Genomic DNA, 72,089 nt, shown 5'->3' with positions numbered 1-72,089 from the left:
AGCAATGGAGCCATGTTGGGCTCTGAAAGGCCCAGGCGTGAGGCCTAGTGGAACTTCCTGAGCCTAGCTAAAGTTTGGCGACCTGTGTCTGGCCAGCTAGGACTCAGCAAGACACCTAATGGCTTCTGGCCTGCCACTTCCGCGTGTTAATTGTAATTACCATTTCAATAGTTACTTTACTATTGGCCCTTACCTCTTCCCCCATCCTAAAATCCCCACCTTTGTCCCCAGCATGATATAGGCAACTGCTCAGAGTAATAAAGTGAGTTGTTTCTGCAAGTTCCTGCATCGAAAAGACTCCCAACTCAGTGTGGTTTTTCTCGGTGGCCAGGAGAGGTTTCTGAGTCATCTGATGCTCATCATCCTTCTCAACTCCTAGGGAGGAACCAGCAGGCCTGGTTCTTCCCTTGGCACTACCTACCTGACCGGGAAGGAGCCCCACATCTGGAGCCTAACGTGTGGCTCTGGGACCCCAACAGACTAGTGCACCCCGTGAGAGGCAGTCATTGAGGAGGTAATCAGTGTGTACGGGTGAGCGTACCCTCATGAGTTATGAGGCAGTCTTGATATTTAGTGCACAATACTTTGCTTCTATAACCTGTACTTACTTGTCGATATCTCTTCGTTGCCTTTCTCTTCCCCTTCACCTTTGGTTCACTGGCGGCTTTTGTGTTTCTAAAGGCTTGTGCTTCTCTCTCTCTCTCTCTGATTTGGCCTGTGAAGGTAGGCCAGCTTTTTCTGCCATTATGGAACTTCCCCTGGATCTGTAAGCTTCAATAAATATTCCTTCCTCCATAACTGTACCTGGAAGTTTATCTCAACAAACCTAAAGCTGTCTGAGCTGAGATGAACCTGACCATGTGGATGTTAATCTTTTGGAACCTTTGTGTTTTTTTTTTTTTTTTTTTTTTTGGTTTTTCAAGGTAGGGTCTCACTCTGGTCCAGGCTGACCTGAAATTAACTCTGTAGTCTCAGGGTGGTCTTGAACTCATGGCGATCCTCCTACCTCTGCCTCCCGAGTGCTGGGATTAAAGGCGTACACCACCACACCCAGCTGAGACTTAAGATTTTAAGCTAAAAACTTCAAGCAAGTTAAAATTACAGGCACTGAGACAAATTTTAGGTTATGATGGTTCAGTTTACATTGTTTTAGTCTCTCCTTGCTATTCATTATACCAGTGAAAAATGTTTACTCTATGCCTTTATATGTTAAAAGTGTTTAACTTGTTTAATTTTATAGATCTTAATATCTTAAATTTGTCAAGACTGTGGAGACCTTTAAAATTAAACTGAGTACAATTTGTAATATATGATAGTTATAAATCTTTTGGGAGTCAGGCACGGAATTTGGTAATTTAAATAGATGGGCCCCCTCCTGGCAGCTTGTGCCTGTCCCTCCCCTACTGGAAAATGGCAGGCAATCTACCTCCTGGGAGACTGCCACATGGCCCCCTTGGACTGACCCAGGTGGGGGCAGGGGAAAAGTCTGCCCTCTCGTGGTGATTGGACTCACTGACCTTTTCCCACGCCTATTGGGCATCAGCACATGCTGGGGGTGGGGGGGAATCTAAACATGCCATTAGTGATATGCTTTAATGTTTTGCCACTCTTGGGCTGCCTGATCAAATTAAAACAGATAATGGCCCCTGCTTCCTAAGCAAGGCCTTTATAGATTTTCTCCAGACTTGGAAAACCTCACATTCCATAGGCATTCCATACAACTCCCAGGGCCAGGCTATCATTAAAAGATATAATCAAACTCTCAAGTCTCAATTAAAAAAACAAAAGGGGGAATCCTTATCCCCACATAACCAACTAAAAAAGGCCTTATTTACCCTAAATATTTTAATTTTTCTAACAATTTATAAGGTGTGATGGTTATAAGTCTATTGGGCTCCAGGGGCAGAATGTGATAATTTAAATAAATGGCACCCAATGTATTCAATTATTTATCTTACAGTGTGATGGTGGGTTTCAGATTTCAATCTAAAGATATACAAAGTGTGCCTAGCAGAAGTTCCTGAAGTGTGCCGTGGCTTTTGGCTTTAGGCTTATACTTTTAATGTCTAACTATCCTTCACACTCACAGCATTAAAGTAGTTCCTGAGAAAATTCAAACTGTACCTCCCTTTAAGATCTTGGGCTTGATCCTTACCGTAGATACATACATAGATACCTGTTAGATGCTCTATATACTAGGGTTAAAAGTTAAACTCATTTAGAGTGTCACATAGATTTTCAATGGATTTGTGTTACTTCTAAAAAAAAAACATAACAGCTAACAGCTTTGGGAAAATACATTTAAGAGATATTTGGCACAACGATAATATTTCCTTAGATCTAATTCAGTTACATTCAGAGATTCTGTCTTCACAAAATAATCAGCTTGTTTTTGATACAGGTAAAGCTGCTGATGACTTAATATCTGCTTTTAAGTCTGCCTTGCCGAGATGGAATCCACTCACTTCTTAGATAGGAAGCTTTGCTACTACAGGTGTTTGTCTTTTACTCATTCTGTGTCTGCTGCCCATACTCATTAAATGCCTTTTAAGATCCTTTATGGATATCCGTACAGAAGTACATGGGATACAGCTACGGACCTGACCCCAGCTTCCTGAGACATTATCCTAAAGCCCCTACAGAGGCTGGTAGTCAAAGATGGATAAGGTTCTCTCAGGTTAGGTCCACCTAAGACAGGGCATGAATGATAGAATTCATGTACCAATGATGGTTGAGGCCTAAATATTGTATAGAACAACCTAAGACAGACACAGTCTTTCTACACCAAGGCCCAGAGGGGTCCGGTTCATAAAAAATAATAAATAAAAAAGGGGGAATTGTCGGGAGCCATTTTGTCTGGACTTGTATCCATAGCTCTGGGCTTTCGGCAGCAACACTTTAGCAAAACTATAGCAAAGCTTTAGCAAAACTATAGCACCTACAGTAAGCGAGATTATGTATATTTAGTGTCAGAAGCAATTTGGCTGGCCTTAATAGTCTTTTGTACTGAGAAATAATTAAAATAAAAAAACCCTGTAACAGAAAGGAGTTTTTTGATAAAAACTTATGTGAAGCTCATGGAATTTTTGTCCATGGAAAAACTTTTGTAAAAAGAAAAAGACCCATTTAGGAACCAGTGAGAGACCTAAAATATTTGTCCCAACAAGGGGACACTGACAATCACTTCTAGGGAGTGTCCCACCCCTGAAGACTGTTCCTAAAATGGTCCTTCACCCTGTGAAACTAAATAACTCCCTTGCAGACGATTGCTGGCTTTGCCTCCAATCTGGGCCTCTCTGGCTGCTTGCAGTACAGTTGCCCATATGACCTTAAAAAACTGTTCAGCCACCTTCCCCATCCCCATCCAGATTTTCCCAAGGTTTCCTCTGGGCATTTGGGCCCCACCTTCCCCTAATTATTCCAGTATAGATGTGGGATACATTCATCTTTCCTTCTGTACTTTTAACACAACTAAGCCCAATGCTCAACGCTGCCTGCCTTCTGGAATGGTTTATGTTTGTGGAGGCAGGATGGCCTATAAGTTTCTGCCCATCAATTGGATGGGCCTTTGTGCCCCAGTCACTTTAATCCCAGATGTAAATATCATTTCTGGAAGCTAGATTCCCTGGCTAAGGTAGTCCTACAAAACAGGAGAGGACTAGACCCACTAATGGCCGAAAAGGGAGGCGTAAGTTTATTTTTACAGGAAAAATGCTGCTTTTATGCCAATAAATCAGGAATCATCCAGGACAAGATTAAGAGGCTCCAGGAAGACTTGGAGAGGTGGTGATGGGACCTCCAGGACTACCTGCTGCGGATGGGCTTACATGACTTCTAACCCTACCTTCTCCCTCTACCTGGACCCCTCGCTCTCCTTCTCCTTCCCCTGCTCCTTATCCTCACTGTCGGGCCTTGTGTAATTAACAAAATTACACAATTTATTCACCAACGGCTAGAGGCAATAAAACTTTATCAGGTCGCGATATCACAGGCTGGCAACTCAGGAATTAAGTTGCTCAGATGACCCACTGCCACCTCCTCTGCCCTCCATGTGACCAATGACGGGTAAGATCCCCAGAGGGGAACAACCTAAGACAGTCCATGGAGTAGCTTCTCAGCAAGCTAAACACCTGGTATTCAATGATGGGTAAGATCCCCACAGGGGACAACCTAAGTCAGGGGCCATGGTGACTAATGCTGTTACAAAAACAAAAGGGAGATATGTTGGGCTCTAAAAGGCCCAGGTGTGAGGCCTAGTGGAACTTCCTGAGCCTAGCTAAAGTTTGCCGACCTGTCTCTGGCCAGCTAGGACTCAGCAAAACACCTAATGGTTTCTGGCCTGCCACTTCCGCATGTTAATTATAATTACCATTTCAATAGTTAGTTTACTATTGGCCCTTACCTCTTCCCCCATCCTAAAATCCCCACCTTCGTCCCCAACGTGATATAGGCAACTGCTCAGAGTAATAAAGCGAGTTGTTTCTGCGAGTTCCTGCATCGAAAAGACTCCCAACTCAGTGTGGTTTTTCTCCGGTGGCCAGGAGAGGTTTCTGAGTCATCTGATGCTCATCATCCTTTTCAACTCCTAGGGAAGAACCAGCAGGCCTGGTTCTTCCCTTGGCACTACCTACCTGACCTGGAAGGAGCCCCGGAGAGCCACACACCCAACATTAGTATCTGGCCTACACAGGGGAGAGCCACCAAACTCACCACAAGGGGAGTTTACTGGCCACTGCAAAAGGCACATAGATATGCATACACTGCCCACATATACACAACACACCTACCATACCACACACACACACACAAGTGAGAAAAATAAATAAATAATATGGTCATATTAGGGTGATATGCAAGTTCAGAGTCAGTGGACAATTCCTATCTTCAATCTTTTGTTTTATGTTTATTAAACTGTAGGAGAAAGCATTAATGGAATAGAATATGTTACATTTTCTTTCTGGTAACTTACCATGATGGCATGAACAGCTGTCTATGGAAAGCAGGCACAAGCATAGTAGGATGAGACAATTTACATTCTAGTGAAACCCAGGACTAGTCCAGAGTTCCAAATTTATGTTGTATATCATGGGTAGGAACTTCTTGCTAAGAGCATCCTTGTATTTCAACAGTTTATTGTGCAGAGAACAGTAAAAGCAACTTTTTCATAGTACTTTTATTCCTTTTACTAGTTTATGACAAGGGACTGAGAAAAAAATACAGTAAATTTTCATTGTAATACTAGTATCAAATAAATACATGAATTGCCATTTTAAAACTGTTTTATTATACTTGAGTTTCAAATCTTTAAAGATTTTCTTGATGTAATTTCATTGTTGAGGAAAATAAAATTTTAGTCATAGTGCCAAAACCATTCAGATATAACTTTCCCTAGATCATGTATCAGTCATTTAAAGAACAGTTATCTGTCTCTTCAGAATTAACCCTCACAAATAGTGATTTATGACAGTAATTTATATCTTCCAAGCTCTTCTAATCTTGGCTTGACTCATTTATGTATCTGAAGTCATTTTATAGGTCAACAGAAAACTTGCTGGTTTAGCAAGGCCTAGGGTAAGGAAACACATTACTCTGTGTAACCTCTCATTCTGCAGCATGCTAGATGGCACTTGGATAATCTTCCAAGTGAGTGAGCAGAAATACTCATGGTCTCTTAAGTAGAGGCATGGAAATTCCATATCATATCTATTGTACTCTGTTGGCCAAAGCAAATCAGAAAACACGTTCAGATGTAGTGAGAGAGGGAAGAAACTCTACCCTTTGGTAAGCAAAACTAAAAAGTCAACAAAAGGAAGAAAGAAGGATAGAGATATTGCTTAGTGATTAAGGCACTTGACTGTAAAGCCAAAGGACCCTAGTTCAAATCCCCAGGACCATATATGCCAATTGCACAAGGTGGCATATGCATCTAGAGTTTGTTTGCAGTGGCTTGAGGCTCTGGCATGCCCATTTTCTTTCTCTCTCTCACTCTCATATAAATAAATAAAAATGTTTTGTTTTTAAAAAAGGAAGAAAGAATAAAGGAAATGTATAGGAATAAATGGCTATGGCCCTTTTAAGCATCTTGGAATGTCAGTAACATGAAACTGCTGAATGTACAATTAAGTTGTCCACATATGGCCAGAATAGATTGATCCTGTCCAGTAACTTCACAATACACTGAAGTTCATGAAACTGCAAAGTTACAGATGCAGTTTGGAAAGAGAAGTTAATGAAGCATGCTCACATCCATTCTTTCCTCATACATATAAAGGAACAGGCACAGTGATAGGAACTGTTGTCTGTACTATGTAGGCCTGTTTGGCTGAAGTTCACCTACTATTGCACCTATGTATTCTTTTTGACCCTATCTAGTGTCAAAAGACATTTAAAAGAAAGTAAAATAAGGCAGAAAGTTCTGTTCTTTAATGTGGGGAAAATTGTAATGTGCACACATTCTTTTCCAATACAAGCTACATGCAAATGTAGTATTCTAAGCAGAACTAAGACTACAATGCCACCTAGTCATATTATTTCTACAAAGCTATCATAATTCATAGCTGGGTATCAGAAGTCTTGTTGCTCATGGATGTTCAAAATATAGGGAAAACATTTTTATAGCAAAACCCAAAACCAGTGATACTTTCTTTTGTTCCTATTAACTGCAAATGTATATGGAAGTTTAAGCGGAATTACCAGAAGTTAAGAAGTTGAAAAACATCACCTATATTATTAAAATGAATTATGTAAGAATTCCACTAAAGATGCATATATTTACTAGGGTTAACCAAATATAGCAGAGTCCTTCAATCTTTTAGAAGAGTACCTGTTTACATTGGCAAGTTGCAAATCATTATGTGCTATGAACTAGGGGTAAGACATAAAGAGATTCATGTGTGAATATTTCTTTGAAAATGTTGTTCACATAATTTTATCATGCGTTTCTCATCCAACCTGTACTGAATATAGGGTAATATACTTATCCAAATTTATATAAAACATGGAAGTTTAGCAAAAGGGATTACTTCTCAAATGTAATATTGTTAATGTGAAGAAAATAATGCATGAAATTAGTAGTGTCCTGTGAATAACAAGTTTTGAAAGAATAATTTCAATACATTCTATAAACTTTGTCAAACAAAAGAGAGGAATTGCATGCATTTCAGGCTTTTGCTTCAAAAATCAAGATACATTTTGCATATACATATTGACTACAATCTTGTTATGCAGCTTCAAACACTAAGAATGGACATGCACCTACTGCCCTTACTTAGATTACACTAGTCTCTAAGCCTACCAAATTGACATCATAGTATTTGAAGTTGTCCAAAGAACCTCCCAGGGAAAAGTCATGCTGAGGAAAAGAAGTATGCATAGTAAATTTCATAAAATAAGAAAATGCTACTGTTTAGAGAGAAATAATTAGTTTGAATGCAGTGAAATTCATTTAAATCAAGTTGAACTCAGTTTTGTAAATAAACGAATGGGTTAGTGTCTAGGTCTTTGGAAAGAATGAGTAGTGTCCTATGATTAACAGGTTTTGGAAGAATAGTTTCGAACACTCTGTAAGCTTTGCCAGAGCAACCTTGACACAAGCCTTCCCTATTAGAGCATAACTTAAAAGAGAGAGGTTCCTCTTTCCTTCACAGTGCAAAGGGCTTCCCAACATCTCTATCCAACTGTTGTCTCAGTGAGCAGAGGTATGGATGGTTGGCCCCACACTGGTGACTGTGGGACACTTTGATTTCCTAATGAGCATTATGTAAGGCCCAGAACCATACATAGTGTTAATAAGGTGGGAGAAAAAGAGCCTGTACTTACGAGTGCAGTGTTGTGAAAATTTAAATTCTTGGCTTCACACTTATAAAAGCATTACTTTCTCCAATGCTTAACCTGAAGAACAACTTCACTTCAGAATCCTTCAGAATATAACTGTGCCATATTCAAAGATACATGATACGGACAAATAATTTTCAAAACAATTCAAGTCAATATTCATTCAAAATTTAATAATCTATTAAGAAAATCTCTTACAAGGCTTTTCAGCAAGTTCTTACCCACCATCACTACCTTTCTGTTCAATATTTTGGACATTCTACATCAAGAAAGGCACATTTCATGATGATGTACAGGTGAGCTACATAATACTGTCTCCTGGGCTCCAATGACCCTGTACATGTCATTACTAGTTATGCATAATCTCATAATTTCAGTTTTTCTTTAAAGATGAGAAAAATTCCATTGATAGCTTGTATATATGTACTGGCACTTGTGTTCACACATAAACTTGTTATATATTTTAATTTATTTATTTATTAGAGAGAGACAGGGATAGGGAGAGAGAGAGAATGGGTTCATCAGGGCCTCTAGTTACTGCAAACAAACTCCAAATGCATGTGCATCTGACTTATGTAGGTACTGGGAAATTGAACCTGGGTCCTTAGGCTTCATAGACAAGCACCTTATCTGCTAAGACATCTCTGCAGCCTGGACCTTGCTGTGTAACAGTTAGGCATGGACTCTGTGGCATCTAAGAGTTCATGTGCTGGAAATTTTATCTCAAGTTTAATGACATGTTAAGATAGTAGAGCCCTGAGAAGTTGAGCCTAATAGTATGTCCTTGGGTCATGGGAGGCTGTATGCTATGAAATGCATGCTTGCCTCCTGGAGTAATTTCTGTGACAACAAGGTGCAAAATCTGAACATGATCTTGAAATGCTTCTTGGCTTCCTATCTTGGATGTGAACACTCCTTGCACATGTGCTTGTTATGATGCCCATCAGGGCTGAGCTGATGCCAGCATCATTCCCTTCCAGCTCAGTACTGGGATCTAAGCAAGCCTCATATACTTCCTTACAGCAATTCAGATGTATTAAATACATGTCCCAAACCTCAAGTATTTTTTACTGACTGTACTACTGCAAACTTCCAAAACACCAAAAGGGCTGTAAACCTCTTGATTATCCTACTTTACCATAACAAAGAGTTCATGGAACTGTGAATATAACCTGATGAATCTACCTAGACTGTGGTTCTATATGCTTCTTAGCCAGACTGAACATTAAGCCCTGACAAATGGTTGTTTTCCCTAGAAATTTTGTATTCTGTCAATAATATTTTCAGGAAAATGTGAGTTGGATCTAACCAGTGTCTACACTTTAATATTCATTTCATGGGACATGAGAACTGAGATTTTTCAAAAGCAATTACTTCATTTTTCTGAATATTGTCATCTCATTCTGCATAATCCCTAAGTGCTTCTGCTAAAACAGATGCAAAGTAGTGTGTGTGTGTGTGTGTGTGTGTGTGTGTGTGTGTGTGTGTGTGTGTTATGAAAGTGAATTGGGTTTGGTGAGATTTCTCAACAGGTGTTGCAGTCTGGGTCGCATTGCTGGTAGAAATCACCCAATAAGAGTAGCTTCTGGGAAAAAGAGATTTATTTTGGCTTACAGGCTCGAGGGGAAGCTTCACGATGGCAGGGGAAAACGATGGCATGAGCAGAGGGTGGACATCACCCCCTGGCCAACATAAGATGGACCACAGCAACAGGAGGGTGTGCCAAACACTGGCATGGGGAAACTGGCTATAAAGCCCATAAGCCCGCCCCAACAATACACTCCCTACAGGAGGCATTAATTCCCAAATATCCATCAGCTGGGAACCTAGCATTCAGAACACCTAAGTTTATGGGGGACACCTGAATCAAACCACCACAACAGGTAAGGCACTTGCTTGCAAAACCTGATGACCTGGGCTTGATTCTTTAGTATACATAAAGCCAGATGCACAAAGTGGTGCATGCATCTGGAATTAGTTTGCAATGGCAAGGGGCTGTGGCATGCCTATCCTCTCCTCTCTCACTTTCTCTTTCTCTCCCCTTGAAAATAAAAATTAGAACTAAAATTAAAAAGTGGGACTGGAGAGATTGCTTACTGGTTAAGGCACTTGTCTGAAAAGCCTAATGATCCAGGTTTGATTCCCCAGTAACCATATAATCCAGGTGCACAAGGTGGCACATGTGCCTGAAATTAATTTACAGTGGCTAGAGACCTTAGCAAGCCCATTCTTGTTCTCCCTCCTTTTTTCTCTCTCTCAAATAAATAAATGTAGATTAAATTTAAATAAATAAATTAAATTAAATTAAAAATGAATTGTGGGCTGGAGAGATTGCTCAGTAGTTAAGGCCTGCAAAGCCTATTGACCAGGATTTGATTCCCCAATACCCACGTAAAGCCACATGTACAAAGTGGTACATGCATCTGGAGTTCATTTGCAATTTCTTTCTCTCCCTCTCTCTTTCTCTCTCTCTGTCTCTCTCTGTCTTTCTCTCTTCCCCATCTATCTATATTTCTCTGCCTCCAAATAACTAAATAAACAAATAAAATATTTTTATAATGAATTATTCCTTAAACCAGTTAGTCTTTGTTGTCAGTTTGAAAGGATTTAAAATCATCAAGTAGACACACCTCTGAGTATACCTGTGAAAGCATTTCCAGAAAGGATATGCTGCAGGGAAACACACTTAAAGGGGAAGATCCCTTCTAAAGAGGGGAGACCTCAGATATGGAGTCTGAAGATACAACAGTGTTCCTCCGTGTTTGCTTCTTCTTTCTGATCTTCTTGCATTGATTGCCGTTGCTGCCATTCTCCACTGTTATCCTACTCTAGTTTCCTTGGCTCTTCAGAGAACACTAAAGATTTCCACACTGAATTGTAAATTCTGATACACACAGCCTTCTTGGATGAGAAGTTGTTGGTTCTCTGCCACATGAGTATACAGCCATTGTTGGCCTATATAGACTGCATTTTATATTACACATTAGATAGATGATATATAGATGATAGATGATGATAGATGGATAGATATATAGATACATAGATGATGTATATATGATATATAGATGATAGATGATGATAGATGGATAGATATATAGATACATAGATGATGTATATATGATATATAATAGATATATGATGGATAGACAGGTAATAGATAATGTATAGATAATAGATGATAGGTGATACATGATGATGATTGATAGATAAGTAATAAATAGATGGTAGATAGATGATAGGATGTCAGATAAGTAGATGATAGACAATAGATAGATGGCAGATAGATGATTTATAGATAGATAGATAGATAGATAGATAGATAGATAGATAGATAGATAGATAGAGGAGATGATCAATAGATGATAGATAAATAGATATATGATAGATAGATAGATTCCACTGGTTCTGTGCCTCTAGAGAACCCTAATACATTCTGGGGGATTAGTAGACATTTTCTTGGGGAGGGAACCAAGACAATTCATTAAAACATAAGATAACTAAGTCAAATAGAATATGGGTCATTATGATAGTGTCATATCAGTTGTATTGATAAGCAGATAATATTTAAAGAAGTAAAGTTGCAAATTGCTGCCATATTGGAAACTGTATTTAAATCATAAAGCTCATTTATCCCAGTGATTTTTAAGTTGTATTAACCTTCCCCCAGTGTCAGGCAGCTCTGTTGATACAGGTGTCATTCATGGATTTACATTGTATTGTATATTGAAATTTGTATGAAGTACTGATTCTTACAAATATTATATAGACATGTAATTAACATAGTGCTATTAACCACAGAGGATGGAAAGATCATAGATGGATAAGCAGAACACAGATAAAAACATTTCACCTCTTCAGTCAAATGCTTTCTGATGAGCAACTTCCCTTTCTTTAACGTTAGTGTGGGAAATCTGTGTCATCTTGACTTCCATTGGTAGAATACTTGCTGTTCCACGCACAGTGCATGGGATTTTTATTATTTATGCCATTATCATAGGAGTCGTTTAGCATAGTATTATGATCCTCATTTTGCACAAGGAAACAGGCTCAGCAAAGTTTAGATACTTGGCTTGGCATCAGCAAACTTAAGATAGAATGACTGTCAAATAAACTGAGGTATAACTGAGTTAAAAGTCCATGCTTTTCCTTAACCCCTACATCCATGTTGCCTTTAACATGATATGTAGCTGTGAATAATATATAAACATTAACTCTAAGTAGTACATGTAGATTTCATTTACTGCTACAATACTTGTGAGTCAAGCAAAGGGAATATTTTATTTAAATTTGAGAATGAAATTCACAAATTCTTCAGTACTATACAATCTTAAAATGCATGCCCCCACTTTATATGTCTTCCACATATCTTGGTTTGGAAATAAATTTGTAATTGCTGGATTTTCTTTCAAAATATATTATCTTAGGGCTAGAAAAACAGCTCCATGATAAAGTGCTTGCTGTGTAAGCATGGAGAACTGAGCTTTATCACCAGTACTGAGGCAAAAAGCTGGGCATGGCTGTTCAAGCTGTAACTCCAATGCTGTGTGAGTCAGACACAGAAAAATTACTGGGGCTTGATGATGAACCAGTCTTTCTGAAAAATAGTGCAAGCTTCAGGTTCAGTGAGAGGTCTGAATAAGGCAGAAGAGTGATAGATGAGGACCCTCCACTACCTCCTCAGCCCTCTGCACATGTGCACACAACAGCATGCACATCTGCACATGCACACATGCTTTTATGCACTACATACAAACCAAAAGGATGTAGTCTGATAGTTGCTTATCAAAGTATTCCAAAATATGAATGTTTGAGGAATACAATGCATAGTGAGAATAAACATTCACAATGTTCTGCCTTAATTTTATGCTCCTATCCCCTGGCCATAAAATTTACAATTATCATACTCCACATTCCATCATATACTTTTTTAAACAAATACTTAATATTTTACGTTGTTAAGTTTCCATATTTTACTACATATTCTTTATTTATTTATTTATTTATTTTTATTTGAGAGTGACAGACAGAGAGAAAAAGACAGATAGCAGGAGAGAGAGAGAGAATGGGCGCGCCAGGGCCTCCAGCCTCTGCAAACGAACTCCAGACACGTGCGCCCCTTTGTGCATCTGACTAATGTGGGACCTGGGGAACCAAGCCTCAAACTGGGATCCTTAGGCTTCACAGGCAAGCGCTTAACCGCTAAGCCATCTCTCCAGACCTTACTACATATTCTTAAACAAGAGGTTGATTGATTTTCTAAGCTATAGTTTAAAATAAGACTTGACCCAGAACCAGGGGTGAGATACCTTCTAATTGGTTGTTGGTCAAGGAGACATCTGATGTCCACAAGGAATGCAACTTATTGACAAAGCTCTTGATTGCCCACCAGAACCAGATGCAAAGACCCTACTGCTGAAGACACCACATGCTTCCACTTCAGCTAAAGGACACTGAGAAATCAATCAGGAACTGAGCTAGAAGCATCCTCACTACTGACTGGCTGTTGTAATGTGGAAAAGTTTTATGTAGGCCCTTGGGGAAGGCAAGTCATCAATAGTCTTACCCAGAAATAGATCTACTGTGCTTCCTACAACTGAACAGACAAGTAAGATGTGCCCACTGACTAGCGGCAGGACTACAGTGGAAGTAACTAACCACTCTCTGACTGCATTTGAGGCCTGCTCATGGGAGAGAACTCATTCCTCGTACTGAAAACAGTCAAAATCCTACAGGGAGGATATAGACCCTAAATGTGAATATTCTTCTGTTGTTTGATTAAATAAATATGTTCCCAATAACTTGAAGTATAGATATTTATATTTTATATTTATATTTATATTTTACCTTTGGACAGAGAAATGTTTTGCAGATTGTGGTCACTATTGGAAACATTCAAAACTAGTCAACATGGTCAGGTGTGGCAGCACACACTTTTAATCCCAGCACTTTCAGGAGGCAGAATTAGGTGGATAACCATTAGTTTGAGGCTACCCTAAGACTACATAGTGAATTTCAGGTCAGCCTGAACTAGAATGAGACCCTACCTAAAAAAAAAAAAAAAAAAAGAAAGAAAGAAAGAAAAAAACCTAGTAAACATGCTGAGAGTACATGACCATTGTTAAGTACACAGTGCTAAATGAGATACCTCCAACACATTGCCCTCTAAGGCTCAGACATCACAAAAGATGGAAGAAGGTATTATATAAGATCCAGAAAATGGAGAAGAGTGCTTTGGAACAGTGTTCTGGAAAGTGAATGTTGCGTTCATGATGCTTGAGTAGCTTTGGCTACATGTACCAACCCTGCACAATATTGAGCCCATCAACACTTTGACATGAATGGATGGTTGAGTAGAAACAAAAGTATAAAAAGGCATTTAAAAAAAAAAAAAGGATGAATTAGAAAGAAGAGAAGGTTCAGTCTAGGGGTGGAGTAAATAGGAGTGAATTATGATCAAAAGACATTATATGCCTGTTAGAATATAGTCAATAATAAATGAATAAAAATGTTTTCAAAAATAAAATAAGGCTTGATTGGCATAAGTTATCATTTATTTCACCATAAATACCATATCATGAAACATCATAATGTTGTTGTAGTATTAGCCAAATGTTGTCACCAAAATTCATAGTTACAGAAATAAAATGAATAAAAAAGGGAAACTAACAAAAAAACCTGACTACAATGCTTTACCAATGCAATCAGGAAAATGATAAACAAGAAGTTAGTTAAAAGGGCAGCTGTATTCTGACTGAAAATGTGGAGGGAGGCACAGAACATGACAAGAGTAGATCTACTTTTGTGTCTCACCAAACAACAATTTTATCAATTAACATCATCTCTAGAGCCCTCTATTGCTATATCTTGAAAATGATAATAATGTAAATTTATTGTATTAAGCAAGAATAGTAGCACCTAAAAACACTTTTAAGATATAAATACTGTGAAATTAGAACATGTGATTATTATGTAATTTTTATTTTAGACTTTAGATAACCCTGGCCTAGCCCAGTTGTTTAGTGTGCCTATCCCAAGAACCCAGTTGTATAATTGGAAGCAAGTGTCCAAGTTGACCTAGGCTCTTGTAATAGGAAAGCAAAGCAATCTAATTTCGCTACTTTTTAAAACCATATCCCTGGATGTCCCAAGAGCATGTCCTGTGTATTAACCATCACATCTTGAAAATCTTCATCTTCTTTATGTTTTGACTAGGGTTTAATCCTATAAATGAGATTTACTGATCCAATATCAGTCACTTTCTTAGCAATTTCTTTGTTACAGGCATTATTTTGGATTATCATACAAGGCATTAAATGAGTCCCTAATTTTTTGAAGGTTGTATTCAGTGCATGGTAAGCAGTGACCAATAAATAATCTACAGAAGAAGTTTACAATATAGTTTAAATGCATAATTGAAATCAGAACAAGGTGCTGTGTTGTAGCTATAGCCAGCAATTTAACAACAGTTAAGAAAGAGCGTCAGAAACCAGCCACATAGAGAATGCCAACTTGATTGTTTGCTAGATGTACCACTTTGGAAAACTGATTTAGCTGCTCTGATCTTCAATTTCCCTTCCTGTAAAATGGGGACAAGACAATTATTTTAGCGTGCTAGTCAATATTTTAGATGACATGTGACCTATCATATATTTAGATCACAGTTTGAGTAAAATTGTCAATTCAGCCTCAGTGATTCTCCTGCCTCTGTTCTCCTAAAAATGGGTTATAGCTATATGTTACCTTGCCAAGCTTTTTATATAGGTACTGATGATCAAAATCAGGTGGTCCTAAGCTGTCTAAGGCCCCCATGCTTATGCAACCTGTGCTTTTACCCAGTGAGTCATCTCCCTAGATCCTTTTACTGTGTTTTTTAAATGATGGGCTGGAGGGATTGTTCAGTGGTTAAGATACTTGCCTGCAAAGCCTAATAACCCAGGTTTGATTCCTCAGTACACACATAAAGCTGAATGCATCAGGTGTAACATGCATCGGGAGATCCTCTGCAGCAGCTGGAGGCCCTGATACACCCCTTCTCTCTTTCTATCTGTCTTCTCTATATCTCTCCTTGTAAATAAATAAATATTTAAAATGAGACACTTTACAGCATCTGCTTTCATTTTCTAAAAGTATTCATAATTTATGGTGATCAGATAAATATACCAATAACTTTTGGTCAGCTCCACACTTGTAACATTTCATGTGCATTTTCTCTGGTTTGGTGGTATGAAGACGAAGAATAGATTTGTGTTCACTACTGTGACCTGGTCCTCTATCTCTAATTGTCAAAGCACCATAATTAAGATGGAGGCGCAGCCAGGGCCTGACTTATCATGAACTGACTTAGTTAAAGGCCAACTAAAAGTTACAGAAATTACACTGATTCCATCACTTTGGTTTGTATTATTTTCACCTGCTTAACAATTTTGGTATGGGCTTAAAAGTTGATGTTAGGCTCACCGTGGAAGCAGCACTCTTGCTATTCAGAAGTTGCTCAGAATTTGATATTAAAGTAAACTTAAAATACACCTTCCAAGGCTGAGAAGATAACAGCATTGCCCATGAAAAAGTTCTTCTCGGAATGTTTAACCTGCATTGAACATAAATGAAACAAATGCATCCCAATTGAGAAACAGTTAGCAAAGCAACTCATTTTGGCTTAACAAAATATCAGTGTAAAATATTGTTGCTATATGATGCAATAGAAAGATGACATTCTGGATTGCCAGGCATTAAAGGAAATGCAAATGAAAAGCTATGTAGAATCAATAATTAGATCTTGGATTTTATTGCAAAAAACTGTTGCTTACAGATGGATTGATGACTTGGTGGCTAAGGTTCTTGCCTGCAAAGCCTAAGGACTCACGGTTGGCTTTCCAGGTCCCATGTAAGCACAGTGATTCAAGTGTGCAAAGGTCACATATGCACACAAGGGACAGCACATGTCTGGAATTCGATTGCAGTTGCTGTAGGCCCTGGGGTGCCAATTCTCTCTCTTTCTTTCTCTGTTTCTTCTTCTCTCTCTCTCTCTCACATAAAAAATGCCAGTCTGTTGGACTTGCTTCAAAAAAAGATTTTTTAAGTAGCTTAAAGATGTCACATTCACTCAACTGTATATTTGTATATGTTCCTTATATTAGCTAAAAGTATTCTATCAATATTAAATTTCCTGAAAAGTATATTGATGATTACTCTCTAGAACGTTCACTTTTAATACATAAATGATGCATAATTTATGTGAGCTATCATGTCTTTCAACAACACATCCTTACATGATTTAGAAGATGCTAGTGGATAGAAAAAGAAATTAAACAAACTGAGAAAAAAATTATATTTTATGCTTTTGAGGTAATATGTACAGGTGTTTGTAAAACAATTTTTACAATTCTGAATTTTAAGAAATTTCTATATCACTCAAAATAAGATAAAAATAGGAAAAATGTCCATATTTAGAAATGTATTCTTCACATAAATACTTACAGTATTCACTGTGTAGTAATATGTAGTATGTTTAGTATTTTCCCTTAATTTCAAAATCCTTCTGGACAAGAAATAAGCTTCATCTTTTTTTCTAAATATAAGCTCTAGAGAAAAAGAAATGATAATATGAAACTGAGTTTTTTTATATGTTTGTGGACATGTAAACTAAAGAAGTTCTGAAAGTATTGATGAAGGTCTACACAAACTCATTTAAATCCTGTGGCAGAAAAAAATATATACCATGTAAATTTTCTGGAAATTTCAAAAATTATAGTCCAGACCACACCAATCAGTAAAGGACATATCTCAGAAAGAAAAAATGATCATCACATTTAGAAATAAAACCACCAGTAAGAAGTCACACCAGTCTGCTGATGAGTATAATTCAATGTTGAGTTATGAACTAATCATCCAGATAAAATACCAATTAGGAAATATTTAAATGTCAACCAAAATTATGTATTTTTATCAAATTTATATTTTCAGCTTCAAAAAATGAAATATTTTATTTTATAGGGGATGTAAGGTCCCACAAAAGGATGTTTTTGAGGTCAGTAAATACACTTCTTGAAATCTTAAAGGGTTTGAAATATCAAACGTTTTCAAATATCCTTTCCTTTTTAAAAAAATTCTTTATTTACTTATTTATTAGAGAGGAAAAGAAAGGGAAGGAAAATGGGCCCACTAGGGACTCCAGCCGTGGCAAATGAACCCCAGACACATGCATATCACCTTGTGCATCTGGCTTACATGAGTCCTGGGGAATTGAACCTGTGTCCTTTAGTTTAGTAGGCAAGCCCATTAACTGTTTAGCCATCTCTCTAGCCATACTTTTTTTTTTTTTTTGAAAGGACAATCTACCAATTCTCTCTTCACCCATTGTAAGTATCTAAAAATAGTCAAACTAATACTTTTATTCTTGTGCCTTGTATAGACATTTTTCTGTTTTCTCTTTAATATCACTCCATGTACAACATAATTAGTGTCCCATTCATACATGGAAAAAATAAAAATATAAAATATTTAGTAACCATCTGCATGGAATCACAGATTTCACTTAGTCAAATCTTTTAGAATTGTTTCTTGTACTGTTTAGTGTATCTAAACTTTCCTCAATGCCATTATTTCCCTATAAACTGACACCCCACATACCTTTCTCACCTCTAATTACTGAATGTGTTACAGTACACTATTAGTAGAAGAAAATTAGAAAATGATTTCTGTCTAAAATGAAGAAGCAGCTTTAAATATTATCAGAGAGATGCCTTTAACATTTTGTTTTGATTTGAGCTACTGTTTCTTTTATAAGGCAACTATATCTTTTGGGATTTATCTGTTAGATATACTGCTTTAAAGTACCCTATATTTTACCCTCCTGGTGAGATCAGGCTTATATAAAGATGTAAGAATAGAAGTGAGAAGAAAACAGTTTATGCTATGCTTCAGTGTGCTATTATGAGAGTGGACTGGAAAATATGACATTCCAGAAAGTTTTATATATATATATACAATTTCAGTCATATATAGGTAAAGATAGATAGATAGATAGATAGATAGATAGATAGATAGATAGATATAATCTCAGTTATATATAGGTAAATTTTATTTATATATATAAATATCTTTACCTATACATGACTGAGATTGCATATATATATATATATATATGTATATATATATATATATATATATATATATATATATATATATATATATGGTGTATTGTAAAATAACTAAAAACTGAGTACCCCAGTTCCATTCTCAGGTCCTATGGAAAAAGCCAGAAGCAAGGGCCAAGTTTCCAAAATCCCAACATGCTGGGACTGACAGTTCGATGAAGATGGAAATGGGAGAATTTCTGAGAAGCTCACAACAAACACAGCAAAGAAGAACAGAGTGAGATCCTGAGAGAGAGAGAGAGAGAGAGAGAGAGAGAGAGATCCTGTATGAAATGAGCTGCAAAGGTTAGAATTGACCTATATTTGTCCTGTCACTTCTTCACACAGGTGTTGTCACACACACCTGCACCTACACTCACACATAAACAAGCATGCACACATGCAACCGCACATATAAACACAAAAGTACATATGTATGTATATGCATATCTTTATCGAACTTCACCTATCTCTATGCATGTCTATATCATCTATCTCTGTACAGGTATATATCTATACCATATCTCTATATATCTATCTATATCTATATCATCTATATCATCTATATTTATCTATATATCACCTCTCTATATATCTATCTATATTTATATCAACTATATCTATATAATCTCTATCTATGTCTGTATATCACATCTATATCTATCTAATTATCTGTCTATTTCTTCAACTGACACCTTTAAATAATCCAGGGTCAAAAACCCAAGACAGGAGGGGGACCCTCTCCTGGCCATTTGTCATGGTGTATAAGATTCTCAAGAATATTTAAGTAACTGAAGTTGTTTCTTCCATTCAAGAATCCTATTACCTATTCTGAATTTTTCTCTAATTGTTATTTTCTTTCTTTTTTTTGTTGTTGTTTTTTTTTCGAGGTGGGGTCTCACTCTAGCTCAGGCTGACCTGGAATTCACTATGGAGTCTCAGGGTGGCCTCAAACTCACAGTGATCCTCCTACCTCTGCCTCCTGAGTGCTGGTGTTATTTTCATTTCATGTATGCTTTAGCTATTAGCACTTTTTTTTTTTTTTTTCGAGGTAGGGTCTCACTCTGGCTCAGGCTGACCTGGAATTCACTATGTAGTCTCAGGGTGGCCTCGAACTCTTGGAGATCCTCCTACCTCTGCCTCCCGAGTGCTGGGATTAAAGGCGTGCGCCACCACGCCCGGCTTTAATTAGCACTTTTTTATAAAACTGTCATCTCGGCTACATACTGAGATTAATTTGACTCCATTTAGCAGTTCCCAAACTTTAATCAAATATAATATAAATTGTTGACACATTTATTCCCATTTTGTCATTTAAAATAATGTCACTTTTAATAGATGTACCTAGATCAAATAAGCCACCTTCAAGAAATCACTTGATTACAGATACCTTGATAACTCCCCAAATGCAAACATTTTCACAACTGCTGAAAAACTTATCTGTCTAAAATAGTCAATTACCTGATATTTCTTCTTTTAAATATCAGAACTGCTTTATATTAAGCATTGTAAAGTTACAAACTAAATAGAAGTCAGAACAATGATTAAAATTACAAAATTACACAAATTCCATTAAATAAGCATATGTACAGTTATTCACACAATTTATTATTTTACCATATATTTGAGTGTTTAAAATGAACATTATCTGCATTGTATGCACTTAAAGTTCAAGGTCCTTAAAACCACCCGAACATCTAGATGACCACATTATTTCAGAATTGTTTAAATAAATAATCCAAAATACAACTAAATAAAAATTTCCAACATTACCCCCAAATTAATATAAATTTATGAAGTAGCTTCTTATTTATCTATCTGCTTTGGTCTTGCCTTAATTTATTGTAACACATAAATATCCTTGTGAAAGAACTTGACCTGACAGTCCCACCCATTCACACATATATTGTCATTGCTAGAAAAGTTCTGCAGTTAGGCACAGCCTCACTCTCCTATTGTCCTGCAGGGACCTACATGGTGTATTAACTGCACACTTGGAAGCTTTACTCTCTTCATAACTTCACAATGAAATTCTCCAAACTGCTTTTGTATTTGTGAAAATAAAGGGTCCCATTGTCACACAATGGAGTATGAAGAAAGTGCATGCCTTTTATTCTTGTGAGTCCCTTTATAGTAGCTGATGTTATTGGAGCAAAGACTGCTTAAGGCAAGAAGAAAAGTAGGCCATGAGTAGAATCAGCAAGTTTATGTATTTCCTTTGGTGGCACTGGTATACTTACTTTCAGTAATAAAAGCTTCTGTTGATGAGTTGACACTTAAAACCATGAAATTAAAAGGACGATAAAACATCTCACAGGCTGTTTGTCTCTGTGAGGTAGCCTACTTAGAGATATAACATATCTTCAAACCAGTATAATAACAAGACAGTACAATTCATGATAATTGTTGACTGTAGAAAATATAAATTTACAAGGGGAGACGGAACTAGAAGAGACAGAGAGTGAACCAGGAGCTAGTAAACATTTTTTTCTTTTTTATAATTTTTCAATTTGTTGTTATTAATTTATTTGAGAGAAACAGAGAGAAATAAAGAGATAAAGAAGCAGATAGAGAATGGGCACAACAAGGCCTCCAGTCACTGCAAACAAACTCCAGACCCATGTGCCACCTTGTGCATCTGGCTTACATGAGGCCAGGGGAATTGAACCTTGGTCCTTTTGGCTTTGCAGGCAAGTACCTTAACCATTATACCATCTCTCCAGCCTAGAAACATTTTTTTTTTTAAATAATCATAGAAGATGCCTTACTCCTGCTCCCATAATTTCTTTTCCAGGTCTCCCATACAAACACTTTCCCTCTTTCCCTAATTTGCACTAGTTGTTTAGACTTCATAGTTAAGAAAACTATGAAAAATAGCCCCTATTCCTCTACCTCAAAACATATATAATGATTGTCAGATTCAATTCTACACATTCAACACAATCCTAATAAAATACTAGTAATTTATACCTTTTAAGAATAAATTATTATAAAATTGATAGGAGAAAAGTGATGTGAACTAACTAATACTAAAAATAAGAAGTATAAAGTTGAAAAGTTTACACTGCCTGGTTGCACAGCTTATGGAAAAGCTACAGTAAACAAGATGGTGAAGTCTTGCAGAAATGATAGAGAACTACATGGAACAAAATAGAGATGTCAGAAAACTAAAAATAGAGTTATATAAATATAATCAACTGACTAACAAAACATTAAATGGAGAGGAGAGAGGACAGTCTTGCTAACATATGATTCTGAAATAACTAGATATCCATATGAAAAATGGAAGTAAAGTCAAAGAACAATTACTTCCTTAAAATACATCATAAATCTTAGAAAAATTAAAAATTATAAAATTTCTTAAAGAATATTTAAAAGGGAAAAATCATTTGGAAACTGTATACATAGGCTTTTCTAACACAGGAGGCATACTCAGAACATAACTGAGAATCCCCTAAGATTTCCCCTCTAGCTGCTCCACATCAAAGTAAAGAGGAAGAGGAACATAAGATGAAAAGAGTTTACCTGGCCATGCATCAAAATAGTGCCATAAGCATGGTCAAGGTGTAAGGAGTGAGATGTTCTAATTTAATAATACTGAATACACAAAATGCATATTCCTATTATTTAATCCTGCATAACATATTAAAATAAATGTTATGTCCTGTGTGTGACTCTGCTTTGTATATCTACTGGAATTGAACAAGTTCAAGAATTGTGGGTGATAGAATGAAGATTTCTTACTTCTTGAGTGGGAGTTTAGAGATAAGCAAAGATGTGAAACCAAACGATTGCTGACATGATGTCAACCTCAAAATGTACTTGTGCTTAGTTTAATAAAAACAAATATTTACATAAAGTAGCATTTATAATGATATGTGCATCCACATAGTGCTGTATTGTTGGTTGAGACATGATGCTAACATAAATTAATATATTTATATGTATGTACATATACATACACACACACATATATATTCATATATATGTGTGTGTGTATATATACATACATGCATATATATCTATGTGTGTATATATATAATTTGTTTATTTTTCTTGCTAAATCAGCTGCTGAGGGAGCCCAGGATCAATGGCAAACTCATGCAGCACCAAGATTTTGCTTTCTAACATTCTCCATTAAAAAAAAAAAAAAAAAAAAAAAACTTAGAAATGTGGCTGATATTAGGAATGTGAATGGAAAGACACGAGATGAGGCTGGAGCACCTCCTTGTCATGCCAGAGGATAAAAAAGTATGCCCAACAAAGGAAGAACAGTTCTGCATGATGAAGGAATGTTACCAAAAACCAAGTGAAAGAACTTATAATGACCAGAGTTGAAACAATATGAGCTATACTGTGTAGGAAATAATAGTAGATCATAATCACAAATTTAGAAAATCTCTAGTATTTCATACTGATGTAGATAAGTGTTGAATGAATAAACAAATAAGGTGTATGAGATGGTTAAGTCTTGTCAAGTTGATCTGTTTAGGAATCCACAGACATGCCTCTTGGGTGGATCTCTGAAGTTGCTTTCAGGAAAGATTAACTAAAGGAGGGACTCCTTCCCCCAGGGTAAGCCCTTTCCCAGAGTGGGTGGCCCCTCTCTGAGGAGGGTGCTTTATCTAAGGAAGCTCTGAGAGAAGATTCCTTTCCTCCACCTAGCTGCTTGCAGCCTTCTAGCATGAACTGAAGACCAGCTTGAACTGGAGACCAGTGGCATCTCTCCAGGAGGCCTCCATGGTTACACGCTTGATTGGAAGTGCTGATTGAAGCCTCACGGACTGAGCAGATACCAGGTGCCTTGACTCTCAGGTCTGCAAGCTGCTATTGTTAGACTGCATTAAGCTAATACAATAAATTCCCTTTTAATGCAATTCATTCTAGCAGTTCTGTTCCTCTAGAGAACCCTGACTAATACAGTGTGGGTCTCAATAAGAAGTTAAGAGAAGCATTCTAAAATTCCCCTCATCAATGTTACCCAATAACATCAAAAATAACAAAAATCTGGCTGGAGAGATTTCTTAAGGGTTAAGGCATTTGCCTGTGACACCCAAAGACCCAGGTTTGATTCCCCAGTACCCACATAAGCCAGATGCACATGGTGGCACATGCATCTGGAGTTTGTCTGCAGTGGCTACAGGCCCTAGTGAACCCATTCTCTCTCTGTTTCTGTATCTGCATCTTTTTCTCTCTCCCTCTCAAATAAATAAATATAAATAAAATATTTTTTAAAAACACAAAAGTCTAGGAACTGTCACAACAATAAGGAACTTTAAAGCAACATGACTAGTAAGTGTCATATGGTATCCTTAATGGAGATTTTGTAGCCGGATCTTATGACAAACCACACCATTAATAGGTTTCCTAGCTAGTACTATATATCAAAAGGGTCAGTATCCAAGAGTAACTTTTCTTACATTTAACTCTGTTATTATAGTGTCAGTGCAATTCAAAGAGGTCCTTAATCCAGTAATATAAGAAGAAGAGAGAGCTCAGAAGGAAAGAAGTGTGGTAACAAGAGCAGGTTTCTGAAATCAAATCAGTACAAACTTCAGCCATGTGACCAGCAACAATTAATCTAATTTCATTCTGACTCAATATCTGATTCAACAAGTAGGAATAGCAATGCCATAGAGGTGTTGAAAATATTAAACAAATCGATATGTACCAAGAACAAAGAACTACCTGGCACATTGGAAGAAATATATATATATAATGTTCATTGTCATTCTTATATTTGCATAGGGCATTTGGAATAAAAAGTGGTCATTTGAGTAACATAGTTTAACACATCTGTTTTTGTGTGTGTCAAGAGTGACAATAATATATTCCATTCCATTTTTCTATCCTTTTTCCTTCCATTTCCTTTTCTTTTTAAATTTTTTAAAATTTATTTGAGAGTGACAGAGAGAGAAAGAGGCAGATAGAGAGAGGGAGAGAGAATGGGTGCGCCAGGGCCTCCAGCCACTGCAAACGAACTCCAGATGTGTGTGCCCAGTATGCATCTGGCTAACGTGTGTCCTGGGGAATCGAACCTTGAACTGGGTCCTTAGGCTTCACAGCCAAGAGCTTAACTGCTAAGCCATCTCTCCAGCCCTCCTTTTCCTTTTCTTACTTTCATTTCATTTCTTTCCTTTTTCTGTTCTTTCCCTTCCTCTTTCTGTCCATTCTTTCTTTACTCACTTCTTTCTTCCCTTTATCCCTTTCTTTCTTTTTTTAAAATTTATTTATTTATTTTTGTTTATTTATTTGAGAGAGAAGGAGGCAGAGAGAGAGAGAGAGAGAGAATGGGCACGCCAGAGCTTCCAGCCTCTATAAACAAATTCCAGATGCATGCGCCCCCTTGTGTATCTGGCCAACGTGGGTCCTGGGGAATTGAGCCTCAAGCCAGGTCCTTAGGCTTCACAGGCAAGCGCTTAACGGCTAAGCCATCTCTCCAGTCCCCTTTCTTTCTTTTTTATAGCACAATATGTAGCCCTGGCCAGACTGGAACTCACTATACAAAGATAGTGGTGATCTTCTCTGCTCTGTCTCCTGAGTGCTAGGTTTACAGGCATGTACCACCAAACCTGGTCCTCTATTTTCAATAGATACCCCTCCATGGAACTTGGCTGAACAATTTCAAAGAGTAAGTGACATATAAGGTTATTATATTAATCCTTACTTTCTGTATAATTTTATGCTTTCCTTAGCAAACCCATATATATACTTATACATACATATATATACTAAAATTTGACAGTATCCCTTTAATTTTATTTACAGGACCCTGAACAAATTGTTTCTTTAGATGTCACCATTTTGTTATTGATAAAATGACTCTGTACTTCCAATTCCTCTTACTAGGGTATTGTGAGCATTGGTTGAGTAATGAAGTAAAAGCATTTAAAATAGTAAGTGTCTGATGTGCCTCTCAAGCATCATAAGTGTTGTGGTTACCTTCTCATTGCTGTCATAAAGCACCTGACCAAAGGCAGCTTGTGGAGGAAAGGGTTTATTTTGGCTTAAACACTCTAGGGAATATTCCACATGGCAGGGGAAAATGTGGTATGAGCAGAGGCTCAACGTCACCTCCTGGCAAACATCAGGTGGATCACAGCATCAGGAAGATGTGCCAAGCTAACACTGGCAAGCTAGGGCTATTAAACCTCAAGACCCACACCCAGCAACATATTTCCTGGAGCAGAGCTCCACCTCCACACCTACCATCAGCCGGGGACCTTGCATTCAAAACATGTGGGTTTATGAGGGATACCAAACTAAAACCACCACAATAAGAATGTGTTTAAAAGTCAGTAAAAACCAACGTCTTTGTGTTTTGAGGTCTCAGGAGCCTCTGTACCTGTACTTTGTGCAAGAAGCAAATATATGCCATTTCTCTTTCTCTCTTTGAATCTTTACTTCAAGTTAACTGAAGTACCAGAGAAACCTCAGCGATTTATTTTCCCTTTTTTCGGAAGCATATTATTCATAAGTAAGCATACCATCAAATGTAAATTATGGCAAGGCACTGAGACAGGATATCAAGATTTTACACTTTTGTAAAAGGTAATGCATAAAGTATATTTTTGAGAATCTAATTTTGAATTAATTTGCTGAGAGCTCATAAGAACAAGAATTGTGTTTGCCTTGTTGTAGGGAAGTCACCTCTATTTGCCCCTCATCATAGTAGAGGTGGGGGTTATATGAATTACACTTTTTAGCTTGCTGTTCCACAATTAGCATGGATTCTGCAAGACACAAGGTATTAGACTTAACTGTAGCACAGAAAAATGTCACCCAAATTATGGCATTTGGAGAAGTCAAAACAAGAATGGAAAAAAACCAAAGGAGAAAGAAATCAATCACCCTTGTGCCTTGAATGGTCGCAATGTATTCCAGTATAGTCAAAGTACATTCATACATATGACTTTCACAAAATGCATATATGTGATAGAAATTTATAGAACCTGATATCATGAAATAAATGCAAGAGACAGAAGTTCCTGCTGTTAATTGGCTGTTATTCCAGCATGTATAAGAATTCTCCTACACAAAAGAAGCCCAACTCATATATATATATGTGTGTGTGTGTGTGTGTGTGTGTGTGTGTGTGTGTGTGTGTGTAAGTTCCACATATATAATATATATGTATATATACAAACTTATAAATTCTTCCCATTGAAGGCAAATTAATTGATTATGAACATCTCAATGTCATAATGTCATTAGAGAGAAAAGTTTGAAAAATGGCAATGGCAGAAAAACTAGTCTTTCAAATCCATGCTTTTATCTCTTTAATATTTTTTTCAGATAGTTGGATAATGAAGAAATAACACATTATTTACTCAACCTGTAAAGATTGCCTAATAGACTTTACTTGGGTATTACATATTGTTTGTGAATTTTGAATGATCATATGACTTCCCAAAGGATTTCAGGTTGTTGCACTAAAGATTAATTAAGCATTGGATAGCCATTAAGAAGCTATTCAAGAATATGCATTTAATTAAAATGAATTATGTATATGAGATAATACTATCCAACCTTTTTTAATTTGAAGAGATAAATCATGGCTATTTCACTCCTGAAAGAGGTCCTAACATTGGTAAATTGAATATTGATGTTACAGTGCCCAAATAATTAATGCAGGTCAGATTCATCCATAATAGGTATATCCTGAGTCTTTTTCTATGAGAAAATTAAGAATTTCTTTTTTATTTGCCTAGGTGTGTGCACTTGCACATGTAATGAGATACAAAAAATAAAAAAGCAATGCAGTGGCACTTACATAATCTGTGAATACAAAGCAACTTGAAGCATCAGTTCTCAAGAAAATACTACTCCTCACAGCCTTAAATCATGTACCAGTGTTAGTGACCCCTCCTACATATGAATGTTCTCATTAAGCTCAAATGCTATTCATATGCAACACACCATCTATTGATTTAGCAATGCTTCCACTGTTGTTTTTTAAAATCTTCCCAGGAGAAATAATATCAATATTTTAATTCCAATAAGTTCACATTCAGAACACCTTCATGTATTCAGTGACTACTTAATAACCCCATGGTCAGAAATTGTCTTTTTTCCTTTGCCTCATATCAGTAGGCATTTTAGCTACATATGAGAGGCTAGTGGAACAGTTATTGAGTGAATAAACACCTTTGTTTGACACTACTGCTACCCCACTTTTACACATGAAGAAACAGATTTATGAGGTTAGAAAGTTTGTTTATAACCAAGGAATTAGTATGTTATAAAGCTGGATTGAAACTATGTGTTGCAGTCTGGTTCGCATTGCTGGTAGAAATCACCCAACCAAGAGTAACTTCTGGGAAAAAGAGGTTTATTTTGGCTTGCAGGCTGAGGGGAAGCTTCACGATGGCAGGGGAAAACGATGGCATGAGCAGAAGGTGGACATCACCCCCTGGCCAACATAAGCTGGACCACAGCAAAAGGAGGGTGTGCCAAACACTGGCATGGGGAAACTGGCTATAAAGCCCTTAAGCCCGCCCCCAACAATATACTCCCTCCAGGAGGCATTAATTCCCAAATATCCATCAGCTGGGGAGCTAGCATTCACAACACCTAGGTTTATGGGGGACACCTGAATCAAACCACCACACTATGGCAATCAGATTCTCAGTGCAGCTGAAGGTTTTACAATACAAAATGTATAACTTCTCACTGTGATGAGAACTTACAGACCATCTCTTTTGTTAGCTCATCATTCATCCCAATGAAATTGGTAATTTTATGGCAGTCATCAATAAAAGATTAATTCTGAATCATATGTGTTGATTAGCAATATGTTTTCTAGTAAAATGTAAATAGTTATAAGCAAATATCTGTGGTGTCTTATATTGAGTAAATATGCCTAAACCACTTAAAATATATGCTCATATAAATTTAATCACAAGTACAATATATGCAAAAATATAACTAGGTGAAAGCTTTGGTCCTTATAAAATTGAAATTCTTTCTTAACAGAAAAGGAGGAAATAATATTTAATTAGAAGTTCCCTTTTAGAAACGGAATCTATTAGTTACCCAGGGGGAAGGAGTGAAATGTCAAGACTAATGTGATTATAGTTTCGTAAAAACATTTCATTTGTTTTCCAATCACAGCCATCAGAACTGCAGTCATCTGATGACAAACATTACGATAACCTGAAATGTCTCATCTCACATCATTTATGCTGTGCTTCCACCAGGAGTGTAACAGTGATTTAATCAATAAAGCAGACCAAGCTGTGAACATTACAATAGAACACCTTAAGAATGATCCACAATTAAAAGGTAGAGTAGGAAAACACCCTCCATTGGGATAAACCAATCTGCCCCTAAGTTTGATGAAGTTCATTTCAAGTGTTCTGTCATTCTCATAGCATGGATCAACATAAAAATCTCTAGTCTTGATTCTAAATTATATCTCCAACTTGTACAAGGGTAAAAATTAGAAAGATCTAGTTATATGCACTGAAGCATTGCTTATTGCTGAGCAATCCAATTCCCACTACAATTTCTCATGGAGTTTTTCCATATAAAGAAATGTCTATATTAATCTTAACAAGGGGCTAGAGTATATTTCGGAATTATAACAGCTCTTCATAAAACATAAAAACAAATATTTATTTAACAGTCTCTGATTACTTCCAATTTGCTAGACAATACAGGTTAATAGTAAATGTGATGTGCTCAACATTCCTTCAGAGTTAGCATTCTATGATGTTCTGTCCCTCATGAAATTTGAAGAGTCAGTGCAAACAAGGAAATTCAGGTGGGCAAGGTGGCACACACCTTTAATCCCAGCATTCAGAAGGTAGGAGGATCGCTATGAGTTCCAGACCACCCAGAGACCACAAAGTGAATTCCAGGTCAGCCTGAGCTAGAGTGAGACCATACCTCCAACACCACCCCCCCAAAAAAAAAGAGAGAGAGAGAGAGACAGAGAAGAGATAAGGGCACATACACAGATAAATTCATACTGAAGAAATTATATGTACAAAAATGGGTATCTAAAATCATTTCATTTTCCAGATTTGTAAATCAGTTTGGAGCTTAAAAGATAAGGGAGAAACTACTGCTATATGAATATGTATGTATATGCATATATCATATATATACATATATATTAGATAGATAGATGATAGAGAGGGGAATTAAGCCAATGAGTGACAGAATTTGAACTTAACTTTCTTAGAAATCCTGTCTGGGTCAAATGACAAGAATAGATTGTAAAAAAGAAATAAAATGAGAAAATATTATATCAACATAAAAATGTTGAACAGGAATTCCGGTTAAGATGGCGGCATAGGAATCATGCCAAAGCAGCCTGGGGGAAAAAAGACCAAAAAACCTCAGCAAAATACACACTTTTACTAAAAAGAGAGGTGTATAAGAAACTGAAGCGGCAGCGGAGAAGTAGGAGAGATCCCGAGCATCCAGAGCCCGCACAGGCTGGCAAAAGCAGCTCCGCCAGCTCCACCAACCGCTGCGGCAGCGGTGCACCAAAAAGCCGCCAGTCTCAGCACCAGCCACAGGAAAAGCCAGGTGCGGGAGCTTCCACTCACACTGCGCTCTCTGCAACTCGGGAAACGTGAGGGGAGAGCGGTAGTGAGCAACTGAGGAGCAGACCGCGAGGTAGAAGAACGCGTGGAACAGTGAGAGAACCAGAGCAGCTGCGGCCCCCTCCCCTCCCCCACCACCCGAGCCCAGCTCCAGCAAACAGAGCAGCGGCCCGGGACCCTGCCACGCCAACTTGAGCTGACAGCGGGACCCAAGCAGGAGCAGAGTTCGGCAGCAACATCAGCAGCTCTGGAACTGGTACCAGTGGCCCCAGCAGCAGCAGACCCAGGAGCGACAACAACAGCAGACCCAGAAACAGCAGCAGTTCCAGCAGTGGGGGTGCTGATCTGCAGGGCCACAGTTGCCAGGCTAGGTTTGCCCCATAGGAAAAGCCAGTGCCCAGCTCCAGAAATCAGAACAGCAGCCCGACGACCCAGGCAGCAACTTGACTGAGACCAAACTCATCCAAGGTAACTGGGTTTGCACCAGGGAAGGGTCTCACTTGGTCACAAGCTGACTTGGATCCCTCAACTGACCAGAAATCTTAACCTCTGTGTTGATAGAGGATCTGGTTCTTATAATAACTACTCTGGCGTACATACTTGGGGATGTTTTTGACTGAATGGGTACAGTGTTTAGTTAACTTTTAGAATCTACCTGTGTTTTATTCCACTCAGCCTACTTGAATACTCCCATAGCAGAGAAACTCAACCCCTCAGAGCTCCTTTGTAGATACTCTCAGAGTCTTGAGAGCCATATCTAACACCTTAAGCTCCTACCCTGAAAATATATAACATCAAATCAATTGATACAGCTAAGAATACATTAACTTAATCCAAGATGCAAAAATATATACATTATAACACAAGAAACACTAAACAGCAAGATGATATAAATCCACCTAAAAGTATTAATGCATCAGAAATGACCTCCAGTGAGAACGAGTTAGAGGACATGCCTGAAAAAGATTTCAAAAGAATGATTGTAAATATGTTCAAAGAAGTCAGAGAACAAATCAAAGGAGTCAAAGAGGAACTTCAAGAGGCAATCAAAGGAATCAAGGAAGATGCAGGACACCAATTTCAAGAAATAAAGAAGGCAATACAAGACATAAATAAGGAAATAGAAATAATAAAGAAAAACCAGTCAGAATTACTAGCAATGAAGAACACAGTTAATGAAATAAAAAAAACTCTGTAGAAAATCTCACCAATAGGATGGATGAAGGAGAGGACAGAATATCTAAGCTGGAAGACCAGGTGGCAGATGTAATACAGTCCAACAAAGAGAAAGACAAACTTATAGAAAAGTATGAGTGGGAATTTCAAGATATTCGGGCCACTATGAAAAGATCAAATATTAGAATTCAGGGCATAGTAGATGGAGAAGAATTTCACTCAAAAGGCATAGAAGGTGTCTTCAAAAAATCAAAGAAGAAAATTTCCCCCAAATTGGGAAAGAGGTGCCAATACAGATACAGGAAGCCTTTAGAACCCCAGCCAGACAAAACCTGGAAAGAACCTCTCTTCACCATATTATAATCAAACTTCCAAACACACAACCAAAGAAAAAATATTGAAAGCAGTTAGAGAGAAAAATCAAGTTACCTACAAAAGTAAGCCCATCAGGATTACAGCAGATTATTCAACACAACTTTTAAAGCCAGAGGGGCTTGGGGTGATATATTCCAAGTTCTGAAAGATAACAACTGTCAACCAAGGTTACTTTATCCTGCAAAGTTATCCATTCAAATAGATGGAGAAATAAGGACATTCCATGACAAAAGCAGGTTAAGGGAGTATTTGAAGACAAAACAAGCTCTACAGAAAATACTTGATAGAATCCTCCATGCTGAAGAAAAGGAAAAGCACACATATAAGGAACCTAGAAAAAACAAGCAATGCTCAAATACTAGTAAACAGAAGAGAGCACAGGTAGAACCAGAACCACAAAAAAAAAAAAAAGCAAACATAAATACATACTTTCAATAATATCTCTTAATATCAACGGCCTCAATGCCCCAACGAAAAGACATAGATTCACAGACTGGGTTAAAAAGCAGGATCCTACAATTTGTTGTCTCCAAGAAACTCACCTTTCTAAAAGGATAGAGATTACATTAGGGTGAAAGGTTGGAATACGGTGTTTCAAGCAAATGGGCCTAGAAAACAAGCAGGGGTTGCTATCCTAATATTGGACAGGGTAGACTTTTAGTCCAACGTTAGTCAAGAAAGATAAGGAAGGTCACTTTATATTGATTAAGGGCACACTCCTACAGGAGGACATTATAATCCTAAACATATATGCACCTAACATGGGGGCTCCCAAATTCGTCAAACAAACACTATTAGAACTAAGATCACAGATAACACCAAACACAGTGGTGATGGGTGACTTTAACACTCCACTCTCATCAATTGACAGGTCATTCAGGGAAAACATAAACAGAGAGGCATCTGGACTAAATGAGGTCATAGAAGGAATGGACTTAACAGATATATACAGGACATTTCATCCAAAGTCTGCAGAATATACATTCTTTTCAGCAGCACATGGAACATTCTCTAAAATAGACCATATATTAGGACACAAAGCAAATCTTAACAAATTCAGGAAAATTGAAATAATTCCTTGCATTCTATCTGAACACAATGGAATTAAACTACAAATCAGTAGCAAGAAAGGCTATAGAACATACACAAAATCATGGAAACTAAACAATACACTACTAAATGATGAATGGATCAATGAAGAAATCAAAAAGGAAATCAAAAAATTTATAGAGTCAAATGATAATGAGAACACAACATACCAAAATCTCTGGGACACAATGGAGGCAGTTCTACGAGGTAAATTTATAGCCTTAAGTGCCTATATTAAGAAATTATAAAGGTCGCAAGTAAACGACCTAATGCTTTGCCTTCAAGCCTTGGAAAAAGAAGAACAAGGCAAACCAAAAATCAGTAGACAGGAAGAAATAATAAAGATTAGGGCAGAAATTAATGAAATAGAAACAAAAAGAACAATCCAAGGAATTAATGAAACAAAGAGTTGGTTCTTTGAAAGGATAAACAAGATTGATAAACCCTTAGCAAATCTGACCAAAAGAAAGAGAGGAGACATAAATTAATAAAATCAGAGATGAACAAGGTAACATCACAACAGATTCCAGAAAATTCAAAAAATCATAGGGACATACTATAAAAGCATATACTCCACAAAGTATGAAAATCTGAAAGAAATGGATGATTTCCTTGATCTATATGACCTACCTAAATTAAATCAAAATGAGATTAATCACTTAAATAGACCTATAACAAACATGGAGATCCGAACAGTTATCAATAATCTCCCAACCAAAAAAAGCCCAGGCCCAGATGGATTCACTGCTGAATTTTACCAGACTTTTAAGGAAGAGCTAACACCATTGCTTCTTAAGCTTTTCCAGGAAATAGAAAAAGAAGGAATTCTACCAAACTCCTTCTATGAGGCCAGCATCACCCTGATTCCAAAACCGGGCAAAGATAGAACAAAAAAAGAAAATTACAGACCAATCTCCCTCATGAACATAGATGCAAAAATTCTCAACAAAATATTGGCAAACAGAATACAAGAATATATCAAAAAGATCATTCACCCTGACCAAGTAGGCTTTATCCCAGAGATGCAGGGATGGTTCAACATACGCAAATCTATAAATGTAATACATTACATAAACGGGTTGAAGGACAAAAATCACATAATCATCTCATTAGACACAGAGAAAGCATTTGACAAAATCCAACATTCCTTCATGATAAAAGTCCTACAGACACTGGGAATAGAAGGAACATATCTCAATATAATAAAGGCTATTTATGACAAGCCTACAGCCAACATATTACTAAATGGGGAAAAACTGAAAGCTTTTCCACTAAAATCAGGAACAAGACATGGGTGTCCACTGTCCCCACTTTTGTTTAATATAGTTTTGGAAGTCTTAGCCATAGCAATAAGGCAACAGACACACATAAAAGGGATACAAATTGGAAAGGAAGAGATCAAGTTCTCATTATTTGCAGATGACATGATTCTATACATAAAGGACCCTAAAGACTCTACTAGCAAACTGTTAGAGCTGATCAAAACCTACAGCAATGTAGCAGGATACAAAATAAATACACAGAAATCAGTAGCCTTCATATATGCTAACAACAAACACACAGAGGATGAAATCAGAGAATCACTCCTGTTCACCATTGCATCAAAAAAAAATAAAGTGCCTTGGAATAAACCTAACCAAGGAAGTAAAGAATCTCTACAATGAGAACTTTAAAACACTCAAGCGAGAAATTGCAGAAGACACTAGAAAGTGGAGAAACACCCTTGTTCCTGGATTGGAAGAATCAATATTGTGAAAATGGCAATCTTACCTAAAGCAATCTACACATTTAATGCAATCCCTATCAAAATTCCAAAGGCTTTCTTCATGGAAATAGAAAAAATAATCCAAAAATTCATTTGGAATCACAAAAAAACCTCAAATATCTAAAATAATACTGAGCAACAAAAATGAGGCTGGTGGTATCACCATACCTGATTTTAACCTATACTACATAGCCATAGTAACAAAAACAGCATGTTACTGGCACAAAAACAGACATGTAGATCAGTGGAACAGAATAGAGGACCCAGATGTAAGCCCAAGTAGCTATAACCACCTGATATTCGATAAAAATGCCAAAAATACTAATTGGAGAAGAGACAGCCTCTTCAGCAAATGGTGTTTTGAAAACTAGATATATATCTGAGAAGGATGAAAATAGATTCTTCTCTCTCCCCATGCACAAGAATTAAGTCCAAATGGATTAAAGACCTTAACATCAGACTTGAAACTCTGAAACTGCTAGAGGAAAAAGTAGGGGAAACCCTTCAACATATTGGTCTTGGCAAAGACTTTCTGAATACAACCCCAATTGCTCAGGCAATAAAACCACAGATTAATCACTGGGACCTCATGAAATTACAATGATTTTGCACTGCAAAGGACACAGTGAAAAAAGCAAAGAGGCAACCTACAGAATGGGAAAAAATCTTCGCCAGCTATATATCTGATAGAGGATTAATATCTAGGATATACAAAGAACTCAAAAAGTTAAATAATAAGGAATCAAACAAACCAATCAAAAAATGGGCTATGGAGCTAAATAGAGAGTTCTCAAAGGAAGAAATACGAATGGCATATAAGCATCTAAGAAAATGTTCTACGTCATCAGGGAAATGCAGATTAAAACTACATTGAGATTCCATCTCACTCCTGTCAGATTGGCCACCATCATGAAAACAAATGATCATAAATGTTGGCGGGGATGTGGAAAAAGAGGAACCCTTCTACACTGCTGGTGGGAATGCAATCTGGTCCAGCCATTGTGGAAAACAGTGTGGAAGTTCCTAAAACAGCTAAAGATTGATCTACCATATGACCCAGCTATAACACTCCTAGGCATATATCCAAAGGACTTATCTCATTTCCTTAGAAGTACATGCTCAACCATGTTTATTGCTGCTCAATTTATAATAGCTGGGAAATGGAACCAGCCTAGATGTCCCTCTAAAGATGAGTGGATAATGAAGATGTGGCACATTTATACAATGGACTTCTACTCAGCGGTAAAGAAAAATGAAGTTATGAAATTTGCAGTAAAATGGATGGACCTGGAAAGTATTATACTAAGTGAGGTAACCCAGGCCCAGAAAGCCAAGCGCCACATGTTCTCTCTCATATGTGGATCCTAGCTACAGATGATTGGGCTTCTGTGTGAGAATGAAAATACTTAGTAGCAGAGGCCAGTAAGGTAAAAAGGAGTCATAAAGCGTAGAGAAAGGAAGGGAGGAGGATACTTAATAGGTTGATACTGTCTATATGTAATTACAATGATTGTAATGGGGAGGTAATATGATGGAGAATGGAATTTCAAATGGGAATGTGTGGGGGTGGGGAGGGAGGGAATTACCATGGGTTATATTTTATAATCATGGAAAATGTTAATAAAAATTTAAAAAAATGTTGAGCAGTCCTATTTTTCATAACCTCTGTTGATGGAGGAAACAAGAATCCTTTGTGTAACTTCGTTATTAGCACAAGGTAGAAATGCAAGAAGGACTTAATCTGTGTGCCTCAAAAGTTGTTCTTCTGCACTTTTGGCCTCTTTATCTATTCATCAAGCTCAAAAGACTTAAGTAAATATCTCCTGGTTGGTATATATTTATACTATTCCTTGAATATCCAGGCAGTGTCTCTCATCTTCCTGGGAAGTAAGAAGTTTCTAGAACCTTGAAGTAACACCAAGAGTGTAAATTCCTATGTAGGATTATGCACTGAAAGATGATGATATCAGATGAAAATATCATAGGAGTTGTTGCAAAAGTCACAGTATTTATAGAAATGTCACTCAAAACCACTGTTGAGTTGATCCATCAGGTTATAAATGCTAAGAGTTGACAGTAGTCTGCTAGTTTAATGAAAGGATAGCTGGAAGAGCAATTTCCTCAGGTATTATGGATGAGGAGTATATGAACTCAGAAAAAAAATAGTGAGTGATTTAAAAGGTATAATACTAATGAAAGAACTATAATGTGTTAATATCTCATTAGACTGCAAATAATGAAAAAAAAAAACTGGCCTTGGTTTGAAAAGTATAATGGAAAGGAAAACTCTACTATGGCCACATTAAGACATTCACTGGTAATCATAAGTTTGTTCTAAGTCTGGTTTTCAGAGTTCGTGTTTTATTATCAAAGAGAAAGCCCTAGTGATTTTTTTTTTTCCTCCTGCTATAACAGAGTATTTTAGACTAAGTGACTTATAACAAGCATTAACTATTCCAATTCTCATGTCTCTGGAATCTGGGAAACTATATCAAAGGATCTACATTTGACACAGGACTTCTTGCTAAGTCATCCTGTGGCAAAATGCAGAAAGAGAAAAAAAAAAAAAAAAAGGTGAAAGAGAAAGGGATTGAGCTGGTTCATTTATAAGGAATCCCCTTATACTATCCAGAGCCATTCCCACAATAGCAATATTAATCTCTTTTGGTTATGCTCTACCACCCAGTGCAGGTACAGTGGGGTTTAAATTTCCTACTCTTTCTATTTTGAGAAGATTCACTTAAATCATAGCAGAGTCATTATGCTAGGTAAAGATTAGGTTAATGCTGCTTTAGATTTCGCTAATATCTAAGAAGACCACATGGCCATCCAATCATAAACAGAATGATCTTCATTTGATTGTATAGAGGACTGAGCATGGATGACATGGGCCACCTGCAAAACTGAAGAAATACCTAACATCAACTACCCTGTGTGTCTCTACCTCAACACCATTGATAACTTCAGAAGAGTGAATCATGTAGAAGCTGGGAAATACTTGCATTCTCCATGAACACATACACATGTTTTATGGGACTTCTTTTTTTTTAATATTTTTTATTTATTTTATTTGAGAGCAACAGACACAGAGAGAAAGACAGATAGAGGGAGAGAGAGAGAATGGGCGTGCCAGGGCTTCCAGCCTCTGCAAATGAACTCCAGACGCGTGCGCCCCCCTGTGCATCTGGCTAACATGGGACCTGGGGAACCGAGCCTCGAACCAGGGTCCTTAGGCTTCATAGGCAAGCGCTTAACCGCTAAGCCATCTCTCCAGCCCTTATGGGACTTCTTGGGTATTGTAGGATATAATATAGGTAAGGTCAATGGAATCATAATAGTTTCTCTTTCATACTGTCAAGCAAGAACATATATTTGAATGAACAAGGGATCCTCAAACATTTTCCATGTACATGAGAGTATTGGAAATGTTTTGGCCATTTGCTATGTTCTTCAAACATTGTATTTGAAATTTAGTTATGACTGGGAATAAGATGGTGAAATGAAAGCCCAGTTGGCTTCTAAAAAAATCTTCTTGGTTAATGTTTGTATAATACAACTTTTAACTACACTCATTAATTTTGTATATTGGCAGGCAATTCCTGCCTATCATGTCAGTGGGAGCACTAACCGTTCTTATTTTACACTCTGTTTTTATGAGAGAATTTGTGTAACTAACAGCCTTGAAAAGTACAGATAATGTATCCTGTTCAGAGTAATTTATTTCTTGTCCAATATAGTAAAAACTATACTTCTTTTTACAAGAACTACTGAACAGATTTGAGGAGAGTCTCCTTAAAAATGACTGGGGATTCTTTTGTTCAGAGTTCCCTGGCTAGGGTGATCATACCAGCATACACAGCTTCCAACTGTCTACTCCATATTATTCCTGTAGGCTTCAGAGGCAAGGGGGAAATGATGCCAGCATGCAGATCATGATGTCTGGTCAGCCATGAGAAACAACATTTGACTTTGACCTAGAACTGTCCCGTTCTACCAGAAATCATGAAGTAACATAGGTTAACTTTTCAGTTTGTAAGAAAGGTAATAAACAAATAGTATTCACCATTCTTGAAATGTGCCATAGTTACTTTCTTTTTAAAATTATTTTTATTTATTTAAGAGAGGGAAAGATGCATAGAGACAGAGAGAGAGAGAGAGAGAGAGAGAGAGAGAGAGAGAGAGAGAGGGAGGGAGGAGCACTCCAGGGCCTTCAGCTGCTGCAAATAAACTCCAGACACATGTGCCAGCTTGTACATCTGGCTTATATGGAACCTGGGGAATTGAACCTCAGTCCTTTGGCTTTTCAGACAAGTGCCTTAACCACTAAGCCATCTCTCCAGCCCTGGTAACTTATTTTTGACAGAACAAAACACCTGAGCAAAAGTTGCTGGTGGAAGGAAAATATTTATTTTGGCTTATAGTCCCTAGAGAAAGCTTCATGATAGCAGGGGGAAAACATGGCAGGACCAGAGGCTGGACATCACTTCTGCTACAGCATGAGAAAATATTAGGAACAGAATGAGCCAAACTCTGTCAAAGATGAGCTGGCTATAGCACCCATAAGCCCAAGCCAAGAGCAACAACACACCTCCTCCAGCAGGGCTTCACCTCCCAAATTGTTATCCACTGGGATCCAACCATTCTAAGCTTGGTATGGGGAACATCTGATACAAATCACCACAGGGTGGTTGTTTCACAATGGCATGCATCAAGAGGCATCAGAGAGTTTGAAATTTTCTTTTCAGTGTTCTTGTTTTCAGGACAATGAGGATATTAAATCCAATCTGTTGTACAATAGTGTTACAGTTTGACTAAGTGTCTCTTGAAGACATGTTGCTAAAGGGCTTGGTCCCCAGCCATGGTACAGTAAGGAAATGGCAAGATCTTTAAGAAGTGGGTCCTCATACAGAGACTTAAGAATAAAATTAGTGCTATCCTTTCTTTCTCATTTTTGGCTGTGGAATGGCTTGCTCACCATTCAGCTCTGCCATCATGGCCCAAAGCAACAATGATAATTAATCATGAGCTGAACACTCTAAAATTGGGACCACAAACAAACTTTCATTTTTATAAATTGATCATAACAAGTATGACAGTGTTACAGTTAGAAAAAAAGAGACCAACACAAATAGCCATGTGAATACTGTCAGAGAACTAATTCGTGACACAGTAGGAAGGTAAAAGGAATATAATTTTAAGTGGATTTCTTTCATACTCAGAATGTGAGACTTTCAAAAAGTTCCTCCACCAAGCCAACATTTCTCCATGTGGATTGATGTATCCCTCCTGGCCAAGTGTTGGCTATAGTGTTACCTGCCAGTTTTACACACAGAATATGCCCATATGGCAATTCCCTAGAGAAGCCTGTATCCATACTTGGGCAAGTCACATTTATTCACTGAGCACCTCTCTTGCTCTCTTGTCCCTCAAGAACAATGTTTAAGCTTACATTAAAATATTTCTAACAACATTTCCACTTCTGTTAAGAAAATGAAAAGCCGGGTGTGGTGGTGCATGCCTTTAATCCTAGCACTTGGGAGGCAGAGGTAGGAGGACTGCCATGAGTTAGAGGTCACTCTGAGACTGCAGAGTGAAATCCAGGTCAGCCTGAACTAGAGTGAAACCCTACCTCAAAAAAAAAAAAAAAAAAGAGGGCTGGAGAGATGGCTTAGCGGTTGAGCGCTTGCCTGTGAAGCCTAAGGACCCCGGTTCGAGGCTCGGTTCCCCAGGTCCCACGTTAGCCAGATGCACAAGGGGGCGCACGCGTCTGGAGTTCGTTTGCAGAGGCTGGAAGCGCTGGCGCGCCCATTCTCTCTCTCTCCCTCTATCTGTCTTTCTCTCTGTGTCTGTCGCTCTCAAATAAATAAATTAAAAAAAAAAAAAAGAATGTGTCCATAGACATAATCTTACATTCTTCACAGCTTGACCTGAATACATTCAATCATTTGTTTCTAGTTTGCTCTTTATATCCCTCTCCAAAGGGAACTTTCACTTCTAGAATGTGGTTTAAGAATATCAACCATGCAAATGAAAACAAGGTATGATTAAATCCATGCATGTTGTCTGCCAGCCATGTGTAGCAATGGCTTTAAAAAAAAAATGAACAAGTTACTAATGAAAGACTGGTATCTGTTTATTAACTCCTAAGGGCATTTAAAATTCATACAGACCTTTCTATTGTGATCAGATGATCATGTATTTAAACTATATTTATAAGCAAATTAATAAAATACAAAGTTATCAGGTGATTATCATTAGTCTTCAAACTCATTTTCATATTACAATTAAGAACAGTCATAGATAATTCACTGCCTTTGTAGAAGAATACCAAGAGAGAAATTTGGGAATCTGGCGAGAGAAGAATAAAGGATAAGTTTAATGATTTAATAAATGCACTCATGCAATTATCACTTAGATAAAAAAGAACTGTCTGCTTAATTTATATTCATTGATGTTGTAGATAAAATTTGTACTTTATTATCTATGTTGTTAATCCAAATACCAAAAGGCTAACTGTGTTAGAAAAAAATAAGTCTCTAAAACTCACTGAGGCAGAAACAAAACAAAAGCTATCAAAGCATCATATTCCAACTTTATTTGCTACAATAAAATGATAATATCAGACATTTTATTTAAGGGGACATGATAGTAACTAGAAAATATTGTCATATTTTGACAATATTATCACCATATTTGTGATGGCAATTATGGTTAATATGGACTATCAACTGGACAGGATCTGGAATCACCTAGGAGACCAGCTTCTAGGCTGTTGTGAGGGAGCTGCTACATTTAGTTAAAGGAGATAGGAAAACACACCTTCTTTAACAGTGGGTGGCAACATTCCATTGGCTAGTTTCTCAAACTAAATCAAAAGGAGATTGTGAGATGAGAACCAGCATCTCTCTCTTTCTGCTTCCTGACTGCATGATGTGACCAGGTCCCCAAGCAAATGCTGCCACACCGTCTTCACCATAATGGACTCTACGCTCCGATTGTAAGCTAAATAAATCCTTCTTGCCTTAAGTGTTTTTCTTTGTTTTCAAAAAAAAATTGTTATAGCAACAAGAAATATACTAGCACAATATTTTTTTTTCTTTAGGGATACTTTCTCAGGGTTTATTACATTCAGGGTGTATCGCTATTCAGAAGAAAGTGGTTCTCTGTTTTTGATATACGGAGCTATAATTTTTATTTGTAAATATTCATCTATTAATGTACTTTGTGTTGCAAATTATTTCATATCTCCCCCTTTAAATTCTTTCATGCGTTGCAGCCATTGTTGTGTTTTCTGTCATTCTGGTTTATTCTGTACCCTTGTGATTGGTCAAATAAAATTAAACAGTATAAAATCTATTGGTTGTAGCTTCATTCATTAAAAATAAAATACTTTAATGATGTTACATATGCAAATAGTTTGGTACTTTACATTGCAAAGAATTATTGCATTTTTCTGTTCATTCACCCACTGAAGACTATTTTCAGTTTTCTGTGATTATGAGTAAAATGTGCTATAATCATTGTTTTAACTACTGTTCTCATTGCTGTGCTAAAATCCATGACAAAGAGGGTGGAGAAACAGCTCAGTAGGTAAAAGTATTTGCATGCAAGCATGAGGATTTGCCCTAACTTTGATTTCTCAGAGCCTACAGAAACAGCTGTGCATGGCCACACACAATGCAAACCCAGTCCCCAGTAGGGACTAGAGACCAGGGAATCACTATACCTCACTGGTCAGTTAGTCAGTCTGACCAAAAATGGCATCTTAGTGAGAGACTCCATCTCAAGAAATCACATGAGCAGCAACAGAGAACATTCACTGTTCTCTTCTGACCTCTGCACATGTGCACACAAAACATATACATCTGTGTACATACATGCAGAAAACATACACATGCCACAACATACACACTATACATACTTAAATGTATGCACAAACAAAAGTATAAAAGTGAAAAACCTGTTAAAATGGCAATGGTACCATAAAATTCTACTTCCTAAAAGGCAGACCAAATGGCTGAACCTTCACCAGGCTCTTAGAGGGAATACCTGACCCACAAGACACTGGAGAGGGTATGATGATGACTGACCTTAATCTGCTACAGCCTTTCTCTCTGTCTCTCGCTTGCTCTTCTCTCTATCTCTTTTATATTAGTTATCTTGTCCTTCCTTTTCTTAATGGGCAGTGATCTGTGACTCCCAGTACCAGCATGTGGCTATCATCCACAATGAGCTTTTTTATTTTTTAATATTTATTAATAGTTTTCTATTCAGCAAATACAGACAGTTTGGTACCATTATTAGGCTCTTCCGAGACCTACCCCCTCCCCATTAGCCCGTCCTTGTTGAGGTATATGGGTCGTGCATTGTGGAGTTAGCCCACAGTTATTAGTATGACAAATGTCTCTGCACATCATGACCCAACATGTGGCTCTGACATTCTTTCTGACCCCTCTTCTGCAAAATTTCCCTGAGCCATGTTGGGTTCATTTTTGGTCTGCTTCAGTAATGAGGTTTTGGGGGCCTCTGAGGCTCTGGCTCTCTGATTTGGTAGGAGTTGATTTTTCTCTGTGTTGGTCTCCTTCCCCCTTGTGCTGGTATCCAGTTCATCAGGAAAACAGTGCCCTTGCTTGTTTTGCCAATTGTTCTTAGTTTCTACTGGGGCCCTTTTGAGGTATGATGGAGTGGCTCTTTCCTTAGGATCTACATCTATCTGAAAAAGAGAAGCAGATTCTCCAATGGAAAGTAAGTTAGCACCAGGACAAATGAGATAACCCTTACTTTTTTTTTTTATTTTTATTTTTGTTCATTTTTATTTATTTATTTGAGAGTGACAGAGAGAGAGAGAGAGAGAGAGAGAGAGAGAGAGAGGCAAATAGACAGAGAGAGAGAGAATGGGCACGCCAGGACCTCCAGCCACTGCAAACGAACTCCAGACACTTGCGCCCCCTTATGCATCTGGCTAACGTGGGTCCTGGGGAATCAAACCTCGAACCGGGGTCTTCAGGCTTCACAGGCAAGCGCTTAACCACTAAGCCATCTCTCCAGCCCAACCCTTACTTTTTTTAATAGAGAGTTTAATAGGTGTATGCCCTCCTGTAGCCCATGGTTGATGGTAGCTTGATATTGGAGAGTGGACTTATGTTTGGATATGGTTCTGACTTGTTTCCCAGCTCCAGCAATGGGTCCCATACCACTGGGGGGAGCAGTTAGCCAAATCAAGAGCAGTTGGTTCCCCACCAAGTCTGTGTGCCACTATTGCACTTGTGTGGGCATCCCAACAGGTTATTTGCTTCTAAGTAGGTTAGACCATGAGTTGCTTGGACAGATATTGGTCATTTCCCCCAGTCACCCATGTAGCACCTTCTGGCACTAGACATGCTGACTGTCTGGGGACTGACTCTCTCCTGGCTTGCAGCCATGCCATTCCATTTTACGTGTCAGCTGCATATGGTGTCTTCAGCAATAGGGTCTTACCATTAACCTTTGGTGGATCATCAAGTACTCTGACAGAAATCTGTCATTCTTTTAGGAAACCTTGTAGGTTTTTCTGATCAAAAGCTCATTGTGGATAGTAGCCCCATGCTGGTACTGGGAGTTACAGGTCAGTGCCCACTAAGAAAATGAGGAAAAGCCTAACTAATATACAGGAGTTAGGAGAGAGAGAGAGAGGGGTGGGAGAGAGGGGGGGGGAGAGGGAGAGGGAGGGAAGATGTAGAAGATTAAGGTTAGACTTGCTCCCACCCTCTCCAGTGTCTTGTGGTTCAGGTGTTTCCTGTAAGGGTCTGGTGAAGGTCCAGCCATTTAGTCTGCCTTTTAGGGAGTAGAATTTTATGGTACCATTGCCATTTGGGTCTAGGTCAGTGTTTCCCACCCCTTTGATGCCCTCCCCTCCCTCCCCATCCATCCTAGTGTATAGTCCATGAGATGCTTGCTGGGTATGTAAGGTATCTTGGGTAGATTCAGGTTAGGTGCTGTAGATGAGTGAGACTATGTGGCGATTTTTTTTTTCTGTGATTGGCTAAGTTCACTGAGAATGATCTGTTCCAGTTTCAACCATTTTTCCTCAAATTTCTTTGTGCCATTACTGCTGTATAGAATTCCATTGTGTAGATATACCACATCTTCGTTATCCATTCTTCTAGTAATGAACATCTGGATTGATTCCAGCTCTTAGCTATTACGAATTGAGCTGCTATAAACATGGTTGAGCAAATCTTTCTGGCTTGTGGTTTGAAGGTTTTAGGGTAGATGCCCAGTAAGGGAATAACTGGGTCTGTTGGTATCTCTATAGTCAGCTTTTTCAGGAGTCTCCATATTGCTTTCCAAAGTTGTTGTACCATCTTACATTCCCACCAACAGTGGATGAGTGTTCCTACTTCTCCACATCCTCGCCAGCATTTATTTTCATTTGATAATTTGATGTTTGCTATCCTTATTGGGGTAAGGTGGAATCTCATAGTTGCTTTAATTTGCATTTCTCTGATGATTAGGGATGATGAACATTTTCTTAAGTGTGTGTTTGCCATTTCTGTTTCTTCCTCTGTGAACTGCCTGTTCAGCTCTTTGCCCCATTTTGTGAGTGGGGTATTTGACTTCTTACTGTTTAGATTTTTGAGTTCTTTGTAGATTCTAGAGATTGGCCTCTATCAATTGGATAATGGGCAAATATTTTCTCCCATTCTGTGGGTAGTCTATTGTCAACAAATGGTGCTGGACAAACTGGATAACCACATACAGATCCTAAGGAGAGAGTGACGCCATCATACCTCAAAAGGGCCCCAGCTGAAACTAAGAAAAATTGGTGAAACAAGCAAGGATGCTGTTTTCCTGGTGAACTGGATTACCAGCACAAGGGGGAAGGAGATCAACACAGAGAAAAATAAACTCCTTCCAAATCAGAGAGCCAGAGACTGAGAGTCCCCCAACACCTCATCACTGAAGCAGACCAAAAATGAACCCAACATGGCTAAGGGAAATTTTGCAGAAGAGGGGTCAGAAAGAATGTCAGAGCCACATGTTGAGTTATGATATGCAGAGACATTTATCTTACCCAAAACTGTGGGCTAACTCCACAATGCATGATCCATATACCTCAACAAGCAGGGACCGAGGGGAGGGGAGTAGGTCACAGATGAGCCTAACAATGGTACCAAACTGACTGTATTTGCTAAATACAAAACTAATTAATAAAAAAAAAAAATTAAACTGGAAAAAGGAAGGGAGGAGGATACTTAATAGGTTGATATTGTATATATGTAATTACAATGATTGTAATGGGGAGGTAATATGATGGAGAATGGAATTTCAAATGGGAAAGTGTGGGGGTGTGGAGGGAGGGAATTACCATGGGATATATTTTATAATCATGGAAAATGTTAATAAAAATTTAAATAAATAAATAAATAAATAAAAACTGGAAAACCCAACTTAAAGAAAGACAGATTTATTTTGTCTCTGAGGGAACATAGTCCATCATGGTTGGGGAAGTCATGGTGGCCAGAGTGTGAGTGAGGAGGCTGACCACACTGCATCCTCAGTCAGGAAGCAGAGAGAGATGGGTACTTCTTCTTTAAGTATTTTTTTTTTTAATTCAGTTTGTGACCCCAGTCCTTGGATGGTACTGCTCATATTCAGGGTGAGTCTTCCCTCAGTTAAATCACTTTTTAAATGCCTTCATAGACACTGTGATTCTAAATATAGTCAAGTTGATAATGACAACTGCCACAATATGGGTTGTTTTGGTGTAAATGTATACTTTCATCCTTTTATATACAAAGGTGACTGCTGAGTCATAGAGAAAGTTTAATTTAAATATATAAGTAGGTGGAAAAAATTCCCAAACTTTTTCTAAAAAATGACTATACTATTTTATTCTGCCACCAGCACATTATGACCATTTTAATATTGCACATGCTTATCCACACTTCATAGTAAGATTTTTTTTGTTTTGTTTTGATGTTCTGGTATGTATGTAATGGTATCTCATAATGGGTGTAATTTGCACTTTACTGATAATAAAGAATAGTTTCTACCTTTATTATGCTTTCTTGCCATCCAAAATCTTTCTTGATTAAATGCCAACTCAAGTTTCTGGCCCATTTCTAGGAGTTGGGGTAGTTGATTTATTGCTGCTGTTGCTCAAATTTCCTTTTTATTCTGATACAGGTGCTTGAGAGGAATATTATTTACAGATAAACTCTCCCAGCCTGCAGCTTATCTCTGTCTTCTTTCATAATGAATTTTATAGAGCAAAAGTTCTTAATTTTTTCAAGGTTAATTTGTCAAATTTTTTGTTTGCTTGCTTGCTTGCTATATTTGGGAGATCATACATTTAGTATTTTATCAAATAACTCTTTTGCCTAAAACAACAAAACAAAGACTATATCCTAAATTTTTGTTCTAAAGATTTTATAGCTTTAATTTTAATGCTTAGTCCTATGTCCATTTTTGTATAATGAGCAGAATACAGGATGCTTCACTTTATTGCACATGGATATTATTCTGTATGATTTGTCACTTTAAGAGCCACATGTTGGGTCATGATATGCAGAGACATTTCCTCCTACACACAACTGAGGGCTAACACACAATGTGTGACCCATTTACCTCAACAAGGAGGGGCCAGGGGTTTGGGAAGGACATGGAGGAGGCTAACAATAGTACCAACTTGACTTTATTCACTAAGTACAAAACTAATTAATAAAAATACATAAATAAATACGCTATCCTTTCTAGTAGTTTGTATTTTTGCCATTATGGGAAAAGTCAGTTGATTCTATTTGAGTCGGTTTCTGAAAGACTGGTTCTGTTTCATTAATCCGTGAGACTTACATTTTTGTCAATAGTGCAATGTCTGGATTACTATACCATTATAAGCCTTTAAATCAGAAAGTGTCAGTCACTCAATGCTGTTATTATTTCTCAAATTGTTTGGCTATTCTATTTCCTCTGCTTTTTTCCATATAGATTTGAGAATCATTCTGTCAATATTTACCACAAAATCATGCTGTGAGTTTGATTAGAATTTCATAGACATCATGACAATATTGAGTCTCTAATCTATGAGAACATTCTTTTTTTTAGTTAAGAAATATTTGTCTTTTTTCAGTTGTTTACAGTTTTTAGCAGATGAATCATATAAACCTCTTATTAAATTTATATATCAATACTTCACTCATTATTGGTGGTATTTCAAATGTATGTATTATTTAAATCCAAAGTTTGGTTAGTGTCTTGAAATAAAGTAGACAATTATATAAATTAGTCTTGCATAATATCCTGTTTGATTTGGGGCTTCTATAACAAGTAACTACTGAGTGATATACAAGGAGAACATATTTACTATCCTCTGGTCTAGAACCTGGAAAATCCAATATTAAGGGACCAGCATCAGGCAAGGATCTTCACGTGCCTCATATCTTGGCAAAAGACAGGCAAGAGGGAAAGAGTGCAAAAGAAGGTAAGACTCATCCTTTTATAAGAAATAAAATCCCAGATAATAGCATTAGCCCTTTCAGGAAGGAACCTGCTCTGCTTAACCATACTTTATGTTCTCACCTATCAATACTGCTATAACGACAACTTTTAATATTAGCTTGGGCAAAGACAAACATTTGAACCATAGTTCCTTGCAACCTACGTGTGGTGGTTTGATTCAGGTATCCCCCATAAACTTAGGTGTTCTGGATGCTAGGTCCCCAACTGATCGCAATTGGAAATTAAAGCTTCCTGGATGTGGTGTATTGTTGGTGGTGGGTTTATGGGTGTTATAGCCAATTTCCCCTTACCAGTGTTTGGCACACTGTCCTGTTGCTACTGTATACCTTATGTTGGCCAGGCATTGATGTCCAATCTCTGCTCATACCATTGTTTTCCCTGCCATCCTGGAGCTTCCCCTCAAGTCTATAAGCCAAAATAAACCTCTTTTTCCCGCAAGCTGCTCTTGGTTGGGTGATTTCTACCAGCAATGCGAACCTGACTGCAACAGTAAAGTGGTACCGAGGAGTGGGCTTGTTGCTAAACACCTGACTATGTGGCTTTGGCCTTTTGGAGCTGATTTTCAAGAGGAATGTGGAAGGATTTGAAACCTTGGCCTATGAGACACCTTGCAGTCCTGTAAGTACAGCTTGATGGACTATTCTGGTCAGAGTTGAAAGACCTAAATGCAGTAAGAACTATGGACTGTGAGGTTTGGCTTATGACAGTGAGAAAGAGCTTTGCTTGGATTGGGATAGCAGTTTATGTAAGAAGCTTGTTGCTATGCCCATGTCCTGAGAAGTTGTGCAGGGTTGTTTTGCATAGAAATTAACTGCTGTGGGCAGAGGGATATGGCACAGAAAGAAAAATCTTTGGGTGAACTATTGCCCACTCAGCTGCAATTGAGAGATTGCAACCTTTGAGATTGGGCCAGCTGACCTGCACTTGGGGTAACAGGAATAATGTAGACTCTTTTGAAGGGGCCTAAGTGCTCAAGGAATGTCTTGTTCTTCAAAGTCTGCTTTATTCCCCCCTGCTTTAAAAAATTGGCACCCTACCTGGTATTGTGGAGTATGAGAAATGCAGGATAGAGAGGGTAATTGAGTTTCATCATTGCTTGTGTTTTGGAAACGGCTATGGGCAGTGTGAAGCAGGTTTGCTGGATGCCTGCATGGAGACCCGATGGAGCCGTGAAGATGAACCATAGATTGCAGTGGAGACCCAGTGGAGATGCCAGGACCATGAGATGGCTGCTAAGGATAGCTGCCAACCTGATGAAGTTTTCCAGGAATGTGAGTATCCTTGCTGGAGGGGCAGAATTGGAATACCAGAGAGTTGTTGCTGGTTAGAATTATCAGACTTGGAGATTTGTCACTGATTAGAGTTCTTGGACTTGAAGCTACAGAATTTGATGTTTTCTCTGGTTGTTTTAAATCTTGTATTGATTGAATATTCTTTGCTATGTCCAATGTCATCTTTTCCAGTGTGAATGTTTATCCTGTGCCATTATGGGTTTTTTCAGGTTATATTTTGTATTATGGCTCAGTTAAAACATCTTGGACTATGGGGATGTATGAACATCAGCAAAATTAATTAAAAAAAACATGGGGACTTTTAAAGTTGGCTGAATGCACTGCATTTTAAATCATGTATAGTTATCAGTTTATGGGGGCCAGGGGCGGACCGTGGTGACTTGATTCAGGTGTCCCTCATAAACTTAGGTGTTCTGGATGCTTGGTCCCCAGCTGATAGAGATTTGGGAATTAACGCTTCCTGGAGGGAGTGTATTGTTGAGGTCAGGCTTATGGGTGTTAGAACCAGTTTCCCCATGCCAGTGTTTGGCACATTCTCCTGTTGCTATGGTACAACTTATGTTGGCCAGGGGTTGTTGTCCACTCTCTGCTCATGCCATCGTTTTCCCTGCCATCATGGAGCTTCCCCTCGAGCCTGTAAGCCAAAATAGACCTCTTTTTCCCACAAGCTGCTCTTGGTTGGGTGATTTATACCAGCAATGTGTACCTGACTACAAGAATGTTAGATGGAATTATGAGCTTGTTACTGTTTACATTTGGAAATTAAGTATGATATAAGGAGATATGGTTTGGTGTGTAGTTGACAAGGGGTGGACTTGTGATAGTTAAGGTGTTGTCAACTTGATCTGTTTAGTAATGTACAGACATCCCTTTCTGATGGGTCTCTGAGGTTGCTTCCAGGGAGGATTAACTGAAGGAGGAAGTCCTTCCCCTAGAGTGAGCCCTTCCCCTAGAGCAGGAGGCCAGTCTCAGATAGGAACTTTATATAAGGAAGTTCTGGGTGAAAAGAGCCCTTTCCTTCTTCCCACATGGCTGCTGGAGCTGCTTGCTGCCTTCCAGCATGGATTGAAGACCAGCATGGACTGAAAACCAGCATCAACTGCAGACCCACATGGATCAAAACCCAGCAGCTCATCAGGAAGCCTCCAGACCTTCAGTGCCGGATTACAACTGCTGAGGCATCTGGCCATGTGGACTAGCAGTTACCAGGTTCCTTGATTTTTGGGCCTGCAATTGCTATTGGACTACTGTAAGTTAATATAATAAATTCCCTTTTTAAAGTAATTCATTGTAGCAGTTCTGTTCCTCTAGAGAACCCTGACTAATACACTGCCTAACCGAAAACTCCTGTTCTTCTAACGTACAAAATAAATTGAGACTATCTCAAAAGTCACAAAATCCTTACCTCGGGTCCAATTCCAAAGTCCAACTGCTATAACTTCATTTCAATCAAAGCTTGATTTATCCTGAGGCAAATTCATTTCCATCTGGGTGAGTCTATCAAATAATTATGTGTTTCCAAAATATGATGAAAGCAGCATAGGATAGACATTCCCATTCCAAAAATGAAAAATAGACAGGAAGAAAGCATTTTCTCTTCCAAATGAGCAAAAGCCCCAACAAAGTGAGTAGCATTAAATCATAAACCTACAGAATAATCTCCTTTGTTTCTCTGCTTTACCTTTTTCATACTCTCATGCATGCATTAGGCCCCGAGGCTCCTGTCAGCCCCATCCCATGAGTTGCTAAGTTTAGCCTATGCCACAGCTATTATCAGCTAGCTTCTTATTCCTCCCAATCTGGTGTGGCACAGTGGTAACTCTACATACCATTATGAGATCTGGGAGGCAGCTCTGCCCCTATACCTCCACTTGCCATTGGGGTAGTAGAGACTGTCTTTGAAAGATTTGACTAAAGTTCTCCTGGGCATTGCCTTGGTGGGGATAATCTACACTAATTATTTTTTCTCAGTCCTCCACCATGAGGGAACACTGTTATGACTCTCTATGACCTTCTCTGTGAGCATCTATTGCAGTTTAAGGATATGAGATAACAGAGAAAGCATATTTCTCTTCTATATTCACCTTCCAAAGGGTCTATATGGTTTAATTTTCTATGCCTGGCCTTTGAAATTTGTTAATGGTGTTAGTTAAAATCTACTCCTAGTTACTTGATTTCAGCAACTCAATACTCTCCTTAAAAATTATCTTTCCTTAGAATTCAGATAAATTGGTTTCCCAGTAATTCAGCTCTCTGATGGATCCAAGAAATATTATAAATTTGCATGTTGACTAAAGGCTTGTTGCTGAAGCATTTAAAGATGGGGTTAATGCTGAAGCTTTCCCCATCCCAAATTGAAGCTAGACATTTCAATATTTACTTTGCTGAATGTTAAAATGATCAAGAACTTAATAAAATTTCAAAAATATTCTTGTCTAACTTCCTAAATAGTTATGAATTAGTAAAACTGGTTTTCCATCATGTTAGTATCCATAGTTTTATGACCTCTCAAAAAAATTGCCAAAGATATTTATGAACATGAAGATTGCTTTTACTCAGGCTATGGCCAGAGAAAACATACTATAATATGAATCTCTGGAGGTCTTTGCAAGAAGGCTTTTTCTTGACTAAGATAGGAAGGAAGGCAAGGTGGCTGACATTTAGTATTGTTTTAAAGCAGGTGTTTCAGTCTGTTAGCTTAAAAGATAACAGTTATGTCTGCATTTCAGTAGTATCTGAATTCTATTCTCTGAGTTTATTCAAGATAGAGAAAATGGGATATTAGAGGTTCTGAGTCAGAATTTACCAATGAATTCAAACAAACAGGGAAGATCTGTGCTTAACTTTCTCACAGGCAATCAAGCATACATCTGTGACTATTAAGGAAGGCAAGAAAAATAGTGAGTGTTCATATCTATGTCATGTGGAAAACAGGTGACCTTCTGAGGTAAGATATTTCCTTCAAGCAAAAAAATTACAAGATTTCAAAATATATGTATTTATGTAGGTTTTTAACTATTTTCATAATCAGGTGACACAAAATTTAACAAAATTTAGTAATGAATTTTCAGACAATCTTCAAACTATGTCATTCTGTTGGTACATTTTCTATTGTTGTAACTAAACTTATCAATACTGAGATATACTCCACTTGAAAATGCTGTGCCTTAGGAAACACCTTGCCTCACTGCAGATCAAGAATGTTTTATTTTATTTTGTTTTATTAATTTTTTGATGTTTTATTAATTTATTTGAGAGAGAGAGGCAGAGAGAGAAAGAGAGAATGGATAAACCATGGCATCCAGCCACTGCAAACAAACTCTAGACGCATGTACCACCTAGTGCATTTGCTTGTGTGGGTCCTGGGGAATTGAACTTGGGTCCTTAGGTTTTGTAGGCAAGCACCTTTACCACTAAGTCATCCCCTGAGCCCTTTTATTTTATTTTTATCTCATCTTTCAGACATCTTTCACTCTTCTTCATTATCAATGCAAGAATACTTGGAAAAAACAAATTCATCACTAGCCATATTTAAAACTGGTTGTCTATTAACTAAACTGACTGAAAGGTGCAATAAAGAGATGAAGTAAATGAAGCATAGCATATGTAAAGAACAAGATTGAGACAGTGGGAACTCTGGACCAACAGGTCATAGTTCCAGCTATGACAAAACACACAAAATGCTCCAAAGAACTAACTTTCTTAGAGAATTTTTTTTAATTTTTTTAAAAATATTTTATTTAAGAGAGAGAGAGGCAGATAGAGTGAGAGAATAGTTGTGGCAGGGCCTCTAGCCACTGCAAATGAACAAACACATGCACTATCTTGTGCATTTGGCTTATTTTGGTACTTGGGAATCAAGCCTTGAACCTTTGGTTTTACAGGCAAGCACCTTAAACACTAAGCCATCCCTCCAGCCCATCTCGGAGAAACTCTGAAGCAGCCATAATACAGACATATATATGTAGTGGAAATGTGGAATGTTTGTATGAAATTAGTGGCAATTCATTTAGTGAGTTCCTTCCTGCTTTTAGTTCTTGGAGTTCATTAAAATCACTATAAATATATTTAGCAGATTTAGTTTCTATGTGCTCCTAGGAAAGTTTATTTTAAGCAGTAATTTGTCTAAACTATAGAACCCAGTTTCTTGGTGAAATAGTACTAGCAACATTAGACCAAACACATCTATGAAGTTCTTTTTTTAGATAAGCATAATTTTAGATTATTAATTTAAATTAGTAGTCAGTGTGAAAGCTATTATCCTTATCTAATTGTAAGTTAGTCTTATTCTTGTCAGTTCAGTGCCATAAGATAAAAAGGCTGAGGGTCCCTAAAGAATTCTGACAATAGGCAGAATTCAAAGTAAAATACTGGCCTCCCCTGGATCTTTAGCCTACAGTCCTGCTGTGAACATTTTCAACCTCACAGCCTACATACACACATAAAGGAATTCCTTCATATTTCTCTCTCTCTCCCTCTCTCCCTCCTTCTTCAAGCTCTTCTCTCACTTCTCACCAAGATGTACAAGCCCTTGTTGATTTACTTGTATGCTACTGTTTAATTAAAGTTTTTAACTTAGATCTCCAGCATCCTGGAGAAAGTGTCACTTGTAGGTGGATCCTAGGGTCCAGCACTAAGGTATGTTTGGGGAATTTCATTTTAAAACATAACCCAGGGCTGGAGAGATGGCTTAGCGGTTAAGCGCTTGCCTGTGAAGCCTAAGGACCCCAGTTCGAGGCTCGGTTCTCCAGGTCCCACGTTAGCCAGATGCACAAGGGGGCGCACGCGTCTGGAGTTCGTTAGCAGAGGCTGGAAGCCCTGGCGCGCCCATTCTCTCTCTCTCCCTCTATCTGTCTTTCTCTCTGTGTCTGTCGCTCTCAAATAAATAAATAAATAAATAAATAAATAAATAATATTAAAAAAAAAAAAAACATAACCCAGAAACAGTCAATCACTGGTGATGATATCAGGCTTGAACTGCAGATATTTGATATTTCCTTGATGATTATTGAGTTTGCATTGGTCCAGCCTCTCCTTGTTATACCTTATAGCAGTTGAAAATTTTATTCTATACCTTTATATTTTGAAAGTGTATAACTTGTTTTAATTTTCTAGGACTCACAGCTAAAACAATCTTAATCTCACATGAGACTTGTGACTTTAGAACTATCTTAAACTGGTGAAGACTACGGGGACCTTTAAAAATGCACTGAATGCAATTTACAATGTGAGATAGTTATGAATCTATTGGGGGTCGGGGCAGAACATGGTAGTTTGAATAAATGTTCTCTAATACATTCAAGTGTTTACTATTGTAACTTAAATTCTGGACTTCTGGCTGGAGGAGGTATCACGGTGGGTGTTTCCTAGGGTCCAGCCCTACCTTGTGTTTACGGAATTCCAATGTAAAAGAGATGCAAAGTGCGAGAGCTTTGTTTAGAGTTTCTGGAGTGTTTGCTTTTGGTAGGTGGTTACTTCTTTCTATCTCTGCATGGACCTGTGAAAGGGGGTCCAACTTCTTTTGCCATTATGGAACTTCCTCTGGATCTATAAGCCTCAAAGAAATTCCCTTCCTCCCAGAAGCATGCCTGGTCTGGAGGTTCATCCCAGCTATCTGAAGCTGTCTGCTACAGTTTCCTCACTTATATTCTCTAAGGAACATATAAATCTACCTTAATATTCACACCTATATAATTTATTTATGAGAGTTGAATGGACAGTGCTTAAGGAAATTCTGGAGGTAAGACATATTTCCGGCACCAATGTTCTGGAAATCAACACCACAAATTATCACAATTTTCCATTCTTTTAAATATTTTATTTTATTTTATTTATTTGAGAGAAAGAAAGAGGCAGATAGAAAAAAAAAAAGAGAGAATGGATGTGCCACGCCTTCAGCTATTGCAAATAAACTCCAGACATATGTGCCACTTTGTACATCTGGCGTATGTGAGTCTTGGGGAACTGATCCTGGGTCCTTTTGCTTTGCAAGCAAGCACCTTGACTGCTAAACAATCTCTCCAGCCTATGATTTTCCTTTCTTTCTGCAAACATTCTTTGGATTGAGTCTTAGCCATACAGAATTTTAAAAATGGCTCAAGGCTTGATTCTCCAGTACCCACATAAGCCTGATGCACAAGGTGACACATGTGTTTGGAGCTTGTATGCAGTGGCTGGAGGCCCTGACATGCCCATATTCTCTCTCTCTCTTTCTTTTTCTCCCTTTCTCTGTCACTTTCAAATAAATAAATAAAATATTTTTTTCTTTAAAAAATGTAAATTTAAGGAAAAAATATACAAGGAGAAGATAAAACCCTGTCATTACATAAGTTCTCAGGAAACAGAAATACTGTTGGAGTTAAGAGCTAGAACTAGTAACACAATGAACATATTACTGGCAAGAGAGAAGAGGAAAGAAAGAAAGGAAGGAAGGAAGGGAGGAAGGGAGGAAGGGAGAAAGGGAGGAAGGGAGGGAGGGAGGGAGGGAGGGAGACATTTAGTTAAGCACCAGTACACACTGCTAAAGGAGACATAAGAAGTAGAGATAGTAAATACAGGAGACTCATTCAATGTTAACGAAAAATAAATGTGACAGGATTATAACCTAAACACCCAGAAAACAATCTGTTCCATTTGTCTAATATTAGCACTAAATGTAAACTGAATTTAAGCCATAGGTATTGTTGCAGATATTTTCTCATTGCTGGAACAAAACTCCCAACCAGGAGTTTATGGGAGAATGCTTTATTTATTTCAGCTTACAGTCTATAGGGGAAGTTTCATCATGGCCCACCACAGTCTGGGCATCACATCTTGTCACAGCAGCAAGGAGATAGCAGTGCAGGATTTTGTGGTTCAGGATGGGTTCCCCAAGGCCTTGGCACCCCAACTTTTGGGTCCTTATCCTTATCTTTGCTAAAACGAATAATTGATAAAATAGACTATAATAAAAGTAAATTATTAATAAACATGAGTTATGCTGGGCGAAATTCCATCCAGAGAGGAGGCTAGCTGTTAGACTCAAACCAGAGAATTCTCCCTACACAGCTGGAAATAGAAAGGGCAATGAAGAGAATCTCTGTCATAGAGGCACACACACCCACATGTGGAGGGCAAAGCATAAGAACTAAAAGATCTCCTTAAAAGACTAAAGAGGATTAAGGAATAGTGAAGAACTCAGAGAATACAGAAAAAAATTTTCACATATAATGAAAATGAGAAAGTACCTCAAAGAATAACACAGATAAAAGGCAAGTAGAAAATTGTCCAGGTCAATAGAAGTTCTCTCCCCTTCCCTGCCTGGCGGAGAAAGGGAAACAGCCTTACAGGCTTGTTCAGGCAGGCAAGATCACAGAGGTTAAAAGGGGGAAGGGCCCAGGTGGTCACCTTCCTTTATATAGACAAGACATCCAATTAAGGGGAGCCGGAGAGGCCTGATTAGTTCATGGACTCAAGGAGCTGACCCAGGCTGGGCCAGCACATGATTATTTCGAGAACTCAGTGAACTGGCCCAGAGCAGCTAAGCTGAGGAGGAAGCAGGAAGTTCTGAATGCTTCTGGCAGCCATCTTGGATGAGACAGAACTGGACGCAAGTTTCAGTGTTGCCAGGGTGAACAAAATGGTATTTCCTTGTGGATTTTTCGGGCTTCCATCCCCAACTGCCTGTAAAAAGCTATCTTACTGTTTCTCCTTCAGTGTCAGCAAGTGTGAATGAGTTACTGAACACTTAGTAGGGATGGACTAAACAACTTAACAGGTTTTACCCCATTCTCAACCTCTAACAAGGCTTCACCTATGAAGACTCCACTGGCCTGGGACTGAGCATGAGCCTTAATTATGAACACAGGAGGCTGTGGAGGCACATTTTACACTCACACTTCCTGAGGTATATATCTTGTACCTACATGAAAATTCATTGACTGTGAATTGTCATGGAGAAAGTAAAATGATTGAATGCTAGAGAAAAGCTTATGTCATGAAAAGCAACACATTCTAGAACATTAAAAAAAAAAAAATCTTAGGAAAGTTAAGAATGAGAACTCCTGAGTTCAAAATAGGTAAAAGTATTATACTAAGAAGGGAAATTTATCCTTGGCCCCATGCATACATCTAGTACACTGCTCATCAGAATGAGGCTTTTAATTCAGACAAAATTGGTCCTTCGTGGGTGTTTCAATTTCCATGAGAACATGACAATCTTATCTCCAACTTCAGCTAATTATTAAAGTATATAGCACTATTTTTAGGTATTTTATCTGTAGGCATGTCTCAAGGAATCTAATCTGAAGCTCAATGAAATTCATATTCCTTGAAAATGTGTCATCCATTCAATCACAGACAATAATATGGAACCAAATCAGATAGTGCTGAAATGTTATGACTGGATTGTATGAGCTTGAATCCTCCCCACCTCCATTGTCCCTACAATTTGCAGTTGTGTGAAATGCCAATGGTATTTCCCATGAAGTACATTGTCAGATATATGGCATTATGCTCTGGAATGTATACTGAAACACTATGTAAAGTCTTCTATTGTGGCTCTGAGAAAAAGGTTATCTGAACACAGAACCATAAGTTGTAATTTCCTTTTTACTGAGTCAACACTGACACCTAAAACTAAACATTCCAATGGTGTTATTTAAAACTCTAAATCCAATTCTAGTATAAACACGAGGGATTCCATGTCTTTTAAGTTATGAACTTCATACAAACATCACTGATGGCAATATTTGAATGTTTTAACTCACATATTTTATACACTTACTACTGATTGATTTTATTTGAAATTATAGGAAATTGCAGCTACTTTCTCTTTGCTAGGATAAAGCACCCAACTAAAATGGAGGAAAGTTTTTTGTGTGTTTTTTTTTTGTTTTTTTTTTTTTTTTTTGCTTTTTTGAGGTGGGGTCTCACTCTAGCCCTGGTTGATCTGGAGTTCACTATGGAGTCTCAGGATGGCCTCGAACTCATGGCAACCCTCCTACCTCTGCCTCCTGAGTGCTGGGATTAAAAGCATGCTCCACCACGCCCAGCAGGAAAGATTTTTATTTTGGCTTGAAGTCTCTAGGGGAAGCTGGAGAAAGCACAATATGAGCCACTAGTGGCTGGACATCACCTCTGCCACAACAGGTGGACAACAGCAACAGGAGAAGGAGCTGAGTTCTAGCAAGGGGGATCTGGCTATAATGTCACTAAGCCGGCCCCCGACTCCTTCAGCCAGGTTCCACCTCCCAAACTGCTGCCAGCTGAGAAGCAAGTATAAAAAAACACATTAGTTTGTAGGGGACATATTCAAACCACTACATGTAAGTCACCTGAAATCTTTTCTGGAACAGAAGTGTTGAAAAGACAAGACAAGACAAGAAAAGGAAAGGGAAAAGGGAAAGAAAAGAAAAGGGTGATAGTGTGAACATGAAGATGTTCAGGGGCTTCTAGAGGCTGAAAAGATCCAAATGTGCTGTTTAAAGTTTCCTTTGTCTACAGAAAGAATATTCACAACATGGAAACAAGTAAATACTAAAAGTTAGATTTGTATTCAATAATGATTTACTAGCAGACCCATAAGTATAATGACCCTATAAGACCATATAAGTATAATGATATTTACATTCAAAAAAAGAATACAATTCAAGGGACATAATTTTTATATTAGTTAATGTTCACTTAATTATAAATAGGAATATCATAAACATAACTGTACTGAGGCTCACAGTTCTTTGCTTTTTTTGTTCAGTGAAATTTCTGATGCTGCACTAACATGGGTCGATACACTGAGAAGTGAAGAATATTGTCTTGGGGAGAAGTCAGAAAGCCTCATATCACTGCAATTCTCAATGTCATTGCATTAAATTATGGCCTGATGAAAGTTTTGAGGTGATAGATGATTTCTTATGAAACAAGAGAATCTGGACTAGAGAGATATCTTAGCAGTTATGGCTTTTTTGCCTGTAAAGCCAAGGGACCCAGGTTTGATTCTTCAGGACCCAAATGCGCAAGATGGCACATGTGTCTGGAGTCCATTGGCAGTGGTTAGAGGCACTGGTGTGCCCATTCTCTTTCTCTCTCTCCCTCTCTCTTCTTTCCTCTCCCTTTCTCTGCCTCTTTCCCTCAAGTAAGTAAATAAAAAATAAAAGTAAAGCAAGAGAATTAAGTAAAGATATATAGATAACAGGCTGCCCATATAGCCTCCATTTATGCCATTGGAACATTGGAATCAATGGAGTCTTCAGCTTCATGCAAGCTTCTACTGATAAGCATAGCAACAAGTAAACTCAGAATGATGCTAAACACCTTGCAAATAAGCTGTGGATTCCATCAGTGTCACCAGTCTCTATCACACATTATGATTAGCAGACATAATTGGATTAAACCAGAATAGCATAAAGAAATATAAAATATATTTAATATTTATAACATTTTATATCACAATGCTAGTCAGTATGATCCATGGATGAAAGATATCATCTTCTCCTTGGGCTGATGAATCATATGATTCTCACCCCCACCCCTGGGACCCAAAAGATGAAGTGAATGAGAACAATTCAGAATCACAATTGCAAATGAGATAACTACTTTTTTCTTTCTTTGTGTGTGCAACATGAATAGCTATAATAGTGTGTTTCACAACCTCTTTTATGTCTGCTTTCTAAAAAATAGTACAAAACATTTCTTCCTTAACCCTCGCTGCTTCTTTAATTTATGTCATCCTTATGCTTAAAGACTTGGCCTTTATAATGCAGTCCTTGAAATCTTCACCTTTGGTCTTATTCTTGGGTTAGCATTGGGCCATGAACACATGCAGACTGATAGACAAATTATTTGTCATTCACACCTACATTTAGGCCCTGAATAAGTTCTTTAGTCTACTTCACTTTCAATAGCTTCTATGAACAACTGTGTCTTCTGAGGATTTTTATATCCTTGGTTCATTGAAGTCATTATAGCCTAAAGCAAGAATGTTAGAAAGGCCATTTAGAACTGTGAAGGTTAATAATTTTGTATAGTTGAGTGTATTGAGATAAGTCAAGTTAATAAGAAGGCACACTGTGGAATTGTCTTTGAGAGCATTTCTAAAGATGATCATGAAGACTATGAATTAGTTAATGGTTTACTCCATGGGTGGATTTAAAATTGGAATGACTGCATGGATGTTGTGTAGCTGTGGAAGGTGTGGAACAGTTGGAGGTTGTGTGTCAGTAGAGGCATGCCATTAAAACACAGCTTGGCCCTGGACTCTTTCTGGTATTCCCTCTCCTTCTTAGATGCTAGGAAGTGATAAGCCTCTGTCACATACTCTTGCTGTGCCACTCTGCTTTCCCTAGGCCCCAAAGCAATGGATCCAACTGACCTTGGAATGAAACTTCTGAAAGCATGAACTAAACAAATCTTCCTTCTCTAAGATCTTTTCCACACAAAGGCTGAACAACACAAACTTTGCAGTCTGTTGGCCAAATCAGGTAGTTGTCTTACGCTCTAATTTAAAGCTATCTTCAGTTTAAAAGTCTGTAAATACAGTATTGATGTTCAAGTTTAGTACAGTCATCATCATTCGTTACTAATTCACACATGGTCTGCTCTCATGTTTTCATTATGTGTCTGGAATTGGTTCTCAAGAGAAGGTGAACAGGAAAATGAACATATAGTCAGAACAAGGGAAGGGGAAGAAAATGATAAAGGAGAAAAACAAAATTAAACAGACTTGAATGTGAAACAAAATTCAAATTTGAATTTGAGAATCAGCCTTTAATTTGGATGTACCTTAGTAATTAAAATTTTTCTCTCCATCTTGCACACACACACAATTATAAAACTATAAATAAAATCATCCTATGCATCTTAATATCCAAGTACAAATACAAGAAGCATGTGAGCTATATGTGCACCTTAGTACAAATACAGAAGTTAAAGAAGAGATCTGAGGGCTGGAGAGATGGCTTAGTGGTTAGGCACTTGCATGTGAAACCTAAAGACCCTAGTTTGAGGCTCAATTCCCCAAGACACACATTAGCCAGATGCACAGGGGGTACACTTGTCTGGAGTTCATTTACAGTGGCTGGAGGCCCTGGCATGCCCCCCACCCCATGTGTGTCTGTTGCTCTCAAATAAATAAAAAAAATAAACAAAAAATTTTAAAAACAGAAGAGATCTGAAACCACTCCTATTCTAGTATATGATAGATGGACTGAATAGAGCTAGAATGAAAACTGAATCATTTTATGATCCTCTGTCAAATAGATAACCTCAGTTATTAATTCCTCAAATGATAATTATTTTTAAATTGTAATTTTTGTACAGATTAAATTGAACCAAACTATGCATCTGTAAGACATATATAGATGGCTCAGGGAATAAAGTAAGGCTTCACATTTGCCATTCTGTATTTCGGCATAGGATGGACATCCCATTCATGTGTGATTCATGTTGACATGATATATGGCTTATCCCCCTGTACATCTGTTCTCACCCAGGAACCTACATTGGCGAATCAGTTGAAAAAGGCTCTGTTTACTTTTGTTGTTGTTGTTTCTTGGTTTTTTTTTTTTTTTTTTTTTTTAATTATACTTTGAAGTTGTCTCAATTGAATGTATGTGTTACCAATGGAGGGACTTCCAGGTAAGATGGCTGCATAAGAGTAATGCCAATCCAGCCTAGGGACAGATTTAAGAAAAACCATAGCAAAATAGACTCTCCCTCCAAAAAGGTAAGGTATTTAGGTTTTTATCAGCCACAGTGGAGAAGCAAGAGAGACAAAGATCTGTCAGAAAGGAGGAAACAGGCCACAATCCTGACAAGGCACTTGCAGAATGAGAACAATCAGCATGGATCCACACAGATCTGTGCACCCATCCATTGCACAACTATAGGAGTAAAGACCAAACAAGGGGATTTTTCCAGCATCATCAGCCTCCTTGCAAAGTCAAGAAACCTGAAGGGGATCTGCTAAGGAGCTGCTGAAGGGGATACTGGTAGAACCAGCTGAGCAGTTCCAGTATAACTGCAGGACTCTTGAATTCTTGCATCTCCCAACTGACAGCACTGCAACCCTCCAGAGAACACATTCAGCCCCTGGTGACAGGGCATCCAGAATAGCTGATCAGACAACCAGATTCACAGCACAATACAGAGGGACTGAGGTGGGCACTCAGCATTGGAGAGATTTGAAGCCACACCAAAAGGTAAAGAGGCCAACTGATCAAAGGCCTGTACTAGAAATGCTAATCTCTATTTCCATGTTAGGACAAGTTATGGGTTACATATTCTTGGTTGGCTTTACCATTCTCAATAAAGCTGTATTTGGGGGTTGACTATTGTTGCCTTTGATGCTTTCAGATTCAAAGGGCCTTTGTCTTTTTCTTCTGTCATTATTGGGGACAGGGCCTGATTCAGACCTAGGCTGACCTGGAAACCATTTCAGAACATAAATTTCAACCTCCCAGCTGAAAGCATTAAAGGTGTAGAGCATCAATACCCTTAGGAATTTTGGCTTTATAAGGTTATCTGTATGTTTAAATCCTAACATTTGCATACTCTGCTAGTTTTTATTGAATGTGTATATTGCTCAGTTGAATTTTAAAATTTTCCAGTAAATTGCTCTACCCAGCCCCCTAGAATACTTGAATACCTGGCAAATGCAAAACCTAGGATTAATTCTGCAGTTGGATTAGAATAAAAGAGCTACATGAAGCACCTTAAACTCCTACTCTGATGGTACATAAAGTTGGATTTCCAAGTCTAAAAGCACAACAGATAATTAGAAAACATAAGCATCAAATCAACACAGAATACAAAAATTGCTATATTAGAATATAAGAAATACAAAGAATCAAGACAATACAATTCCACCAAAAATTATAACTCCATCAGAAATGACTCCCATTGAGACTATTTTAGATGAAATAACTGACAAAGAATTAAAAAATAATGATTTAATCTATACCAAAAGAAACCAAAGAAGAAAACAAAGGAATTAAAGAGAAATCAAACTCCTGAAGAATTCCAAGAGAACACAGGAAACCAGCTTAAAGAAATAAGGAGGTCATTACAAGACATAAATAAAGAAATAGAAATACTTAAATTAAAAAAAAAAAACAGGCAGAAATAGTAGCAATGAAAAACAGAAAAACACAGTCAGTCAAATAAAAAACTCAGTGGTAAGTCTCAACAGTAGAATGGATGAAGGAGAGAACAGAATATCTAAATGTGAAGACAAGGTGACAGATCTAATACAGTCCACAAAGACAAGCTAATAGAAAGGTATAAGTAGGATTTTCAAGATATCTGGTGCACTATGAAAAGATCAAACATAAGAATACAGGGTATATCCAGGCTTGGTGGCGCATGCCTTTAATCCCAGCACTTGGGAGGCAGAGGTAGGAGAATCGCTGAGAGTTCAAGGCCACCCTGAGACTACATAGTGAATTCCAGGTCAGCCTGAGCCAGAGTGAGACCCTACCTCAAAAAACTAAAAACTAAGTAAATAAATAAATAAATAAAAATAAAAAGAATACAGGGTATAGTAGAAGGAGAAGAATGTCAATCCAGATGCTTAATAGTTACTTTCAACAAAATCATAGAAGAAAAGTTTGCACAAAATGAGAAAGAAATGATAATGCAGATACAGGAAGCTATTAGAACACCAAACAGACAAAACCTGAAAAGAACCTCTCCATACTATGTTATAATTAAACTACTAAACACACAAACCAAAAAATATATATATTGAAAGAAGTTAGAGAGAAAAAGCAAGTCACCTATAAGGGCAAGCCCATTAGGATCACAAAAAACTACTCATCACAAACTTTAAAAGCCAGAAGGGCTTGGAATGATGCATTCCAAGTTCTGAAAGATAACAACTGTCAACCAAGATTACTCTATAGTGCAAAGCTATCTATCCACATTGAAGGAGAAATGCTTGAAGGAATCCTTCATGCTGAAGAGATAGCAAAGCACACACATGGGGAAACAGGAAAAAAATAAACCAAACTCAAATAACAGTTAAAGCAAGAGAGTAAAGGAAAACAGGAAGTACTACAAAGCAAAAAGAATGGTAAGAATAAGCACATGCCTTCCAAAAGCAATTCTTAATGTCAATGGCCTCAATGCCCCAACCAAAAGACATAGGCTTGCATACTGGATTAAAAGGCAGAATCCTACTGTTGTTGCCTCCAGAAAATTCATGTCTAAATAAAAGATAGACACTACCTTAGGGAGAAAGGGTAGAAGCAGTTTATCAAGCAAACAGGCCTAGGAAACAAGCAGGGGTTGCTATCCTAATATCTGTCAGGATAGACTTCAAACCAACATTAGTGAGGAAAGATAAAGAAGGTTACTTTAGACTGATTAAATAAACACTCCAACAGGACATTACAATCCTAAACATATACGCACCTAACATGGGGGCTCCCAATTTCATCGAACAAACACTATTAGACTTGAGGTCACAGATAACACCAAACAATTGTAATGGGTGACTCCAATACCCCACTATCATCAATGGACAGGTCATCCAAGCAAAAAATAAAAAGAGAGACATCTGGATTAAATAATGGCATGGAATAAATGGACCTAACTTATACCTACAGAATTTTCCATCCAAATGCTGCAGAATATACATTTTTCTCAGCAGTACATGGAACATTCTCCAGAATAGACCATATATTAGGACACACAGTAACAAATACAGAAAAATTGAAATAATCCCTTGTATGCTATCTGAACACAATGGGATTAAACTACAAATCAGCAGCAAGAAAAACTACAGAGCATACAGAAATTCATGGAGACTAAAGAGTACACTATTGAATGATGAATGGCTCATTGAATAAATCAAAAAGGAAATGAATAAACTCATAGAATCAAATGATGATGTCAATGCAACATACCTAAACATTTGGGGCACAATGAAGGCAGTCCTAAGAGGGAAACTTATAGCTCTAAATGCCCATATTAAAAAAACTAGAGAGATCACAAGTAAGCATTTTAATGCTTTACCATAAGCCCCTGGCAAAAGTATATCAAGGCAAACCAAAAATCAGTACATGGGAAAAAATAATAAAGATTAAGGCAGAACTTAATGAAAAAGAAACAGACAAACAAAAAAACAAAGAATCAATGAAACAAAGAGTTGGTTCTTAGGAAGGATTAAACAAGATTGACAAACCTTTATTAAATCTGACCAAAAACAAAAAAGAGAGGGGAAAGAAAAATTAATAAAATTAGAGATAAAAAGGCACCATTACAACAGATACCAAAGAAATTCAGAAAATCATAATGACATACTTTACAAATATATATGCCTCTAAATCTGAAAACCTGAAAAACATGGGTGATTTCCTTGATTTATATGACCTACAAAAATTAAATCAAGATGAGATAAACCATTTAAATAGGCCTATAAACAGTATGGAGATCCAAGCAGTTATAGAAAGTCTCCAAGTAAAAAAAGTTCAGGCATAGATGGATTCACTGGTGAATTTTACTAGAGCTTCATGGAAGAACTGACACCTGTGCTTCTAAAAAAATTCCATAAAACAGAAAAGGAAGCCATTCTACCAAACTCCTTCTATGAAGCCTGCATCACTCTGATACCAAAACCAGACAAAGACAGAACAAAAAAAGAAAATTACAGAACAATCTCCCTCATGAATATAGATGCAAAAATCCTCAACAAATATTGGCAAACAGAATATAAGAATATGTCAGAAAGAATATATACCCTGACCAAGTAGGCTTTATCCAGAGATGCAGGGTTGATTCAACATAGACAAATTAATAAATATAATATACTATATAAATGGTCTGAAGGACAAAAATCACATGATCATCTCAATAGATGCAGAAAAAGCATTTGACAAAAATACAACATCCTTCATGGTAAAAGTCCTACAGAATCTGGGAATAGAAAGAACATATCTCAACATAATAAAAGCTATTTTTGACAAACTTATAGCCAACATAATACTACATGGGGAAAACCTTAAGGTTTTCTAGTAAATTCAGGAACAAGACAAGGGTGTCAACTGTCCCCATTTTTATTTCACATAGTACTAGAAATCTTAGCTATAGCAACAAGGCAAGAGACAATCACAAAAGGGATACAAATTTGAAAGGAAGAGATTAACTTATCATTATTTGGTGATGATATAGTTTCATACATAAAGGACCCTAAAGACCAACAACTATTAGAGCTGATAAACACTTAGCAATGTAGCATGATACAAAATCAACACTCAGAAATCAGTAGCTTTCCTATTTACAAACAACATACATGTGGAGGATGAAATCAGGGAATCTCTTCCATTCACAATGGTGGTGCATGCCTTTAATCCCAGCATTTGGTAGGCAGAGGTAGGAGGATCACCTTGAGTTCGAGGCCACCCTGAGATGACATAGTTAATTCCAGGTCAGCCTGGACTAGAGTGAGACCCTACCTCAAAAGAATTTACACATATAGGTACCACAAATATATATATATAAACCTTGGAATAAGCCTAACCAAGGAAGTGAAGGATCTCTACAATGAGAACTTTAAAACATTCAAGTGAGAAATTGCATATCTCTAAATGCACTTTTCTTTTATATCTCTGCTAAAGATAAATAAATAAACAAAGACATGGTTAGACCTTCATAACCACAAATCAATAATTGTCTAATATATCTGCTAACACAATGTTGTAATGTCTACATCAGTATTAGCTATATTAAAAAATTAAAGTATGTTCCATACATAATACATAAACCAATACGGAGATTTGCAGCACAATATTGCCTTGGTATAATAAATTCTGAGCTATCATAGATTTTCATATTCAGATGCACTTCTTGGTATAAAACTTTATAGCATTTCCCTATAACATCAAAGGCTTAATTTCTGACTTACCTGATATGTTAAAAATAATGTATTTCTTTCTTCTTTAATCCAAGTTCCTTGGAAGAACAAATTAGAATGTCTTAAGATATTAACTTTCTGTTAAAATAAATGCATATTTCTCAGATGTGGGGAACCAATTTGACAGACTTATAAACTTTATACCTATTGAAATGCCTGATAATTGACATAATAGCTTTAGGAGCTCTGGATCCTAGAAGTGACAAGTATCTGTCAAGGTATGTATTTCCTTATGAGTCATTTTTCAGTGGACATCTGTTTGATCCAAAGAAAACTACCTATATGAGTGGATCTGTAAAACATATTACTTTAGTAGTAAATAGCACTTCCTGCAAAGAGTTTTCCAGAAGTTAGACTTTTATCTTTGGTCAATGCCAATATTTTTAAAATGATAATATGCATTCTTCTTTATTTCTATGTTGAGATAGGTATTTTAAGCTAGTTCAAAAGCCATCTTTCCACTTAAAGTTCACTGTGAATCTTGACATCCTTCTCCTTTTTTCCATGTCTGCTGAGATTATAAGTATAAAAAGGTTGAGGTTATAATTTCTTTCATCTCATCATTAAAGCCATGCATGTGAAGCTTTGAATGTATAACTCTCTGCTCACACTGCATGAGAAGATATTTCCCTCAAGAGCATGCCAGAATACTGTGGGCAGATTCAAGATCACCTTACATGCTCTGAGTCTAATCTATCTGTTTCCTCATCTGCCTGACTCTGAGGTCTAAAAGATGGGCAAATGCTGAAAGAAAAAAAAAAAAAATGCTAACACAATGAGACATCTAAATGAGAATTCAGGAAAAGGACTCTAAATTTAATTATGTTAAGTACTTTTTTTTAATAAATTTGGAGTGTGATGCATTGTAAGGTAGCATTAAGCTATTTCAAAAGCCACTGAGTTTAGTCAAATGTCAGAATCACTTAACAAGGTTGAAATCATGTGTTTTGCTTTTCCTAGGCAGTAGAAAGCTGTTGATGCCTAAAGAACAGCTTTAACTAATAATTTTAAACCTTTAAATAATGTCAATGTTTTCAAAGCATTTTCTTAGCATTCAACTTTCTAATTCATTACTTTTAAACAACCAAAATATGAAATTTAATTAAAATATTTCCATTTTGTGTGGGACATAGTAGACACAAAACATTTTATTGAGTGGATAAATTTTATTATTAAAGGTTTTTAAAGGATTGTCATGAATTTCTTGGAGATAAAAATCTATTTTTGCCAAAATATTTCTACTTAATATTTCAATTACCATTAAATAAATGACAAAATTAACTTTCCCTGAATGTAGACACATGTAATAGCTAGATATAGATATGTATACGAAATACATATATTCTACTGAAAAAGTGAAATTTATTGCACCAAGGTGTTTCCAGACTATTAAATAAAAAGAAATGCTTCAGATTACTACATATAATCTCCTGCCTTATGATATTTTTATTGTAATTAGATCCTCTACATGAATGGCAATGCCTGTATTTATGATTGTCTAGTAAAGATAAAAATGCTGATGTTGACTACAGGAACATGCCAGGTCAATTGGTGCCAAGCCAAAGCAATCAATAGAGTTAAGGAAACATGATAAGTTGGTCATAAGTGCAAAACCCCTAGCATTTATGGATGTACAATCATCATCACTAAATCCATATGCCTCCAAATTAAGGAAGCCATTCCCTCACAGGCATTTTCTTATTTAAAGTAAGGTCCAAAACATGCACAGTGGTTTATTTGGAAAGTCCTTTCATAATATGTGAAAAATGTAGGTATTTAACAGAGAAGAATTTTAGAAAACATAAAATGTGGTAACAGAATTGGAAAGATTCAGTGTTTGTGAAATCCACTATGGCCCCAGAGAAGGTTCCAGTTAAACAGCAAGTTGTGGGTGGAAATGAAGCACAAGGACCTTATGCCTGGAGATGTTCTCCCACTGATTCCCCGGCTGAATTTGGCTGCCTTTATAAACTAGGCACTTCACTTAGAAGGCTTAAAACAACTCTATAACATAATATCTCTGTTGCTATGTTCAGAAGTAACTACTTAGGGGCCATGCATTTATTACTAACTTTTCTTCTACCGTCCTCTGGGTATACTTCCCAATAGAGCAACGTTGCCCAAGGCAGAAATTACCAACCACTGGCCATTATGCGATGAGATGCGAACTCAGCAGTGGGAAGGCAGGAAATGCTGGAAGCCAGGGGAGCAGTAGGAGCCATAGTTTACTTTGCACTTTAAACTCTTCCAATTTGCATGAGGTTAACTTTTTACCACAGTAGTAAGAAAAAAAAAAAAATGGTGTCTGAGAATGAAGTTGTGTTTTGTTTTCCTATAAGAAAAAAATCAGATACATGATGCAGGCATATGACATTTGTGACTTATCTCAACAACCTCTCCTACCCAAAAGCTGAGTGGATCTCAATACTGACTACACAGATGATGACAGAAAAATGAGAATTCATTGATCATGTGGCCTCTGAACATATCCAGGAACTAGGATAAAGGACAACAATTTTAAAAATTAAATAAGGGCTGGAGAGATGGCTCAGCAGATAAGGCACTTACCTTCAGCATCTAATAACCTTAGTTTGATTCCCCAATACCCACATAAAGCAAGATGAACAAAGGGATGCATGCATCTGGAGTTTGTTTGCAGTGGCAAAAGACCCTGACACATGCCCATTCTCTCTGTCTCCTCTCTCTCTCTGCTTGCAGATAAATAAATAAAAATATTTTCAAATAATCTAAGGAAAAATAATGAAATTTCAATTGTTTTAACTTTTTATTTATTTATATTTTGAGAGAAAGAAGCAGATAGAGAGAGAGAGTGGGTGCTCCAGGGCCACTAGCCCCTCATTGCAAATAAACTCCAGATGCGTGTGCCACCATGCGCTTGAATACTGAGGAATCGAAGGTGGGTCCATAGGCTTTGCAGGCCAGTGCCTTAACTGCTAAGCCATCTTCCCCCAAATAATAAAATGTAAATGGTTACCACGGCATTAGAGCAAAACATTCTATTATGATCTCTGGATAGACAGATGAAGGAAACAGAAGCAGAGAGAGAAGGAGGAAGTTTTCTTGTAAATAAAGGACAGACAGAGAAGTGTGGCTTTTCAGAGCCCACTGGGCCATGCTTTGTGTCCTAGTCATTTCCAGTGCTCCCAAATTCATCTTGTCTCACTGTGGGCACTGTCTGTCATGAGTGAGTTAAGGCTGAATTTCTGTTGTGGTATAGGAAGTAAAGTAGAAAAAGAGGCGTTGTTCCTGAGGATATTCCTGTATCTTATATCATGGTGAAAATGTTGTCCTGGGCAATGTATGAAGAAGACAGCACAAGCAGTTTTTCACCAGCATCCTTGAATTTGCTGCTGAAGTATTCAAGATCAGTAGCATCTCAGGGAAAAGACAGTAAAGTCTACACTACTTGAAACCTGCTATGTTTATAGACACATCATTATGCTTACTCAAGGCAATGTGCATTTTTGTTGGGGATGATAATATTCATGATCTGCATGCCATGTACATTTGCACATCACAGGACAATCTTAGGTATTGGTCCTCACCTTCTAGATTGTATGAGGCAGGGTCATTTGTTGTCTACAGCAGCCGACACCAGGCTAACTTGCCCATGAAATTTCAGGGATTCTCCTATCTCCATCTCAATTCTTGCTATGGTAATCCTGGGATTATAAATGCTTGCACCACAATGCCAGGCTTTACCTGGCTCCTGGGATCTGAACACAGCTTCTAATGTAAGGGAAACATTTTTTTTTTTTCTATTGAATCATCTACCTAGCCCAGAAATATGTTTTGGTAGAAACTAAAGCAAATTAAAAAGGCAAAAGAGGGGCCAGAGAAATGGTTTGGCAGTTAAGGTGCTTGCCTGCGAAGCCTAAGGACTCAGGTTCAGCTGCCCAGTACCCATTTAAGACAGACACACAAGGTGTCACATGCGTCTGGAGTTCGTTTGCAGTGGCTGGAGGCCCTGGCACTCCCATTCTCTCTTGCTCTCTGTCTCTCTCTCCAATAAATAAATAAATAAAATATTTTTTAAAGGCAAAAGAAACTCAAGTATTGTGAAATGTGCAATCAACACTTCTGCATACAGCATGGGTAAATAAGAACTATGTTGAATATTGACTATTTCATGGTCTCAGATGCATTGGTTCACCAAAACTGGAAGAAAAGCTCTGAGTAAAGTCTCTGAGTATGTGAAATGAGTGATTGTTGAAGTATTGACCTGAAGAAAGCAAAAGAGCTCTTGAATACCAATCAGGGATTGGCAACATGCTTAGCCATATCCTTAAGCTGAATAATGAAGCATTCAGAAGAAGATATATGAAAATATCAAGTAATATCATAATTTTGATTCAAAATTAGATCTAAAATCAAAAAACTCAAATATCTCACACATCACTCATTACTGTTTGTGTGGTAAATAAGCATGTCTTATAGACACTGATATGCATTGATCTGGAA

The sequence above is a fragment of the Jaculus jaculus genome, chromosome 6, assembly GCF_020740685.1.
Source record: "Jaculus jaculus isolate mJacJac1 chromosome 6, mJacJac1.mat.Y.cur, whole genome shotgun sequence".
Taxonomy (NCBI): Eukaryota; Metazoa; Chordata; class Mammalia; order Rodentia; family Dipodidae; genus Jaculus; species Jaculus jaculus.
Note: the sequence above shows the minus strand (reverse complement) of the source record.